Here is a 52709-nt window from a genome sequence, read left to right as displayed (position 1 = left end):
AAAAAAAAAAAAAAAAAAAAAAAAAAAAAACGAAAGAAAAGAAAAGTCTCAGTTCTAAAGGAAGGAGAAACGGTGTGCGCTTACTCCCCTAAAACTATATGAAAAGGCTGTTTACTTCCGTGTTCTAGTGGTTGAGTAAGCAGGAACCATTAGGGGTGTTCTTAAGCTGGTCTCACATTATCATCCCTGTGTTTACTGTCTAAAGGAAAAGTCAGGGGGATGGAGAGATGACTCAAGATTAAGAGCACTTGATGCTCTTTCAGAGGACCAGGTTTGGTTCCCAGCATCCACAGAGTGAGTCACACCCATCCACAAATTCCAGTCCCAGGGGATCTGATGCCCTCTTGAACCTCGGCAGGTACCAGGCACAGTCGTGGCACACATACAAACATGCAGTCAAAGCAGTCACACTCACACTCATGAACTAAACATATCTAAGACACTTGTGAGGAAGAACTCCGGCAGCATGGTAGTGCATGCCTGTGGCCACGGCTACTCAGAAGGCTGAGGAGAAGAGGGCACTAGAAGAAAAGCAAACAGAAGATGGCACAGTACCTTTAATTTTAACCTAATTTTGTCTTCCTCACAGATCACTGTCTCATCTTCAAATTCATCTTCATAATGCTGAGGATCAAATGGTCTAAAATGTTTTGTCATATTAGTCAAAATTAGTGATTGCTTGATACTAGAAATCGATAGAACATTATATCACAACTGAAAAATAACTTTGTGAGAACCTTCAGGGAGTATGCCAAAGCCTACTTCCTTGAAACTTCTTTTTGAAACAAACGTCTGGGGGGCTGAAGAGATGGCTCAGTGGCTAGGAACATGGAGGATCTGGGTTCCATTGCCAGCACCTATATGACAGCTCACAATTGTGTCATGCTCTCTTCTGGCTTCTGTGGGTACTGGGCACATACATATACACATAAGCAAGGCACCCATAGATGTAAAACAAATGTTAAAAAAAAACTTCTAGAAATTAAATCCAAACATGGTTTGTAATTCAAACTTATTGAAGACGCACATCTTATAAATATAAATGTATCCTATAAAGCAAAGGTAATAACCCGCTCTGTCCATATCCTACAGGTCCAAGGCCTCCGCCTCCTGCAGCACTATCTGAAGGGCTGGGAACCCAACGAAAGGATTCAAAAGTGTCCTTGGCCAGGCATGGTAGTACATGCCTTTGCATAAAAATTAATAACAAATTAAAAGCTGAGACCTCTGTTTAGAGATTAAAATCCCCCCCCCAACTTGGAGTTTGTACCTTGTGTCCCAGTGAGCAGGAGAAGCTACCACTAGACCGAGAGTCCCTGTCATTTTTACTAAACACCTGTGATTTCTCTGGCATCTCTCTCGTTCCAGATTTTCAGGGTGACATTGCCACATGATAACTGTCCATTTACAGCAGAGCCCCGAAGGCTAAGGAGACTACTAGCCTTCTAAATCTCTGCAGTAACTTATCATTGTCTTCTACTCAGTTATCTTAGGATTGGTCAACAGATAAATTACATTTTATACGGTTCTTTTTTTCAATCTCTTGAACCTTTTATTCAGTTCTCTTACTTGGGTTCTATCCTGATAAATCTGGGTAGTTTAACAAAATACAATTCATTTCCCAAGTCAGAGTTGTGGCTGGGAACTATTATTTTCACTCTGGTTTCACAGATGCGGCGTTCCACCTTCTGTTTCTGAGGCACTCCAAAGGTTCCAGCTGCGCTCTGCGTTTGGGAGGGGTCAGAATGGGAGAGCATGAAGAGACAGGACAAAGGATCCAGCTGTGCTCTGCGTTTGGCAGGCACAGGTCTGAAAGGAAGTTATGTCACACACACTTTAGGGACAGCCCCTCCCTCCTCCAAGTTTCTTTCCCCTAAAACATCACCCCAAACACACCCACAAGGAAAAAGGACAAGAAGAAATTCCGTGGGGGGAAATAAGATATATTAACCTGAATATATTTTGTTGGCATATCTATTTTTCTATTTTACATGAGATGTTGAAGAGTATAAGCAATTCAACCCATCCTTACTAAGTAACTGCTAACATCAGAAAAGAACAGCAACGGTGCCCACATGGCACAGCATAAGTGTGGGTCAGAAAGTCCTTCTAAATCCAAGATGTCCATTGTAACATCTCACAGTCCTGCCCCTAAGGCGTTGGCACTGGTCTCTCTCTAATGGTTCTTCCTGTGCCTTCTAATTATTTTCCCAAATGCCTAATTCAGCTAAGAATGTCACATTAGTCTTCCCTGAACACATCCCCTCTCAACATGAGAGGCTCATCACCCTTGGAGTCTTTTCTCTTAGCTTTCAGTGCTGTGATTGCTCGTGATCGGTGGCTGTACTCACAAGAGGCTGTCTTGGAATAGGTGCTCGCTGGTCCTCATCACTCTCTGAGGAAATGTCATCTATGTCTCCAAACAGGTCCATGTTCCCACTATCAACTTCAGTGTTAAAGGAATATACATTATTAATTGATCTAACTAAAGTTATTTTTTAATTTTTTTAATTATGTACATGGGGGGGGAGGCTGATATGTTTACATGAGGGCAGGTCATATGGGGGTCAGATCCCCTGAAGGTGGAGTTACAAGTGGTTGTGAGCTGCCCATCACAGGGGCTGGGAACTGAACTTGGGTCTTCTGCAAGACCAAGTGCCCCCACCTCCAGTTCTCTAACTGAAATTCTTAATGTAGTTCCTCAACACATCCCCAGTATTTATAAGCCAAACCCGTACCAAACCATCTCAAGCTGGCTCCTGGTGCCTGGCCTTTAGCAACTTCACTAGAGTCTCACTAGGACAACCACCTTGAGGAGGGTTCCCAGAGAGCTGGGCATGGTGGTGCACACCATGCATGGTGGTGATCCCAGTATTTAGGAAGTAGAAAGGGAGTTAGGATTAGCCTGAACTATAGGAGACCCTGTCTCAAAAACAAAACAAAAAATATGGTTCTAGTGAGTCCACTGACTCAGACCTCACTCTCAATAATGTCGAGTTTGTTTTCCTTGGGTCACTCACTGGGAGGGAAGCAGCTGCTTTGATGTGAAAACACACACGCTGTGGGACTCCTATCCATGTGGTGAACAACAGTTGCATAAAGTAGCTCGGAAACAGATCCTTCAGCTGCAGACAGGCCTTCAGAGAGTGCAGCCCTGTGAGTAACTGAACCAGAGCCTCACAGCTAAGACACTGCCAAGTTCCTAACCCCAAGGATCTGGGTGATTGTTCAAAGCAAGTGAGCATTGTTCTAAGCTGCTGTGTACTGGGATACTAGGTCACGGAGCAGACACTGAACAGTCATCCAAGAAGCACTTTCTCCCCTCACTCCCAAGGTTTTTCCCCATTCCCTTTTTTCTCCAGGAACCCTAATAGCCTCGCACAGTCTCAGGATACTTAACGTGGACACTCGAGTCCTCCACACTCATAGGACGCACCACAATGGCCAGCTTGAAAATGATTTTTAACTTGTCTAGTAAAGATGACGTTGGAGCAATGGCCACCTGACTTTAAACTGTCATTATACTCACAGACCAGATAAAGACGGTCTCAAAGTTCCCACCATTCTAGCAGTTCTTCTATAGGCCCTTATCAACTCTGGAAAGCAAAGCTATAGCCCATGACTGAACAAAGCTACTTTATACTTACACTAATTACCTGTGTGCATGAAGACCAGCATCCTGAAATAGTAAACAGTCTAACTGAACAGCTTGCCAATAAAGCAAGACCAAATTCTAGCCCGGAAACATAGCCTAGTTTTGAGTTTTAAACTCAAGTTTTTTGGCATTCATCTATGTGTATATATTATGGAGGTCAGAGGACAACTTGCAGGAGTCAGTTCTCTCCTACTGTGTGGCTTCCAGGAATCAAACTGAGGTCATCAGACATGGCACAAAGCATCCTTAGTCACTGAGCCGTCTCAGTGGCCCTACTGCAAGACCAAGAAGACACAAATGACAAATACCTTGAGTAAAAGAGGGCTATACCACAAAATGTAGCTATTCAAAATAACAGGGGGATAATACAAATAAATTCAACAGCTTAAGCAAATAATCCAGTTAGTTGATGACTATAAACCACCAAAATTACTAAAGAAGAAATAATCAAAACACCCCTATCTCTATTAAGGAAACCAAATTGGTAGTTTAAAAAGCCTAAAAAAAAAAAAAAAATTAAAAAACTGGTCATGGTAGCACATACCTTTAATCCCAGAACTGGGAGGCAGAAGTGGGCAGATCTCTGAGTTTGAGGCCAGTATGGTCTACAGAGGGAGTTCCAGGACAAGCAGGGCTACACAGAGAAACTACTCAAAACAACAAGAAAAAACAGAAAACAAACAAACAAACCCCTTAGACCTTCATTGGATTTTGATAGCTGGGTATACTAAGCCCTAACCAGCTAACACGGCAAAATTGTGATAGACTTTTTAAGGTAATTTTCTAGTATTTTATCCTTACGGGAAAAAAATGTAAAAATGTTATAAACTTTTTCTAAATTGTTTTCTTTCTTAAAATGTTTCCGAAAACCACACATGATAGCATACCTGAATATAGGCTACATACTAAAAACTGTCTTAAAGAAAAGAGGGGGCTGGAGAGATGGCTCAGTGGTTAAGAGCATTGACTGCTCTTCCAGAGGTCCTGAGTTCAATTCCCAGCAACCACATGGTGGCTCACAACCATCTGTAATGGGATCTGATGCCCTTTTTTGGTGTGTCTGAAGACAGCTACAGTGTACTCCTATACATAAATGAATAATTCTTTTTTTAAAATGTAAAAATGAAAGAGAGGGGGAAAGGGAGAAAGAGAGAAAGAAAGAAAGAAAGAAAGAAAGAAAGAAAGAAAGCAAGCAAGCATGCCAGTAATCCTAGCAATTAGGAGCTTAATATAAAAAAACAAACAAACAAACAAATAAACAAACCCTAAGTTCAAGCACAGCCTGGGCTATATGGCAAAACACTGCCTAAATAAAATAAATAAAAATTTAAAAACAAATAAAATTTAGTACATTTAAAATTACATTAGGCTTAAGGTTGTTTGCTAGGTTACTATAAGTAGAAATAGAATTTTAATTAGAAAGATACCTAAATACAGAGAACAACGTTTAAATCCAGACCTGAGAAGATTCAGGAAAAAGGTAAAATTATTAGAACTTAAATACTTAGCCAGGGATGGTGGCTCACACCTGTAATCCCAGCATTTGGGAGACAGAGACAGGAGCATTACTGTGAGTTAGAAGCTATCCTAGGCTACAGAATAAGACTTGGTCTCAAAATAAACAGCCTGGAAGCAGGCAGATCTCTGTGAGTTTAAGGTTGGCCTGGTCTACAGAGCAAGTTCTAGGACAGCCAAGGCTACACAGAGAAACCCTGTCTCAAAAAACAAAACAAAACAAAAACAAAAACATACCACAAATAGAAAAATAAAATAAATACTTTCTCCACTCCTTTTTTTTTTTTTTTTGGTTTGGTTTTTCGAGACAGGGTTTCTCAGGGTTTCCCTGTCTCTGACAGGGACAGCCCTGGCTGTCCTGGAACTCACTCTGTAGACCAGGCTGGCCTCGAACTCAGAAATCCGCCTGCCTCTGCCTCCCAAGTGCTGGGATTAAAGGCCTGCGCCACCACCGCCCGGCCCTTCTCCACTCCTAACAAACAAAATTTAAATTCCTCAAGAAAGTGGCCCTTAGCAGCCAGGACATGCCTACAATCCCAAAGCCTGGGAGGCTAACACATGAGGGCCTCTAAGGTAACTCCAGTTTGTGAGGACTACAAAGTGACACTCTCAAACAAACAACAACAAAAACCCCTCATACCTGAGGAAAGCAGCGTCCACTGTCCTGGTGACTCTGCAGTACACTGAGGCTGGCTCTGCTAGTCAGGCTTCTCACTGGACTCCACAGCTGTAGGAAGGAACTGCAACTCCTGACCTGAACCGCTGGTGGACCCCTCACAGAAACTCTAATAGGAAGCCCCCTGAAGGGCCCAGGAGCAAAGAGGAAGGAGCTAACCCCTCTCGGCTATCTAGCCTTCCAGTCTCCCTATAGCGCCCCCAACAGGCTGGCTGGCAAAGATGAACACGGCATCACAAAAATAGATGGGCTATAGAGACAGATTGACAACTGATACACAAGTGTCTACTAGTAAGGGAATACAAACACACTGCCTTGGGAAAGATGGAGGAAACAGAAGGGCTCTTAAGCCAGGTATAGGAGTCTCAACTCAGCCACAAAATATACAGGAACTTAAATTCTAAGTTAGAAAAGGGTTGGGGGCCGGGCAGTGGTGGCGCACCTGCCGGGCGGTGGTGGCGCACGCCTTTAACCCCAGCACTTGGGCAGCAGAGGCAAGCGGATTTCTGAGTGAGTTCCAGGACAGTCGAGTTCCAGGACAGTCAAGGCTATACAGAGAAACCCTGTCTCGAAAAACCAAAAACCAAACAAAACAAAAAAAAGACCAAAAAAAAAAAAGAAAAGAAAAGAAAAGGAAAGAGAGAGAGAAAGGTTGGGAAGGTGATTTGGAATTTTTCTTTAAAAAGAAAAAAGGTACCACACATCCTTAATTTTGGAGCTATACCTCAGCTCCTGTAAAGCGATACTTTTAGAGATGGCCCCTGTGGTTAAGTGTGTGTGCGCCTCCTGCAGAGGATCCAAATTTAGTCCCCAGCACCCATGTCAGGCATCTCATAACCACCTGTAACTCCTGCTCTAGGGGATCTGATGCCCTCTTCTGGCACACAGGTGTATATAAAGATAGAACACTCATATACACAAATAAGTAAATCTTAAAAAACAAAACCTTTTTTTAAAAACTACATATGACATGGTGTAGTTACTCAAACAGGCTGAATTGTAATTCCACAGGAATTCACATCCACACAGACTCTGGGAGTGCGACTGTTGTGGATTGCCCTGGTGATTTTGATGCCAATCCTGCAATCCTGCTTTCCCCAGAGGAGTGAATCACTTACTGACTTCATATGACTTCTCCCCATTTTTAACTGGTAAAATAAAGGCTAAAGCCTGTGATTGGGCAGTGGAAGGGAAAATTGGAGCTGAAAGTTTTAGAGAGGGGAAAGAAGAAGAAGAGACAGAGGGAGATGGAGAGAGACAAGATGGAACCAGAAGAAGATGGAACTGACCCACATGGTCTAGAGAAGCCGCAAGTAGCTAGGGATTTCACAGATGGGCAATAAGCAGTGTAGGGCACATTTGCCCAATCTAGGTGAGCAGCTTGTATTTATATCAATTGAGTTTTGTGTTCTTTGTGTGGGTGTTTTGAGGTTGGAGACTTACTATTATAAATGTGGCTGGTTATTATAAGTCTCTAGCGTTATCATTTTACAGGGCTAAGGGAATCTGAGTACGCAGTAGCTGGCTTTCTGCAGGCTGGCCACAGGGGTTGGCTGGCCTGAAGTGCGAGCGGTTTGGCAGCAGCTGGCCATGGGAACCATGGGGGGTGGGCAAGACCGTCATTGCCAGGTTAGCATGGATCATTTTTTTAAAACTACACACTACATGTGACCTTACTTGGGATAGGTTTCTGCAAAAATAATCAGTTAAAAGGAAGTTGTGCTGGATTTAACTTGGCTCTGTGGGTAGTGATTCTTGTTCTTCCCAACAGAGTGCAGTATAAAAACCCAGAACAGGTGCACAAGAAAGCACGCCATGTTGAACATACTGCCACAAGCCAATGAACTCAGGAAAAGGAAGAAAGGGTCCTCAGGAAGGAGTATGGCCCTGCATTCACCTCCATTTCAGTCCTACGGACTACACAAGAGCCTGAAGACACTCATCTCTACTGCCTTTGTCAGCGCTCTGTAAATGCTGAGCCATCTCTCCAGTCCAGTTTTACTGTTTGAAGCCAACCACCTTGTGATCCTGCTAGGGACAACCCAGGAAACGGATCTTTGTGTGGAATGAGAAAACAGGGAGAAAAGAACAAAGAAATCCACCTGGGCTTTCTAAAATGCTTGCAAAGTCAGCTTGCCTTTTAATTTTTTTCTGGGAAAAGCAGCTTTCTCAGGCATAGGGACTTGCCTTAAATGTTTTATTACAATTAAAATTTCACAAACAGATCAATTAATTTCAATCAAAATAACTCATGTTTACATGGTATTTATAGACAAGCTGTACAATAAATATATAAAATGCATTCGGTCTGTAGTTCAGTCATCTTCTTCTTCTTCTTCATCACTGATCACATACTTCTTATGCTTTTTATTTGCTTTGTCATCGTCTTCTGCTTTCCTCTTTCCAGAAGATTCACCTTCCTGAACAGATAAAGACATTTACAGTCTGAAAGTCAAGACGTTTCTCGGGAAGTTTATCAAGATAGCTGAGTTGAATGACTCAGTACTAAAGTAACTTTAAATCTTGCAGCTGCTGGCTTCAGCAGCAGCACGTGTACAAAAGTTTGGAATGCTACAGAGAAGATTAGCATGTCCCTGCGAAAGGATAGCACACAAGTTATGAAGAGTTCTATATTCCTACAAAAAAAAGTGCAGGGCATGGTGGTGCAGGGCATGATGGTGCAGGTGCAGGGCATGGTGGTGCAGGGCATGATGGTGCATCCGTTTGATTCTAGCACTTGAAATGCAGGAAGCAGAGGCAGGAGGATCTCTGTGAGGTATTAACAAGCCTGGTTTCCACAGTGAGTTCTAGCCCAGGCAAGTCTACAAGTGGTAACATAAATAAATAAAATAAATAAATAAATAAATAGAGAGAAAATAACAAGATAACTTTGCAGAGTTCAAGCCCAGTGGATTGTCCTGTACAGGAAAACAACTCTAGGCACAGAAACCACAAGGACCTGGGCAATGGAGTCTGCTCTAAAAAAGGTTAGGACTCCCTGAACAAAGAAGCACAAACGAGCCGGGCAGTGGTGGCGCATGCCTTTAATCCCAGCACTTGGGAGGCAGAGACAGGTGGATTTCTGAGTTCGAGACCAGCCTGGTCTACAGAGTGAGTTCCAGGACAGCCAGGACTACTACACAGAGACACCCTATCTCAAAATAAACCAAAAAAAAAAAAAAGATTTGAGTGGCTGAAAGAACTGGCATGGTACTTCTAAAAATGTATGTTTTTCCAAAAGCTCTTTGACATGGTACAGCATCAGCTCGAGGTCAGGGCTCACCCAAGGAAGTCTAAACAGCACCAGGTCCAGCTCACTGTCAGGGCTGGGCAGCTGCGGAAAGCCTGCCAAGACCGATTGATTCCCTAGAAGCTACAAGCAATCACAGCATAGTAGCCCCAGAACTACAATGGAGCCCTTCAGGATGCCCATACTTCAAGCACACAGAATGCTGCCTTACTGAACACAGCTGAAGCATGCCCCTGTGCCATACATATGGAAGCAATAAAAACAAGACTTAACTAGAGCTTGATAATGCAGTCATGAACATGGGTTCCTACAGACACAGGCAGCTGTGACATAAGGCAGAAAGGAGTGGCAGAAGAGGGGAGCAAGGCCCTTCGGATTAACAGTTCCCACCTGTGCTCTCCAGTCTCTATCTGATCTGTTCAATGCAGTGTCCCCTTTTCTTAGTGCCCCAGGGAACAGAGAACAAGGCCGTCCCACTTTCCCCATTTCACTCTCTTTGAGGGAAGAAACCGAGGCTTCCCACAGGTTTTACTCTGAGCAAAAGGGAAGGCACTGGGTAAAGCACCCTTCTTTACACTGTTCTCCATTTAGGCTGAGGAAAGAAAGGCAGTGTTCCATGTCAACCTAGACGTCACCATGTCCCCACAATCCTACAGTATTGACTATAGTAGCTCTCGTAGGCAGCAGTTATAAGGCACACAACAAAGGTTAGACTCAGGGAAGACAGCTGCCTTGCCTCATGGCATGCAAACGGGACTGGAGGTATGGGGAACCCTCAAATTCTATGATGCAGCTGATGATAACCTTTTTCCCCTATATCTGTTTTTTGAGATGGGATCTCAGTCATAGCACAGGTGCCCTAGAACTCACTAAGTGTAACCTCTTGGGACCTATGAACCACCATGGGGTAACCTAAATTGCCCTTACCCTCCTCTCCTATTCTGTTCCTGATGAGGGCATCCTGAGAATTGAACATTCCCTAGTCTTAGAAGCACAGCATGGCTCCTGGCCTTTGAGGGGGATTTGTTATGCAAAACAGCAAGAAGGTTCCTCTCGACTGTCTTCACTGTCACCCACCACTGAGCTGCCTCATTGGAAGAGGCAGAGGCTTGGAGGCAGAGATAAAACACTTGACAGGAAAGGTAAAAGAGTTCAGAGATTCTGAGGGTGCTGGGGGGACCTGGAGGAGGCGCTGCTGTCAGAGAGCCTGAAGGTCATTGAGAGGCAGGTCTAAAGCACAGGGCTGCACTTTTCCCAGCCCAGCCAGCCACAGGGGAAGCTGTCAGCCACATCTCTTACTAGGCATACACATTTCCATGGCACTTCTCAATTCTCACAGTTCTGCTTGCCAAGGAGTAAGCATCTGCTTAGAGGAGAGCCCCCGTTTGCCAACTGTTCATCACACTGTAAACTCACTATTGAGATGTTACTTCATCTAACTTACAACAAATATGTTGCAGAATAATGTTAAGAAATTCTGTCTGTAGTGAGCTACTCCCAAGAATATCACAAAATACTACATGTGGTGCTCAACAATAACCTAAGAACATACTTTTGCTGCTCATGAGAAAAGAGTTCAAAAAAGTCCAAAAATGAGTAAATCAGCTTAAAAGCAGAACAGGAAAATATCTACTTCCTTACAATATGGCAGACCAGTACTTAGAACAGCTCTCTCACTGAAAATAGCAAATGATGACAGTAAAGCAAAACAAAAGCACAACAGGGGCCAAAGAAATCAGCGAAAGCAAGAAGGCAGAGCAAAGCAGGGCATGGAGCAGGCACCTTCTCAGAGACACTGAGCTATGTGATCACTCCAGGCAGGCAGCACAGCAGCCAAGGGCCCAAAGCCTTCCGTGTAAAAACAGACTGGGGTAGAAGCCTAGCACTGGTTCTCTGAGTCAGGGGTCCACAAACTTAAAATATGTGTGTAGTATATGGAGGTGTACTCTGTACTACAGCATGCACGTAGAGGTCAGAGAACACGCTGGTAGTCAGCCCTCTCCTTCCACTATGCAGATTTCACAGATCAAACTGCATTGTCAGGCTTCGCAGTCAAATCAAGCACTTTCATTGTCCAAGTTATCTAGAGAGATTCACTCTGGGAATAGTTTCAGGTGGTCCTAGACAGCTATGCGCAGAGCACCTTGCAGAGACACGCAGATAAGCCAGTCCTGGCTGTGCAAGCCTGTAGTACAAGTCTCAGCATCAGCAGGAGGATCAGAGTAAACTCAAGGCCTGCCTGAACTACATGAGACTTCAAAAACCAAAGCCCAAACCAAACCACACCAAGAAAACCATCTTCAAAGAAATTAATCTAGTCATCAAAAATTCCTATGAAGGGGCTGGAGAGAAGGCTCAGCAGGTAACAGCATCTGCTGGTCTAGCAAAAAACCTAAATTTGGTTCCTAACACCCACGTTAGGTGGCTTACAAACCTGTAACTTCAGCTCCAGGGGATCAGATGTCCTCTTCTAGCCCCTGTGGGTCCCCACATACATGTGCTCACATATACAGAGAGAGATTCACACACACAGACATAAATAAAAATAGGTCTAAAAAAATTCTCATGGCTATCAATTCAGTAAACCAATCCAAATCAATCATTAAATCAGAGAATGCAAAAAGAAATATGGTATCATATTTCTTTGAAGAAGAAATAGATACAGCCAGAAAAATGTCCTGGTTTGTCTGGGTCTCAAGACTCACAGGTTGAAATGCTAGTCTCTGAGATTAGGAGGAATTTTAGAAGGTGAGTGTTGTATTAACCTCTCTTCCTAGGATTGAAATGTTCTATCCTGCAGGAAGCTCCATAAGCAGGAAGGTAAACAACCCAAAACGACTTCAGGAAGTCCCTGAAACTGACCAGACTCACTATACCCATTCCTAAAAAAGTAAGCAATAAAAGCTGAGTCCCTCTCAGATGAAGTGAAGCTGAGCTACAAAGACTGAGATGAGCAGAGCTGCCAAGAAGACTGTTACAAGCTGAGAAGTCTCTAAGACCACCCCAGCCACCTGAAAGAAGCAAAAACCAGCCAAGCTGCTGCAAGTTTAGACCAAAGGAGGCCCCTGGAAAGGACAGTCCAACCTGTTGAGGTACCTGCAGACCAAGCAGTGTCCAGACATTGGTCTGTCATTCATTCACTATCTGGGGTGAGTAGAGTTGTGTCTCCCTAGGGAAAGTTTTGTCACACAACAGTAATCAGGGCAAAGTCAGTGCCTCCTGAATTGGAGCAAGTACTTCTACAAATGTGGGCCCAAGCCTGGCCTCACCCCATGCACCTTGTAGACTAGGGCCTTTCTGAAGAAGTCATTTGTGTCTGTCCTGGAGCTCCTTGTCATCCCAGGAACCAAGTCCTAAGTACAAGGTAAGCCTGGAACTCAGGGTGCGCGGCTTACCTCATCACTGTTGAGCTTCTTTGCTTTGAGTAATCTTTGAGCTTTGTCTTCTTCCGAGCCCTCATCACTGTCTGAGGAGTAGATTCTGGCCCGTTCCTCTGAAAACAAAGGGATTACATGGACTCATTTTTGAAGAATCTATTCATTCTTGGATTTTCTCTCCAATAAACCTTGAGTTTTCTCTGTACATTTTCCACAGAGGAACAAAATAATTTTTATTTGTCCCACTCTTCCGTGTTGTGTACATGTGCACACGCATGTGGAGGCGTCAGGAATCAGCCTTAGCCGATCTTCCACCTTATTTAGCGAGGCAGGGTCTTCCTGCCAACCCTAGAGCTCACCAATACAGCTAGTCTTGCCAGCCAGCTCACTCTGCGGATTTCCTGTCTCTCCCTTCCAAAGCTGAAGTCCAGGTCACCCCAGATCACACCACCAAGCATTTACACAGGTTCTGAGGATCTGAGCCCCAGTCCTCATGCTTGCATGACAAGTGTAACTGAGCCTCCTCAGGCCCAGTTTAACTTTTCTTTTGTTTTAAATATGTTAAAATGAACCAAGTCTATTCTTTCCAAATAGAATGCCTTCCAGCTCCCTATATCGTTGCTAGGTGAGTACTGTACTATGCCGGGAACCACTGACCTTGTCTACCTGGTTTAAATCTTTGATAAACTGGATATTAAATGCCCTAATCCTTGAATGCATCTCTAATATTTTGCATGAAAAAAGTTACAGGTAAGATTTTTGTGATAAATTAGCATTGGCAGCGTAAGGAAAGCTGCTGTACTAGGTTCTCAAAATAGAACAAATGATATGCATGCCTGTAATCTCACACTCAGGACGCTGAGGCAGAGGAAGATCGGGAATCCAGTCCATCTTCTGAGTCTGCTTTTCTTTCTTTCTTTTTTAAGTACATTGACTTTATTTAACGTGTGGGTGTTTTGCTTGTATGCATGTCTCTGCTTCACGTATGTGCCTAGTGCCTGCAGAGGCCATAAGAGGGCAGCATATCTTCTGGGACTAGAATTACAACTACAAGCTTCATCAATAAGAGGGAAAAACATCAGAGCACAGCTTAGAGATCAAACAAACTGTTTCATGTGTGCCTGGATTCAGTGTGTGCTAAATAAATGCCAAGCACCGTGAAATAAACCCTGCAAGGAAGACCATGCAAAGCTGACGGGCAGAAGAAAGCACCATGTGTTCTCAATAGCTGGATTTCTTTATAACTGTCAACTTAGTTTAGTAACCAAGTTTAGGCCTAGAACAGACCAGCATTTGAGAAGCTGAGGCAGGAGGATTGCTGAAAGTTTGAGAAAAGATGGACTATAATGAGACCCTTCCTCAAACAAAAACTGTCAACCTTTCAAACTGGAAACCAGAAGGGCCAGGGGTAAATTTGTATGAGGCCTAATACATGCATGTGCCTGCAACCCCAGTGCCCAGGACACAGGCAGCAGGGGGCCGTGCAAGGAAGGACTCCAAAGACAAAACAGCTGGAAGGGAACCACCCTTCCAGGATGGCCTCAAACAACTACACGATGACACTACACTGAGACCTAGCAGGAGACACTCAGTAACGCCGACTCTTTTTTTTTTTCTTTCTTCGAGACAGGGTTTCTCTGTGTAGCCCTAGCTGTCCTGGAACTCACTCTGTAGACCAGGCTGGACTCGAACTCAGAAATCCACCTGCCTCTGCCTCCCAAGTGCTGAGATTAAAGGTGTGTGCCACCACTGCCCTGCCAACACCGACTTTTCAAGTTGTCCAATGTCTGACAGTCAGCGCATGCGCAGGTGAATCCACATGACGAGGCACCACACTCACCGCGGATGCCCCCTTTGTAGCGGTTTTTAATGGCAGCCAGGCTGACGGACTCCTCGCCTTCCTCCTCCTCATCGTAGCGATCAGGCTCTAGGTAGCTGGCGCTCAGCCCCCGCTGGTGCTGCTTCTCTCTCATCCGGCGCTGCTGCGACTCCCTCCTGATGGAGGCCCTCAGGCGTTCTTCTTCTTTCTACAAGAAAGCAAACAAGCCATCTGCCGAGGTTTGATAGTGACCCCAATTCCGTGCGTTGGAAGCTAAATCCCAGTTAGCTAATTTATGGGTTAAGTGGTAAATTAATGGTCTGATGGACTGTCATGGGACTGACCATTACAGACGTGAGCCTGCTGTTTTTCACTCCGCACCGCCATGGATGGTTTCCACCATAATGGAACACAGGAAGGCCTTTCATCAGCTGTGGCTTCCCTTGCTCTTGGATGTTCTTAGTCATGAAACCTTTTTTCTTTTTAACTAATTGTATCTTATTTATTTTGATTGTTGGGAGTTGGTCAGCTTATGGGCACTGGCTTTATCCTTCTACCATGTAGGTGCTGGAGATTAATCTGGGGTTGTTAGGCTTACGTGGATAAACTTCATACCTTGCTTTTTTGACAAGGTCTGAGCAGACACCAGGCTGTCCCAGAACTCACATTCCAAGAATGACTGAGGCTCTAGGTTTATTCCTCAGCACCAAAAAACAAAACTCACACAGTTACTCTGTGGGACTCTGCTCTAACCCTGCTGCGTCCTCTCCTTAGCCTGCCCACTGAGTTCTGACGTGATAAGATAGTGTAGATGATTTAGCGGGTATCTGATATGTGAAAACTCAGCTATTTCAGTGACCAGTTTTGTAGAAGTTTCCAGCCCTGCTGGGGGACAACCCAAGAGCTTGCATCTACTTTATCAGCATCCACACATCTTCCCACTTGATAAAAGCTTAGGAAATTAACCTAGCTTGTGCCTTTGGAGGAGGGAAGGGAAGTCCAACCAGAGATGATGAACAGACAAACAGGCGGTTTGGACAATCTGTTCTTAATACACAGAACTGTTCCAGGATAAAACCTAGGCAACATACCTTAATCATCTCTGTGCGCTGGCACTCAGGGTCACGACCAGCCATTGGCAAGATTCTAATCTTCTGTGTCTTTGAACATCTATCTGCAAGTGACAGTGTCATCTTCCTGTGTGTGGCACTGTCTGTAGAGTGAGGCCTGTGAGAAATGAACACAAACTTCCCACTGTTTCTCATGGATATGTGTGAGCCAGTCATACCACATCATAAAAACACAAAGCCAGCAGCCAAGGAACAATTTAGAGGCTAGACCTCTAAGCTGAATATTCTACTCGGAGGGAGAGACTTTCCTTCCTCTAGCTCAGTGGCTCTCAATGTGTCCGTTGTGACCCCTTCAGAGATCTAATGACACTACCACAGAAGTCGCATGACCCTTGTACAGGGTCACACATCAGACATCCTGCATATCACCTTTACATAATGTTTTACAACAGCAGTAAAATTACAGATATGAATAATTTTATGGTGGGGGGGTTGCTTAGGGGGTCACCACACCATGAGGAACTGGGAAGGTTGAAAAGCACTGCTCTAGCTCAGAGGCAGGAAAAGTGAAAAAGAGAAAGCTGAAGTCAGCCGGGCACGCCTTTGATCCCAGCACTTGAGAGGCGGTACCTCACAAATGTCTGAGTTCAAAGCCAGCCTGGTCTACGAAGTGAGTTCCAGGGTAGTCAAAGCTACACAGAGAAACTGTCTCAGAAAAGAGAAAGGTGTGGGGTGGGGTGAAGCCTGTTGTACAGCATGACCCCAGAGGCAGCAAACAGCCAGGCTTGAGCAGCGTTAGTGCCCACCATGTGCCCCCATCATCACCCTGCACCTCCCTTGTCACAGCTATCCACTGAGATAATCTCACAAAATGAGAGTTGTCCAAGGTCACGAGCAGAAACAGTTTAAGCATTACAATTCTGAAAGTCAGTGTTCCCTACAGAGCACTGTCACCCAGGAAGGGGTCTGCTTATCCCCAGGGAAGGATGACTACAAGTGGCCAGGGTGTTCTGATCTGCCTCAGGGACACATTTCCACAGAGGCCTGCCGAAACAGCACTAGGTGATACAATAGCCCCAGTACTCAACATCCCCCAACTCAGCGCCTTTCCTCTGACACTAGCACATACAAGCCCTAATTATCAGTTTGTTTCCATGTCAATTTTACTGAAAACAAAAGGATACACTTGACCAGCACGGACAAGCACTTTAGGATTCCTGGCAGACAACTAAAATACCAACTTTCTGTTTTACAACACAGCCTCCGAGAAAGCAGCCTCGGCAGTCCATGATGAAAACCTCTGAGCCTCCAGAACTGTGACTAACCTCTGGGCTGAGCTACAGAGCTCCACTGGGGGGAAGAGGAGGGGTGGGAGGAGATGGGGGGACGGCTTCAAACTCAAGCGAAATTACTAAGAGCACTTACCTGAAGGTGAGCTTCGTTTTAAAGACGGCCTGCCCCTGCAGCCCAGTACCTTGTCTTATGAAAAGATGGTTGTGGTCACCCTGCAGTGGAGCTTTGTACACATCAAACACTTCGTTCCCTAAGTGCAGGGACATGCTGAAGAAAAAAAGACCACACATATTAAATCGAAGGCTTTCACTGTACAGCTTTAATTACTGAAAATGTGAGTCAATCAGTTTCCCTCTTCACACAGAATGAAGAAAATCACCATGCTGGGGAAAAATGACCTGACAGAAGTCATCCTGCTGTGAGGCAGGTCCAGCTCCACTATGTTTCCAGTGAAGAATACTCTTCCTCACATTTTGAGTAGTATTCATGGGGCTGAGAGGAGGTTTTAAGATTCTAAACTTACATTATGTTAGTTTATTGTCTCCCACCTGCCCCCTCCAGCATAGCTGTACCCATTTTGCTCCATGCCCATCAGCTATTTCATATTGTTGCTGTAACATGCCTGCCAGTCATTGACACAGAAAAATAACTTGGCTCAGAGCAGGGTCATGCTGACCACATACCCTGTTATATTCTGTATGTTAGGAAGTTTGTTAATCTTAAGAAATTCCACAGCTATAATCTTCATGTAGGACTTGTCAACTTAAAGGTCAACATGAACTGTTCTGTCTAAAATGGCTTGAGTCAGGGCTGACCACCAGGCCTTCCAGCACCTCCGTATGAGCTCACTGTGGGTTTTACGGGTTTAGCTCTCATGTCTGACATTAAAAATATGTTTGGGGTTGTAGCCTCAGTGAGCAAATTCTGAGCTGTGGCCCTGATTGGTCAGTTTTAGAGTGTGCCTTCAATAAACCATCCCTGTCTGTGTTTGTGTGGTTTGTGAAGTGACTCCTGGACCCCAACACCAACAAGCTCCAAGGATCATTTCTCTCTGGTTTTCTGTGCAGTCACAGGGAACAATTGATGGGGACACTCTAACAAGAGTGGCCCCCGAGTAAGGCCCAGGCCCAGAATCATCTTCTGCCCTATTTCCAGTGTTCAATGCCAGGCATTTCGTACTCACCTTCCATCCGACCACTTGACTATCCGCGCATTGCTTTCTTTAATCTCATTTCCTTCTTCATCCCTGCGTATCCGCCATCTTATAGTGTTTTCGACCTGGTTTAAAATACAAAGCCTTAGAAAGCAGGCCTGGGGGATTCCCCTGGAGAGATGCACAGCCGGAGAATAAGTGCCTGTGGTGATGGAACGGACAACAGTGAGATCCTCTTGGGGTGGGTTAACGGCAGGAGAAGATAGTGTCGACATGAACCTTGGTGCTGTGAGTATTCTGATCGGAGCTTACAGCCAGAGCATCTGAACACACACAAAGCCTGCACATGCTGGGGAAATCACAAACACAAGAGAAGCTCTGAGGCGCAAGAGACAAAGCCCCTAAGGAGGTTGAAGTAAGACACATATGGAGAGTAAGTGGTCTCACAGACCTAAAACCACTGAAAGTGAGACCAAGACCCTCTGCCTACTGATTCCATCCCCACATATGTGGGGACTCATCACCTGCAGGATGGAAAAATGCCAGATTTAGAAAATGAGTAACCGGGGCTGGAGAGATGGCTCAGTGGTTAAGAGCACTGACTGTACTTCCAGAGGTCCTGAGTTCAAATCCCAGCAACCACATGGTGGCTCACAACCATCTGTAATGAGATCTGATGCCCTCTTCTGGTATGTCTGAAGACAGCTACAGTGTATTCATATATAGTAAATAAATAAATCTTTAAAAACAAAACAAACAAACAAAAAAAAAACAAGAAAAGAAAATGAGTAGCCACTACAGAAATTAGAAATTTGATGGGCCTTCCAGGAGAACATAGCACATCAAATGTGTGGGCTTTATCACGATACATCCCGGAAACACTAAAATAACAGCATAAGGGGGGAAATACGCTCATTCACTACAAGGATTAAAAGAATGAGAACACCCCAGGTGTGGTGGTACAGGCCTGTGCTTCCAGCATGTGGGACGCTGAGGAAGGAGGACGGCGGGTCGGAGTCTAGCCTGGGCTAAAAGGGCAGAGTTGGAATGAAGATGAGGATGCCAAAGAGGAGAAGCAAACATTCGGACCCATGTATTCCCTCCTCCTCTACCATCTGCCTTAGCTCCACAGCTTTCTGTGCAGCCGCTCTCAGAAGCCCAGTGGTTTGCTTCCAGTTTTCCCATGTACCAGTTCCTCACTAAAGAAGTGACTTCTGAGTCAGCTAAGTAAAGACTTGATAACATTAGACATGATAGCATTTCTGAGATAATGCCATAACCATCGACGGAAGGTTGGATAAGGAATACTGAAATAGAGTGGTCAAGCTGACAGGCATATTAAGAATTCTTTATACTATCCCTCCTGTATTCATGTGAGCTTGAAATTTTAGTAAGAATTAAGATGGAGCTAGTGAGATGGCTTACCAGGTAAAGGTGCATGCCATGCCACTAGGCCTAACAAACCGAGTTCAACCTCAAAGCCTCTGCTGGAAAGCACCAACTCCTAAAAGTTGTCCTCTGACCTCCCCAGCAATAGGGTGGATTGTGAACACTCACACCATAAACAAACACATAAGTATATGTGATTTTAAAAATTTAAGGGATTGGATCTATGGGAACACCCTGGGCCTGGAAGGTCACTTGAGAGGCCACTGCAACGGATATGGGATCACTCCCAAGCCCCAAGCCCCAAGCCCACCAACTATCACCTTGGTTTACCCATCAGGGTTGTAAGAAAATGTCAGACAAAGCAGACTGGAGGATTTCTCCACTGCAGCCCCATCCCATCCCCACCCCATCATCTCTGAGACTCCTGGTGATATGGGAGAGGAACCACCTGCAAGATGGACACCAGCAACAAGCTACACTGGGAACCTGGGCACGGTTCCATGAAGCCACAGGCCCTAGGGTCTCTGAGGAGGATCTCTCCCAATAATCTAACTACCAACCTTCATTGGTTTGTCCTGGGATAGTATAGAAAATTGCTTGTATGATTGATGATTGTATACTTGTATGATTGTGGCAAAAATAAATAAATAAAGGAATTAGTGAAAAAATGTATCACTAGTTCTGTTTCCCCTCTTATGTACAGTACATTACAGTGATAATTCTGTCAACTTGACTCAGAGAAAAATCTGGGAAGAGGCAATCTTAACTGAGAAAATGCCTCCATAAGACTGGACTGGGGTAAGGTCTGTGGTGTGTTATCTTGATTAATGATTGGTATGGGAGGGCCCAGACCATCCAGGGCAGTACCATCCCTGGGGCGGGTGATCCACAGCTGTGTAAGAAAGCAAGCTTAACAAGCCATGAGGAGAAAGCCCTGTAAGCAGCATTCCTCTATAGCTTCTGCTTCAGTTCCCACTTCCAGATTCCTGCCCTGATTTCCTTTCAGTGATGGACTGTGATATTAAAGTATAAGATGAAATAAATTCTTTTCTCCCCAACTTGCTTTTGGGCATGCTGTTTTATTATAGCAATAGAAACCCTAAGTAAGACAAGTAGCTACATATAAATATATAAACAGATATATAGATACTGTCTTAGTTACTTTTATATTACTGTGATAAAACACCATGACCAAAGCAAATAGAAAGAATTTATTTTGAGGCTCACAGATTCAAAGAGTTAAGTGTCCATGCCCAACATGGCTGGGAACTTGGCAGCAGGCAGGCAGACATGGCTCTGGAGCAGTAGCCGAGAGCTCACATCCTGAACAACAAGCACAAGGCTCAGAAAGCTTGCTGGGAATGGTGTGGCTTTTAAAATCCCAACACCCACTCTCAGCAAGACCTCCTAATCCTTTCCAAACAGTTCCACCAACTAAAGACCAAGTATTTAACTAGATAAGCTTTTGGTGATCATTTTCATTCAAACCAGCACAGGCATTATCAACTAAGAAGACATTTGGAGATATGTCTTTGAGAACACACCATGAGGTCTCATTCTACAGAAATGAACCCATGGAAATATTCTAAAGACACAGAACTTCACGGAGCCACATAGCTCGACCCTGGTTCCTTAATGAACGAACTATGCCACCAATGGACTCAGAGACTGCTCACCTTGTCTCAACCGTCACTCCAGAAACAAAGCATCTAGGGATATTTTCAATTACAGCCTGAGAGTCTGAAGGAGAGCTAGCTATATTAAACTCTGACACTTTGTACTTGAAAGTACTTGAGGTTTTGGAGCAAAACAGTGATGCCTAAACTTTGATTCTACACTGGAATATATGGTGCTACACTGCTATTCACTGCTGCACCATGACAGAAAACAGAAAAGTGTCAAAATGACTAAGTCAACAGGAGCAAAGAACTACCACATTAATTTATATAAATGATGGAAAGAATGAAAAGCAGAAAAATTATGTCAGAGGCATTAAAATGGCCATGAAAAATTAATAGCACTAACTCTAAATCAATATACACATGTTCCAAGCAAATAATATTAATAGATGAGCTAGCAGTGCAGAGACAGCCCAAACCATCCATCAGTCTAAACCTACCCGCTGCATGATCTTGAACAATTTACTGGCACTTTTCATCCCCTTTCTCACTTGCTCCACATTTCCACAGTGGTCACAGAACAGCTCTAGACAATTGTGCCCTTAGACAGGAACCATCTTTACCAGTGTTACTTAGGCACTTATGAAGCTGTCGTATGTGAAGAAGACAGCACTACGGAAAATGAAGAAGCTCAACCCTTAGTAGGCATGTAGCAAATGCCTGTAATCCCAGCATTCAGGAGTTGCAGGAGGTAAGATCGTGTGTTTAAGGTCACAGTAAGCCCCTGCCTCAAGTTAAACAACAACAACAACAACAAACAAACCCCAAGTGTAAACCGCATGGCAAGGGCCTGGGCTCAATCCCCAGGACGTAAGGCGCCAAAGATGCACCTCCAGGAAGAGTCCAAGCGGAGGCTCAGACTTCAATCCCCAGCTCCACAAGGATTCTGAGAAGACATATGGCTCACACTCAGTTGTTAGAACAAGAAACACAAAAACCATCTTCAAAGCTCAAGTCTTGGAGACTTGGTGTCTACCAGATGGACTCTGTAAATAGAAAAGCAAAGTCTGCGTGGTACCTTCAATTTTAACCTGGTTCTCCCTTCTTCATCCAGCATCTCCTCGTCTTCAAATTCATCTTCATAATACTGAGGATCAAAAGGCCTATAAAATATTTTTAAAATAAGCTATTATTTAATATTTCATAAAGAATACTGACATAATATAGCTATTATATGCCATATATCAAATATATTTTGAAGCTCGACTTGAAGGAAGTAATCAGCAGGGCAGTGGTGGCACACGCCTTTAATCCCAGCACTTAGGAGGCAGAGGCAGGCGGATTTCTGAGTTCAAGAGTTCAAGGCTAGCCTGGTCTACAGAGTGAGTTCCAGGACAGCCAGAGCTATACAGAAAAACCCTGTCTCGAAAAAACAAAAAAAAAAAAAAAAAAAGTATTCAAAATATACTAAAATTTAAAATTTTGATGCTGTTATATATTACTTGAAATAATGTACAAACAAGGCTGCTAAACATTCCAAACAGCTGGGTGTGGTAGTACATGCTTTTAATGCCAGTACTTGGGAGGCAGAGGCAGGCAGACCTGGGAGTTAGTCTGGTCTACATACTGAGTTCCACTCCAGCTGGGGTTAATAATAATAATGAGACAGTGTCTAAAAGAAAAAATTTCTCAAATTTTCATATTATATAAGTCTTCCAAAGAAAAGACCATATATGCTGCGGCTTCCTACACCATTCTCCTCGTGAAGGAAGCGTGTAAGTGACCCAGGTGTTTGAGTGTTCACTTAGGAACCTCCATCAACTCGGCTTAAACACAGTGAGACTCTCGCAGCTTCCCACAGCAGTGCTGTTGGGCTGTGGGAAGCTAAGCGTCTTGGAGCTCGGTGTCTACTCATTCCTAAGACGGTATCAAATCCTAACAACAGCCACGATCAGGAAGCTCACCAATGCTTTTCTGGTGTGGGATGCTTGATTTAATTTTTCAGACATATAAATGAAGTTTCCATTTTTCTGTTAGTGGACTCAATGAAAGTAAGCAAAACATATTTCTGTATACCCTTATCACTTTTCTTTTACTTTTTGTTTTGTTTTGTTTTTTGATACAGGGTTTCTCTATGTTACAGCCTTGGCTGTCCTAGAACTCACTATATAGACCAGGCTGGCCTCAAATTCAGAGATCTGCATGCTCTACCTCCCAAGTCCTGGGATTAAAGGCATGCACCATCATGACCAGCTAATTCCCACATATTTCTAGCCAACACCCAGAAGACATCCTTACCTGGGCTCTACGCTGAGGAAGTTGGGCAGTTTAACAAAATATAAGTCATTGCCCAAGTCTGTGTTCACTTTGGGGATCTCCACTTCTATTCTGGTCTCAGGTATCGGCTCCTCCTCCTGCTGGTCCTGAGGCAAGCCATTTTCATCCTAGTGTAAGAAAACGGAAGGTTAGAGCTGTGGGGACTGGATGACGGCCAGTTCAAGCTCAACATTTCATTATTCAAGGGAGCAAGAAACATTGTTTTGTTTTTATTTTGTTCTTTGTTTCATTTGAAATAGGGCCTAACTCTGTCATCCAGGGTGGCCTAAAACTTACTACCTAGCCCACAATGGCCTCAAATTCACAGAAATCCTCCTACCTCTGCCTTCCCAGCAAGAACCATATTTAGATACTATCTTGGGGCTAACGCACCCTCAGTCCTCCACACTATTCATCTATCTCCACGCATCTCAGGAGAAGCAAGCAGAGTTCAGCTGCCTCAGTACCCAGCTTCTGTCATCAGTTGTCTCCCAGAGTGTCCCTGACAAATGTTCAATTAGCCAGTGCTTATGTAGCCACTCTAATGACATCAGAGAAGGTTATCCAAATACAGTGAGTTGAGGCCAGCCTGGGCTACAGAGCAAGACCCTGATTCTAAAAGTAAACTTAAAAAATAAAAGGAATGAAGGAAAAAATATTAACAAAGCACACATTTACTTGCATGAATAAGAAAAACAATTAGGTAAAAGGTTCTCAAGTCCTGGGTGCTCATGGTCACACCCCGTGAGGCCAGGCACCTCATGGTAGCAGTACTCCCTTCTCCTTGGAACCAAACGCTTCCTACAGAACCAAGAGCGTCATCTACTCCTTATAGTTTTATACTATAATTTAATGACTTCCTCTTCTTAGAGAGAGAGATATCCTTCCCCTCTGAGACTTTCTCACTTGAATATAGGCCAGCTCAGACTACTTTCACTTACCACAGGCTGTCCTGGAGTAGGGGGCTTATCTTCTCCATCACTCCCTGAAGAAATGTCATCTGCACCTCCGAACAGATCCATGATTCCATTATTCTCTTCAGTGCAGAGGGAAAACACAAGAGTGTTAACATCTGGTCTTCATTTTAACATCCCCAATAATGTCTGGGCCAGTTCCAGGAAATGGTATAAACCCAAGTCTCGAGCATGTGGGGAGAAAAGGGCACTGTGGCACGTGTGTGGAGAGACGGGCACTGTGGCACGTATGTGGAGAGATGGGCACTGTGGCACGTGTGTGGAGAGACGGGCACTGTGGCACATGTGTGGAGAGGCTTGTATACTGCACAGGAAGTTCTTCTTTCTCCCTCCATCTCTGCATCCTTCTTCCATTTCCCGCTACTGTCCAAGCCAGTTGTCTCTCCCAGGCTAGATCCTCACATTTGTGCTAACAGTCTATGGCTACCTACCTAACTAGCCAGGTCCCATTCTCACAGGCAGCGCATCATTGAAACACCCATCAAAACACTAATGTGTGTGAGCCAGCACAGCAAGGAAACAGGAAGACAGAAGAGTGGTTACAGAGCCATCAGTCTAAACAAGCCAGAATTACTGGTAATCACATAGTCTAGGATAAAGCTATGAGACTGAGTTAGAGAGATGTGGCAAAGGACACAGCCACTGGACAGCTACAAAAAAGGTGACCAGAGCACTTGAAGTTCATTATATGATGTCCTGTTTAGGAAGTGACCATACCTATCCCCTCCTCATAGTCCCCTCTTAGCTCATGTCACCAGCCAGCTACTGGACATGTATGTGGTTCACGTGTCTCATAGTCTGCATGCCCTCGCCACCAGACGGCAAGCTACACGAGAGGGCTTAGAGAGGTAGCGGTGTACAGCAAAGCCTCAGGAAACATCAGTGAACAATGGATACAAATACCTAATTCTCACCACCTTGTAAGAGGGTCTGCACCACCCCATTTTACACCTTAGAAAAAGAGCTTAGTAAAAAATCTGGGGGGCTGGAGAGATGGCTCAGTGGTTAAGAGCACTGACTGCTCTTCCAGAGGTCCTGAGTTCAATTCCCAGCAACCACATGGTGGCTCACAACCATCTGTAATGGAATCTTATGCCCTCTTCTGGTGTGTCTGAAGACAGCTACAGTGTACTCACATACATGACATAAATAATTCTTTTAAAAATTTTTCTAAAAAAATAAGAAGGAAATCTACCAACCAAACCATCATGTTATCTGATTCCAAAGTCCAGAATTGATTTCTCTATAGTTGATCCTCTAAATATCTGCCTTAGTTATAGCATTCCTTAAGATAATTTATCTAGCCGGGCGGTGGTGGCGCATGCCTTTAATCCCAGCACATGGGAGGCAGAGGCAGGTGGATTTCTGAGTTTGAGGCCAGCCTGGTCTACAGAGCGAGTTACAGGACAGCCAGGGCTATACAGAGAAACCCTGTTTCGAAAAAAAAAAAAAAAAAAGATAATTTATCTATGCTTTAGAGTATCCCTAATTACCATTCAACAGATTAACAGCTGCACAGGGCCAAACATGTATCACAATCACGTGTGCTGTAACTTTCACACTACCATCTTCACTGCAGGGTCACCTGACCTCTGCAAATGCATCTCAGAGATGACCACGTGAAGCTCCACCTTTCCAACAACCTTAACGCCATGCTCGTATGAATGATTTCTTCATGGAGCCCGCAGCCAAAGAGCACTCGTCTAATGTTCCACTGTCGGACGGGGAACAAGGGCAGTCAGTCCAGGGTTATCCTTACTCAGGCTGAAGCACACTGTCAGTTCCGAACCATCCAGAGGCTCAGCCCCATCGATAAATTCACTCAAACTCTAACAAAGAAGCGGGTTCCTAACAGCATGAGCCGCACAGAGTACACTGAGCACGGACACACAGTGTTCTGTGAGTCATGCAGTCTCAAGGTCTGGCAGGGCACTACAGTTAAAAGCACAAAGCTATGAACCACAAGACCTGCATACAAAGTAAAAGGGCTACCTTTGGGCACCTCGGCGTCGCTGTCCGCCTCCGAATCAGATGGAATCGCATTCTTGCGCTTCATTCGTAACACTTCATCCTCACTGTCACTGCCTCTTGCAGATTCTAAAAGAGCAGAGTTGGAAGGTGTATATAACCACATCCAAGCTTTACAGAGAACTGTGCACTATTTATGCCACGTACAACAATGAACAGAAAAGAACAACGATACAGGTAACAATTTGGATCAGCCTACCATGCATTATGCTAAGTCAAAAAAGAAAACCTAACCTGGCAAAGCCAGTGCCTGTCATCCTAGACCTAACGAGGCTGAGGCACAAGGAGACAAGAGCGTAGTGATGGACCAGGTCCATATGTGAGGAGGTTAGGCCAGGGTTGTGGCTGTAAAATAGGCCTCATAACATGCTGTCCTGTATCGTGATAGTGGTAGGCACATAAATCTATAAACACGACAACACAAATTAAACTGCACACAAGAGGGTGGAGGTGAATATGAAGGAATAGAAGAAGAGAAAACAAAAATGAAAAACAGGATAATAAAGATAGGAATAAACGGGGCTGGAGAGATGGCCCAGTGGTTAAAGGCACTGGCTGCTTCTCCAGAGGACCTGGGTTCAATTCCCAGCAATGACATGGCGGCTCACAACTGGCTGCGACTCCTGCTCCAGAGGACCCAACACCCTCTTCTAGCCTCCAAGGGCAACGCATATACATACCGCAGACACGCACCCAGGGAAAACACCCATATGAAAAAAAAAATCTTTAAAAAGAAATCAGAATGGCCCATGACTGCACCCAGACATCTGCACTGAGCCACCCAGGTTCCCATGAATGTTTCACCTGACTTCTGGTCCTGCTCCTCCTCATCGTCGGAATGCCTTCCATCTTCATCTGAGACTTGTGGCCTTTCATCGTCCGAGTTTTGCATTTTCTCCTCATCGGACACCTGTGGCTGGTCCTCGTCATCCGAATGCTGCTTCTCCTCATCATTATCAGAAGCGACTGGATGCTCATCATCAGAATTCCCCTTCTCCTCCTCAGACAGCTGTTGTCTGTCATCATCAGAAAGCTGGGCCCGGTCCTCGTCATCTGTGTTCTGCATTTTCTCCTCATCATCGTCAGAGTTCTGGAGCTTATCGTCATCAGACCCTTGCTCCCGCTCCTCATCGTCAGAGTTCTGCAGCTTTTCATCATCTGACTGGTCACTTTTATCCTCTCCATCCCATTTCTCATCGTCCGACTGTGCTTTTTCAGAACCTTCTGCCTCTGAGTGACGGCTCCCTTCGTCCGATCTGTGGCCCTCATCATCGTCATCGTTGTGGGCTTCTGAGCCACTCTGCTGATCCACGTCAGAGGGCTCATTATCCTCATGGTCAGATCGCTCGGAAGCCTCTGACCTATTGTCTGACCGCTCAGAGTGATTGTCGCTGCCACTGTGATGAGAGGCCGCCTCCTCCTCACTGTCATCTCCAAACAGTTCCTTGTTACTGGGCTGTCCGGAATCACCTCTGTCATCTTGATCACTTTCGCTGCCAGACGCATTGCTGCCAGAGGCACCGTTGTCCTGGTCAGAGTCTGAGTCAGACCCAGAATCAGAATCTGTGGGATCATGGAAACACACGGAAACATCAGTGGAGTAAGGAACTCTAGAAGTCCATCTCAATTTGGTAAAAGACAATCAGGAACTGGCAAAACTGTTGAAGCCAACTTTCTCACTGTTCCAGAGACAAAGAAGTTTCAAGAACCAGAAAGTTCAGTTAAGAAAAATTAGCAGACTCACAGTAAGCAAGCACAGTAGCCCACACCTATAATCTCAGCAACCCAGGAGGCTGAAGCAAAAGATCAACCCAAATTTGAGGCCACCCTGGGCTACACAGTAAGCCCCAGGCCATCTTAGGCTAGTGTGAGACCCTGTTTCAAAAAGCTGAAATAAATAAATAAATAAATAAATAATAAATAAATAAATAAAGTAGGACTCTTCATGTTTCACCTCACCCAGTCCCCCCTCCACTGCCTAGTTCTCACACATGAAATAAAACAGTAAGCAGCCCTACATTCTGGTACAGGGGGCACTACTTGGTTCAGAGTGACTGTCGCTGCCACTGTGAGGAGAGGCCCTTCCTCCTCCTCCTCACTGTCATCTTCAACAGTTCCTTGTCCTGAATCGCCTTTTTCATCTTGATCACTTTCTTGACCAGCAGGTAGTAGTCCCTGTACCAGAAATGTGCAGGAAGAGAAATCAAGCAGAGCCTAGAGCCAAAGAATAGGAAAAAAATTGTACAAGGTACCACTGGAACACCACATGTGCATTATGGAGTTCTAGAAGAATGTAGGGAGTTTTAGTTTTGTTTACAAACCCAGTTATGTTATTTGTTTTTGTTTTAATCCCAGGTGTGGACTATGAGGCTGCTTCAGTTTTCCTGAAGCCATTAACTATGACTCTCTTCTGCTCTAGGAGGGGCGTGGTTTTTGCCAACTAGATACTTTAATTCTGGGGACTCTGTAGAGGGTATAAACACAGAGCCCCAAGAAAGCTGCGGCTACTGGCTGCTCTTTCGGTTTGTTAAGTAATCGTGAGCAGAGAGACAAGAAGAAGCTGTAGATATCCTGACAGCAGAGACTGCACTGACCCAAGAAACACAAGCAGCCTATAAAGATCCGCACCCCCATCTCTATTTTCCAACCTTCTTTCTCTCCTACCTAGTGGTGGCGGTGGAAGGGATCAGAGTAGAAAAGAGTTGGAAGGGAGGTAGAGGTATAAGAACAAATAGTAAAACAAATATGTCAACAGTAATAGCTAAAGAAATAATGACCCAAGTTTAATGAATCTACACATCCAAGAACTGAATTAATGCACATTGAAAAACCTTAAGGAGTTCACTGCTAAACATATCAAGTTGCCAAAACCTTGAAGACAAACAAACAAACAAAAAGAATTGTCTCATACAAGGGACCCTCTAGAAAGATGACACCTGGTTTTCCATCAGAAACCACAAAAACAAAAAAAGGCATCCAAATGTGCAAAGGGGGCGGGCGGTGGTGGCGCACACCTTTAATCCCAGCACTTGGGAGGCAGAGGCAGGCGGATTTCTGAGTTTGAGGCCAGCCTGGTCTACAGAGTGAGTTCCAGGACAGCCCGGGCTATAAAGAGAAACTCTGTCTCGAAAAACCAAAAAAAAAAAAAAAAAAAAAAGAAAGAAAGAAAGTGAAAACATTACACCAAAAGAAAAGCAGTTTTACTCAAAAGAAAAGGAAACATCTCAGTCAATGACCTCCCTTAACATCTTAAGAGCTCAGAAAAAGAAAATAAAGCCCAAACCAGGAAGCGGTGGTGAACAACTTTAATCTCAGGAGGCAGAGGCAGACAGATCTCTGAGTTCAAGGCCAGCTTGTTCTACAAAGTAAGTTTCAGGACAGCTAGGGCTACATAGAGAAACCTTGTCTCGAAAAACAAAAAACAAAACAAGAGAGAGAGAGAGAGAGAGACAGAGAGAGAGAGAGAGAGACAGAGAGAGAGAGAGAGAGGAGCAAGGAAGCCCAAAATAGCAGTAGCAAGGGAACAGAAAAATGGAAAAACAGTAGATAATCAATAAAACCAGTAGCTGTTTTTTTTTTCTCCATCAAATAAGTTCTTATAGTCTCAGTTGGCCTACCTGCAACTGGTATGTACACCAAGCCTCAAACGTGTGCCAATCCTTCTGCCTCTTGTCTTTTGAGTGTTAGGATTATAGAGATGCAACATCATGCCTGGTTAACAGCTCATTCTTTAAAAACATTAACAAAATTAAACCTTCAGGCATACTATCCAAGGGAAAAAAAAAAAGCAAGACTCAAATTACTAAAGTCAGAAATGCAAGTGGGGATGCCATTATAGACTTTACAGAGACAACAATTATGAACCATAAATAATGCTAGAAACCTAGAAATATTCCTTCTGAGGTCAAGAACAATTATCTACTTCTGCAAGTTCCATTCAACATCATAAAGAGAGTACTAGCCAGAGCAAAGTTAATAACTAGGTAAGAGAAAGAAACAGCACAACTGTCTCTAATCACCAAGGCATGGTTTCACATGTAGAAAACCCTAAAGGAGTCACAAAAACTATTATCAGTATCAGGATAGCACCAAGAAGATCAACGTATACCAGAAATAAAAAATATGAAGTAACTACTAGCTGAAAGTGGAAGTACACATATGTAACACCAGCACTCACTGAGGTAGGGGAACCAGGAGTATAAAGCCAACAAAGGCAACATACACAGCAGATCCTGTAGAAGAAAGAGGGGAAAAAGAAGGAGGGAGGGGAGGGGAGGCAGGCAGGCAGGTCTACCAAGTTGTACCCTGTTACACCCATAGCAACTTCAAGACCAAGTGCAACTGTCAAGGACAGCACACCAGACCTGGAAGTAAATCTTAAAGAGCGTCCACTAACTCAATGGTAAAACGGAAGAAAACTGCCATGACCTTAAAAGAAGTTTTAAAAAGGGAGAGGAAAAAAGCTTAGAACTGCAATCATCTGTACACTGAACTTCCCTATGCTATGGGTTGCTATGAGAAAGCACTACAGGTACAACTCACTGAACGATGCTTTTCAACTGTGGACCCAAAAAGCAGTAAGCAGTAAACGTAAGCTGGGGAGGGGAAACCTGTCTTCTCATGATCACATCCCCAACACCTAGCGAGGTAGCTAGGAAATGACAGGGCTCCTTGCTTACTGAATGAATGAAAAGCTTCATGGAAAACACGGGAAGGTGAACACAGAATTGTGCCTCAAAGACATGGAGAATAAAGTAAGAAAAACACACTAGCAAAAGTTGTGGGACAGGAATTAGTGTACAGCTTATATATTGGAATATTATCATATTCCAAGCTTATCCTGAGTAGAACCGTCACAGGGGAGTTCAGTTCTCTGTACCTTTACCTAGTGCTCCCTTCACACTGGAGTAACTACATACAAACTGGAGGTGGCGACAATTGGGGGGAGGGGAAAAGAAAATGACTGTTAATTTGGGCCTGAAGGGCTGCAAGATTTCTGAAGTTCATCTCGGATCTTTCCTCGTTCTTCTTCTATTCAGATCTCAAATTCAGATATTCCTAGACCTGTGCCAGAAATGCCCCCCATGAACCATCATCATTCATTCATTCATCACCAAATCCTCTGTCACTCCTCTCCAAACACCCCGCAAGCTTCCCCATTCTTACATCACAGACGAGGAAACTGGCTTTCTGCACAGGCTCTCCGAGGGCACTCATTCATCTCCAGTGCGTAGTCCTTCTGTATAGCTCCAACCTGATCCCCCGCCCCCCCCCGACCCTTCAGGAGCATCTGCAGTCTCCCTTCAACTTGCTCTTTCACACGGGGCGTTATCACGCCGGATGGGCAGTTGAACAGGTCCCCACTTATTCACTGCCGCCCCTTTGATCGGCCAGGTGTACACGGAAGGGCGCAGGCCACATGTCCTCCCTTTTGCTCCCCCACGAACCCAGGCCGGTCCATGACCCCTCTAGGCGCAGACTCCGCGCTCGTCTCCCCCAGAGGCTGGCACCGCCGGGCATGCAGGGGGCGCTGGGCAAGAGCGTGGGGGCACCACGTTGCCCGACGCCGCGCCTCCGGCCGGAAAGCAACCCGACGCCCAAAGCGCCCATCCTCGGAGCTCCCCGCCCGCCGCACCTTTGCGCTCGGCCTCGCTCTCAGCTTCGCTCCCGAAGAGGTCCTCCATCTCCGCCATAACAGCTTGGTCCGCGGCCTTGGCCTGATCGGCTCGAGCCTGCTTTACGACCGCAGCCGTCCAAGCACGACGTGTCGTAAAGAGCCACACAAAGACCTACTTTGCTTCTGTGACCTAGTTTTTTGCCTGCACTCGGCGGGCTCCGCCCCCAGAGTGTCTGCGCTCGCCCGCTAGCCCGTTAGCCTCCTCGCCCGCCTTACGGAGCTTGGGATGCGGGGCAGACTCGTTTATGACCTGTCAGCTGCGGCCAGATTTCTTAAAAATAGTTGAGGGCAGGTGTGGTCGCTCTGTACTGGCTAAGCAGATCTCTGTGAATTCCAGGCCAGGTTCGTCTACATAGCGAGATCCAGCCAGCCATGGCTACATACATAGACCCTGTGGCAAAAGAATAAAAATAAGTCATTGAGAGTTCTAGCCTGGAGTGGTGGTGCAGGCCTGTAATCCAGCACTCTAGAGGCAAAGGGTCAGAAACCCAAATTCATCCTTAACTGCATAGCAACTTCAAGCAGCGTGGGATCCTTGAGATTCCCACCCTTTAAAAAAATAAAGATAAAAAAGACCTGGTGAGATAGCTTACGGGTAAACGACTTGCCCTTCAAGACTAAAGATCTGGTTTCTGAAAACCCAGCATCTACTTAAACCCAGGCATGGCTTCCGACATCTGTAATCCCAGTTCTCAGGTTCAATAAAGGTCTCTCTCTGTCTTAAAAATACAAACGCTGGATGGTGGTGTCTAGGCCAGCCTGGTCCTCATAGCGAGTTCCAGGACAACCAGGGCTATAGCTAGAGACACTGTAAAAAAAAAAAAAAAAAAAAAAAAAAAGGAAGAAGAAAAAAAATTAAGGTACTGTGTGGTGGGGTAGGGTGGGGTGAAGAGCAATCCAGGAATACACTCGAAATCGGCCTTTGACCTCTAGGCACATGGGAAGTACCTCAATACAGAGCTTGCCTATTATGAGTGAGGGTGTGAGGGTTCAAATTCAATCTGCACTGGAGAAAAATAAAAGACTTAGGACTAATAATCCCAACATGGGAGGCTAAGGCAGAAAACTGAGAATTTGAGGCCAGCTTGGGCCACAAGGACAGCCTGGATTGCCAAGAAGGAAGAAGCTTTAAGTAGTTTTAGGTTAGTTTCTGACAGTATTTGCTAATTTCTGATCTCTTCTTTATAAAATGCGCACAGGTGCTTTACTTTGCATATATACCTGTGTACCACATGCATACCTGGTACCTGAAGATGTCAGAAAGAGGCATCAATCACATCACCTGGGACTGGAGTTAGAGATGGTTATTAGCTGCCACATGAGTGCTATGAATTGAACCTGGGTCCTCTGGACGAGCAATCAGTGCAACCCAACCAGCGTTCATAACCACGGAGCCATCTCTCCAAGTCTCCATTTCTAAGCTTTTTTGATTTTAGAATTATAGATAAGGGATTGTGAATCCACAACCCTATAAGAAAGATGGGTGTGGTTCTCAATGTTTGGGTCTCAACTTCCTTGACAAATCTTTCTCTCCAAAAATATTTATATCATGAGCCACAATAGTAGCAAAAACAACAACAACAAAACAACAACAACAACAAAAACAAAACCCAAAAAACAGTTATGAAGTAGCAACAAAAATAATGTTATGGTTAGGGGTCAGCATGCATGAGGAACTGTATTGAAGGGTGGCAGCATTAAGGAGGTTGAGAACCACTGCTAGAAGACATATTCTATATTACTGTTTTTATGTGTGAAAAGTGGGAGGAAATAGAGAAGCTAAGCAACTCTTTATGGCATAGCCAATATGATAGGCTCAGACATAATGTAAATAATCACTTAAAATTCATCAGCAGTGTTTGTGTTAGGGGTGTGGGGTTTGTCCTCTTGCCAGAAATAAGGCTGATCTCAGACTCAGGGTCCTCTGAATTCTGGGACCATAAGCATTTAACATTTAACTATTTTATTTTATTTTATTTTATTTTATTTTATTTTATTTTATTTTATGGACAGGATCTCATGTAGTCCAGACTGACTTCAAACTCTCATTGTGGCTGAAGCTGACCTAATGAACTTCTAAGATTCTCCTACCTCTTTAAGTGAAAAACTGGATCATAGTCACTTCACCTGGTTTGGTATTTGACTTTTTAAAACATAACAAATAAATATCAATAATTGTAGTAAGTAATACATCCTGGGGAAATTTTAGTATCAATTAAATAAAGCAAGAGGAGAAAGGAAAGGAGGGGAGAAAGAGAACAGTTGTGTGTGAAGTATGCTGGGCTTCTCAAGAGACCAGATGGTAAGAAATAAGTCAGCTAGGTACCTTTAATTCAAGCACTTTGGGGGCAGAAGCAGGTCGATCTCTGAGTTCAAGACCATCTTGGTCTATGGACTGGGTTTCAGGATAGCTGGGGCTACACAGAAAGACAGTATCAAAAAAAAACAAAAAAATAAAAATTAAAAGAAATTCATCTAAGATATATGGTTAAGGAAGAGAATTTTGAATACCATACATACATGTAAAGCTACCATTAAAACTCTGTGAGCTGGGCACAGTGGCACATGCCTTTGATCCCAGCACTTGACAAACAGAGGCAGGTGGATTTTTGTGAGTTCAAGGACAGCCCCATGTACAGCTCAAGTTACAAGACAGTCAGGATCGAATATTGAGACCTTGTCTCAAAAAAGCAAAAAAGAAAACAAAACCCAAACCTCTGTGTATAGGACGAAATTGACCATTTGTCTCCAGGAGAGCCCATCAGTAGAAGTTGGAAATAGTGGTTATTTCCTGAGAAAGACACCTGAGGACCATAGGATGGGCAGGGGAGAAATGCCATCATTCATTAATTTTTTTTAAAAAAAGAATCATCATTTTTATGTACACACACACACACACACACACACACACACACACACCTGCTTGTCTCTACATGTACCACCAGCAGAAGCCAGAAGATGGCATCAGATCCCCTGGCACTGGAGTTGTGAACCACTTAAAATGGATGCTAGGACCCAACCTCAAATCCTTAGTATAGTACAAGCTCAAAACTGCTGAGTCATCTCTCCTGTTCCACTACTGCCTTTGTGTGTGTGTGTGTGTGTGTGTGTGTATACCTTCTTGGTTTTTTATAAAGTAGTCCCTAAAATTATAGTTAAATTTAGAAATACTAAAAAGTTACCAAATGCCAGTGGTGCTTAATTAGCTCTTGGTGCAAAGATTTTCTTTTGCTCTGTTTTCCTACAATGAGAATATATTAGAATAAGCAAGGCCTGGCAGTGGTGGTACATGCATTTAATCCCAACACTTAGGAGGCAGAGGCAGGCAGATTTCTGAGTTCGAGGCCAGCCTGGTCTACAGAGTGAGTTCCAGGACAGCCAAGGCTATACAGAGAAACCATGTCTTGAAAACCAAAAACCAAAATAATAATAATAATAATAGGCAAGGACATTCTTCTTTTTATCTAGTAGGACAGACTGTGTTGTGTTTTTCCTACTAATTTGGCATGCCGGTTAGGGTTTTGTCTGTCAACCTGACATAAGCTAGAGTCATCTGGAAAGAGACACCATCAAGTTAAAAATATGCATCTGTCAGACTGGCCTGTAGGTAAGTCTGTGGGGCATTTTCTCGATTAATGACTGATGTAGGCCCAGTGCACTATGGGTGGTACCACCCCGGAGCAGGTAGTTCTGGGTCATATACCAAGCCTGGGAGCAGCATTCCTCCATGGTTCTGCTTCAGTTCCTGCCTCGAGTTTCTGCCCTGATTTCCCTTCAAGATGGAATGTAAACTGTAAGGTGAAATAAGCTCTTCCTTTCCCAAATTGCTTCTAGTCAGTTTTTTTTTTTTTTTTTTTTTTTTTTTTGTCACAACGATAGAAAGTAAACTGACATTTGGCATGGAGGATTCTGACAATTGTTTTTTATAATTGTAACAGAAATTCATAATATAAACTGGAAATCACATTAGTAGCCTCCTCTTTCTCTCTCTCTCTCTCTCTCTCTCTCTCTCTCTCTCTGTGTGTGTGTGTGTGTGTATGTGTGTGCATATGTGTGCATATGTGTGTGTATGTACATACTTGGCACTATAAAACTTATTTGGATGTGAAGCTAGCTTCCATATGGAAGAGTTTTCTAAGTATTTAGAAACAGACAGAAAATACACTTACCAAAATTAAGTTTAAGCCTTTTTTCCCCAAAACAATGACAAGTTATTCTGTCCTTTAACCTTCAAATTTTTTCCCATTGCCATGTATCAACTGGTTTTTAGCAGATTCGATTGTCAACTTCAAAGCTCTGGTAAATTCCCTATGTAAATGAAGAGTTTAGACAAGGAAAGATAAATGTGGAAAATGCTTGGGTACACTTCCTATGAAAATGTGTATTTATGTGGAGAAAAGAGAGAAAAAAAAACCCAAACCACATCAAACAGAAGAACCTTATTAAATCAGAAAGCATTTCTTAGGAAAGAAATAAAGGTGGACCTTTTCTTGGTTGGGAGCTTTCCTCACCGCCGCAAAGGGGCTTGGGAGGAGGCTGGATTTAGTTACTTCCTGCCTGTTGAGGGTTACCAGAGAGCTATGTCCTGGAAAGACCTCGGCCAGCAGGCAGGATGAGGTCAGCTGCTGCACTGGCAAGGGGAGGGAACTTAGAAGGGAGGAACCCGCGGAGGAGGCGGGGCCTGACGGGAGGAGAGTGACAGCAGTTAGGATACCAAGGAAACCCAGTATCCGGAAGGAGAGACCAGAGGACAATAGAGATGGTGAAAGGAGATGAAAGAACAGTCTTTAAAGTGCCTAATGAAATCGTGTTGTTAGGGAAGGCAGGGGGAGGACGGTGGGACTAGAGCGATTGCTCAGTAGTTAAGAGAAGCGTTCTCTCTCTCTCCTCTCACTTTGTGTGTGTGTGTGTGTGTGTGTGTGTGTTTGTGCACACCTCTGTGGGCTCTGTAGACTAGGCTGGTCGTGAACTTTGGTGGAGCACGCCTTTAATCTCAGCACTCAGGAGGCAGAGGCAGGTAGATCTCTGAGTTCAAGGCTAGCCTAGCTACAAAAAAGCTCCAGGACAGCCAGGGCTAAACAGAAAAACTCTGTTTCACTCCCACCCCCAAAATGGTATAGAGACAAAAGTGGGAGAACACTTCCCAACTTCTAAAACATAGAGGAGAAAGTCAAAGTCAGGGAAATCTACTCCCCTGCAGTGTATGTGCTTTTGGGTGGTTGGAGGGAGACAGGGTTTATGTATGCAGCGTTAGTTGTCTTGGAACTCGCTCGGTAGACCAGGCTGGCCGCAAACTCAGAGAGATCGGTCCTGAGTGTTAGCATTTCTTTTAGGCTCCGCCCAACAGTTATTAGCAACAGCCAGAAAGGACTGTTTGGCCTCTTCCTCTCTCCTCTGTTCCTCACTCTCCCCTCCCCCTTTCTCCCCATGTGTTCTTGACCAGAAGTTACCTTCTTTCTCTCTTCCTTTTCTTTCTGTCCTTCTCTGTCCCCTTTCTTTCTCTGCCTCTACTCCCTTCCCCACAGCCCTTTCCCTTGTCCCAAATAAACTTCATATGGCTGATACCTCAGGGGAGATGCCTCAGCGTAGGCCCGCTAAAAGCACCACCCCCTCCATCCACATTACAAACATATCTGACCTGGTGAGCATGATTTTTTGTTGTTGTTGTTTTGTTTTGTTTTTCGAGGCAGGGTTTCTCTGTATAGTCCTGGCTGTCCTGGAACTCACTCTGTAGACCAGGCTGGCCTCGAACTCAGAAATCCACCTGCTTCTGCCTCCCAAGTGCTGGGATTAAAGGCGTGCGCCACCACCACCCGGCGATTTTTTTTTTTTAAAGGCAGTTTCATGTAGCCCAGGCATGCTCCTACCCAACTCCTGAGACAGTTCTCTCACTCAGGCGGTGAGGGAAACAGATCTCTGAGTTAAACGGGCTGGCCTGTTCTACAGAGCTCCAGGACAGCCAGGGCTACACATAGAAACCCTGTCTCGAAATAAATAAATAAATAAATAAATAAATAAATAAATAAATAAATAAAAGACTTGGCCCAAAGACAAAACCGAAACATTCTCCTTATAGTGACACTACCCAGATTAAATCTGTCTGGTGTATTTCCTTATTTAACTGGTTATTTTAGAATCCTGCATAAACAGATGCCAGTCTCAGCAGAGGGTGGGAACTGGTGTGCCTGCTTAGCTGGCCCTGTAGATTTCCTCTCTCACAGGCATCACTAGGAGGACACTGGCTTCAGGCCTCGATTACAAAAGCTTTGAAGGCGTAACAGTAATGTGGCAAAAGGCCACAAGAGGGTGATAGTTCTTGGTTTTGTTGTTTTGTTTTAAGATACCCTCTCATTATGTAGTCCTGGCTAACCTGGAACTCATAATCTTCCAGCCTCAACCTCCAAAAACTGGGATGACAGGCAAGTACCACTACACCTGTCTGTTGACTGAGTTTTAAATAACTGCTACAGTTTTAGAAAAATGCATTTTTCTTGGGCTCCATAAAATGAGACACTTCCAATAAAGAGGCCACTAAAGGTTTTGTTTTCTTTCCTTACTTACCAGGAAATGACAGTTGGGGATAGTCCCTTACCTTTAATGGGTGTGACATTTTAAGTTAATTATGATTCATACTGATGTGTGGGTAAATTCTCAGCTTTCAAATGTGGGAACATATGAGTTTGTCTTGCTGCTGCATTGTGTGAGTACTGAGGCTCAAACCAGGGCCATGAGCAGAAGGTTCTTTCCCAAACGGGCTACATCTGCATGCACTGTTATCGACTACTTAATGGAGGAATCGATTGTAATCTCAGGCTCAAAATGGCAAGAAAAACTAAGTAAAGGAAAATAGAATACAGATGATGCTACCAAAACCATAAATCTTGCAAGGCAGTGGTGGCACACGCCTTTAATCCCAGCACTTGGGAGGCAGAGGCAGGAGGATTCCTGAGGTCAGCCTGGTCTACAGAGTGAGTTCCAGGACAGCCAGAGCTACACAGAGAAACTCTGTCTAGAAAAAACAAGAAAAACAAAAAACAAAACAGAAAAAAAACCCATAAATCTTTTGGCAACTATGTTATTCATTACAAGTTATTTTTCTAGACAGAAGTAAGTCTTTAGACACACCAGAAGAGGGCATCAGATCCCATTACAGATAATTGTGAGTCACCATGTGGTTGCTGGGAATTGAACTCAGGATCTCTAGAAGAGCAGCCAATTCTTTTATCCACTGAACCACCTCTCCAACCCTCAAAGCAAGTAATTTTTTTTTACTTTTATAGTACATGGATGCTTTTTTTACTTACATGTATGTATATACACCACACACTTGCAGCACCTAAGGAGTCCATCCCTTAGAAATTAATTTTGAGGAAATAGACAAAATGCTTAAAGAAATTTTCTCTCTTTTTTAAAAATGATTTTTTAAAAAAAGATTTATTTACTTAATGTATATAGTGGTCTGCCTGCATGTATGTTTGCAGGCCAGAAGAGGGCACCAGACCTCATCTGCCTGCATGTATGTCTGCAGGCCAGAAGAGGGCACCAGACCTCATTATAGGTGGTTGTGAGCCATCGTGTGGTTGCTGGGAACTGAACTCAGGACCTCTGGAAGAGCAGCCAGTACACTTAACCTTTGAGCCATCTCTCCAGCCCAACTTTCTCCTTTTTGTTTTTTCATTTTTGTTTTGTCTTGTATTTCATTTTGTTTGTTTGTTTGGTTGGGTTTTTTTGAGGCAGGGTTCCTTTGTGTATCTCTGGCTGTCCTGGAACTTGCTTAATAGACCAGGATGACCTCCAATTCAGAGATCTGCCTGCCTCTGCTTCCCAGTGCTGGGATTAAATGCCTGTGTCACCACCTCCTGGCCAAAAAAATTATAATCAGAAATTCAAACAAACAAAAATACAATGGAGAATTGTTCAAACAAATTATAACTTAAGAAGGGCTACTTTGGCTGGGCAGTGGTGGCACACGCCTTTAATCCCAGCACTTGGGAGGCAGAGGCAGACAGATTTCTGAGTTCAAGGCCAGCCTGGTCTACAGAGTGAGTTCCAGGACAGCCAGGGCTATACAGAGAAACCCTGTCTCAAAAAACAAAAAACCAAAACAAAGCAAAACAAAACAAAAAAAAACAAAGAAGGGCTACTTTGTATCTCAGTAGTATGTTTGAGGCTCTGGGTTTGGTCCCCAGTACCACAAACACACACATACCACAAACAATACATATACATACTTATACATACACATCACATACCACACACACACACCTCACATATGTCACTAAAATACCTTGTAGTAATTTTTAAAAATTACACTTTATTCATTTTTTGTGTGTTTATGTACGTGTGCACACAAATTTGTCACAGTACACATGTCGAGATGAGAGGGCAGCTGTTGGGAGTCACTTTCTACCATGTACATTCCAGAGAGCCAGCTTGGCTCATTGAGCTGGGTATCGAGTACATTACCAGTAGGATGAGCCCCTCAGCAGCCTTCCGTTTCATTTCATGTGTATTTACACATGTACACATGAAAACGTCTGAAAGGAAACGAGGCAAAATGTATTGTGTGGTTATAGTTGAGTGACAGGGATTCTGGGTGGTTTGAGGTTTGTTTTTTTTTTTTTTTAATTTTCGCTACTTTTGATACATCTTTTTCTGCCTCTCAGAGGCAAAAAGGGGATTCACTTTTATTGACATGGTCCAAGATCTTGAAATAGTAGGGAAAGCCTTTCCTGCCTGTGACTCCATTAGCTACTGCTGTACCCTATTCTAATTTGTATTTTTTTTACTTGATGAACTTTACTTCTATTTTTCTTCGAACAAGGAATCCCTCTGTAAACCAGGCTGGCCTTGAACTCATATAGACATCCTGCCTCGGCCTCTGAGTGCTGGGGTAACAGATGTGAGCCACCACATGGTGCTTTAGTTAATGTTGCCATGCTGTGGATTGAACCCAGTGCCATACACATGTCACATAATAACCAAAATATGCCCTCAGACCCTGAGTCTAGCTTTTAATTAATCCTTTTTTAATTATGTGCATATGTATATGTATGTGCCTGAGAGTATGTATTATATGAGTGCAGTGCCCACAGGATCCAGAAGAGGGCGTCCAATTCCATGGAGCCCGAGTTCAGGTGGTTATGATTTGCCTGATGTGGGTTCTAGGAACTGAATTCAGGTCTTCTGCAAGAGCAGTAAATGCTCTTAAAGCCTCAGCCATCTCTCTCCACCTTCCCTATGTTTATTCAGATTATTGTTTAAATAAACAAAAACAAACAAACAAGCAAAAACCTCTCCCTTTGTCTTCCTCTTCCCCAACCTACCCCACTCCTCACCCCTATTCTCTCAGCACAGGCTGAGAGTTGTGGTTAGAAAGGGTGATTTTTCTAAAACATGTGATCAGAATGTGATTAGGGAAATCTGTGTGTGTATGTGTTGCCAAAAGATAAATTATCTTCAAATGCCCCTTTCTCCTCTGTTCACACCAAGTAGAGAAAGAATGTGTGTGCACCGTGCTTTCATTCCTGTAACGATTACCTGAACATATATATTACTGTGTGTGTAGGGGGTTGGTGGGGGAGGATAGCCTGAAGAATATACTTTGAATTGTCAGAAAAGCTTTTCTCTGGGAATATGAGATTACAGAGACATCTTATGTTGCAATTGTTATGTTTCTGAAATGTTTTAGGAGACGGTCTGTGGGGCATGGTGGTATACACCTTTGACCCCAGCCATCCATGAGATGAGGGAAGGGCAGGAGAATTCCAACTTTCAAGCCAGCCTGGCTGACATGGCAAGACTGTATCTCAAAGTAAAAGAAGGCAGCAGTGGTTGAAAACTGGCCTAGCATTCTGAGGCCTTAGCTTGGATCCATAGTGCTAGACAGAAAGAATCTAGGCCACTAGTACAATGCAGAAAGAACTGAAATGGAGGACGGGGGTGTTTCAGGAAAGACAATGCATTCTGAAGTCGTCTTTGTTTGTTCTGGAGTCTCCCAGCAAGGTCTGCTTGTTCATTCAAGGCCCCACTCTAGCCCACTCAGAACCTCAGGCCCCTCACGGTTCTTCCTTCCTTCTTGATTGCCCCAGCCAGTCCCGAGTTTGGCTCTTATCTTTGGGTTTTACCACACACTGGGTGTGAGCATTATTAACACTTAAGGAGAGGCTGTCTGGTTTTGCTTTGTGTCTGCTAAACATTCCAGGATCACTCTAGACGATTCCTAAGAGTTTGTTAAATTCGTTCAAAATCCAACCCCTAAGGAAATTGAAAAGAACATGAAAACTTATTTTCTTAGAGAAAACATATTGCAAAGGATAAGATGGGATTTTAAAAATACATAGGCTCAAAAAGGAAAGCAGCAAAGATAGAAACATTTCAGGAATAAGCTGCTGTTTTATTTGCTTGTGGCTGGCCACAGTTTGGTGGCTGAATTCAGCAGAAATGTGACCACTCACAGTGAGTAGGCTGGAAACTCAGTCTTCCTGGTGGAAAACAGCTTCAGCAGAGCTGCCTGCCTTCCAGCAGAGCTGAGGAGAACGTGGTCCTTGTGTTGGGCTCCTGATAAGGTCAGCACTGTCTGGCTTCTGGCCACATCAGTAGAATCATTCTGTCTGCGGTCACACTGCCTTTGCCTCTTCAGTGTATCAAACCCCCCTCTGCCTCTATCCCCTAAGGGTATATGCCATTGTATCTATGGCCCTCCTCAAAACTCTTGACTTAACTACTTACGCAGTGGTTTTCTTGCTATGTAGGTCACATTCACAGATCACGAGGGTAAGGGACTTGGCATGAAGCCTTTCTCTGAATCGCAGGAAAGTCTTGCCTTGATCTCTAGCCCCTTCTTTCTCTTCTATGTAAAGATTAAAATTCCTAAAACAGCTGATTCTAATAATTTCATGACCAGGTCAGTTGGGACAGACAGACATTTAAAGCAGTGTGATTGGGGCATGAGGAAAATACCAAAGGACTATATTCTCAGCTGTGTAACTGGCGTGATCAGTATCAGATACACCGAGAGATGTGACACACTCAAAGTTGAACTTGGTGAGGTCCCAATCTGCAGATCCATAGTACCCCATCACTCCAAGAGTAGCAAGGAAGGTTGGAGCATTAGAAGACGCCACTGGGGAGTAACCATTAGTGTTTATAACCTAGTGAGTCTTCTTGCTCTAAATGGTTAAACGGGAAAAGTGTGTGCCAGAGAAGCCTGGCCAGGTTTTCCATAATGCCCTGCTTTGTGACAGATTATGAGATGCCAGGCTAAGACCACACAAAGGAAGCAGGGCTCTCCTGCTGTCCTTACGTAACTCCTACCAGGAGCGAGGAATTGGGGCCATGCCTCTGCAGATGAAAACAGGGTTTTATGCAATAGGAAAGTAACGAATAATATATATTCTGTGGGAAATGAAAATATGTCAATATTTCGTAACTTTGAAAGGCTAGAATGGAACACCACTGGGCAAGATAAAAATGTGGACTTACATGGGTAAGTCTGGATTTGCAGTGTGGTTGGGTCCTGCATCCTGGGAGAGGAAACCAAACATTTTAACTTTCTTGCCCTTTAGATGAGGAAAAATAAGTATCTTTATCTTCTCTAAAGTAGAAAATTGAGGTCTTATGCTGGCTACAAAAAGTGGGGCAGTAAGAAATGTACAGACTTTGCCAAGTATGTTAGCACATGCCTTTAATCCCAGCACTAAAGAGGCTGAGGCTAACATATCTCTGTGAGTTCAAGGCCAGCCTGATCTACATAGTTCCAGGATAGCCTGGAAGTGAGACCCTGTCTTAAAGAAAGAAAAATATATAAATGTTTTGATGTTTCAATGTGTAGTGCTTTGAATAGGTATGGCCTCCAAGACTCGTGTTTGAATGCTTGGCTCATGGAGAGCGGCACTCTTAGGAGGTGTGGCCTTGTTAGGGTGGGTGTGGCCTTATTGGAGGAAGTGTGTCACTGTGGAGGCAGGCTTTGAGGTCTCATATAAGTTCAAGCTATGCCCAGTGACACAGTCTCCTGCTGCTGCCTGAGGGTCAAGATGCAGAACTCTCGGCTCCTTCTCCAGCACCATGTCTGCCTGCACGCTGACATGCTCCTGCCATGAAGATAATGGACTGAATCTCTGACGTTGTAAGCCGGCCCCAATTAAATGTTTTCTTTTATAAGAGTTGCCTTGGTCATGGTGTCTCTTCACAACAATGAAACCCTAAGACACAATGTAACAAATATGTCTACCTCTACTATGTACAAGGCCTCCAGGGAGTTAGGCCATGAAAAGGACATAGTAATACCTGTCTCCAGGAAGGAGTTTATTGTTTCTTATGAGTGGTTATCTCATGGTTTCTATCATTGTGAAGAGACACCCGGACCTCAGCAACTCTTATAAATGAAAACATTTAATTGGGGCTGACTTGCAGTCCAGGGGGTTAGTCCATTATCTTCATGATGGGAAGTATGGTGGCACACAGGAAGATATGGTGCTGGAGAGACAGCTGAGCGTTCTACATCTGTATCCATAAGCAACAGGAAAAGAATGTCTCACTGAGCATGGCTTGAGTACCTCAAAGCTTTCCCTTAGTGATACACTTCTTCCAACAAAGCCACACCTACTCCAACAATGTCATACCTATGGATCAAGCATTCATACACGTGAGTCTAAGGGGGACACTCCTATTCAAACCATAACTGTAGCAATTTGAATGTAAGACAGAAAAAGACATGACACAGATGCTAGGGTTCAGAGTTGGAAGACTGGCAAGGCTTTGGATGTTGTGTAGGTTGCCTTTAAGATTGCCAGGGCTGTGATTTTTGGGGATCCAATGGGAAGACCAGCCTGAGAGAAGAATCTGAAGGAATAAGGTACAGGTAGCTTGGGATGTGAACCAGGAAAAGTGGTCCTGGGTCTGTATAGTTTTAGGACATTTAAATGTATCTGCCCATGATGGGGGCTGAGGTGGGATGGGGATCTGGCAAAAATTTATGGGCAGGGATGGCTCGGGAGGTAAATGAACTTGCTACTGATTTTGATCTTCAGACCCATATGGTAAAAGAAGAAAACTAACTCCTAAAAGTTATTCTCTGACCTCCACACCTATGCTATGATACACACACACACACACACCCAAGTAAATAAACAAATATAATTCTAAAATCTAAGACATTTAGAGGCAGTTGGGGTTTCAGGGAGTGGGTGCAGTAAGTGCTACAGGAGCACAGGGCCCTGAGTTTGATCCCCAGAACAGATGGTCACAAGGTCATGTGCACACAAATATAATCTAGAAAGATTAGCAAGCATTCTAGCGGGAAACAGGAAAGCAGAAAGGGGGCGGGGCTCAAAGTGTTTAAAGCAGCTGCCCATTCCCAAAATAGCACACCCCTATCTGTTATCCTGAAGCACCTGCTGACAGAAATGGTGAGGGGGGCTTTGGGGGCCCACTGTTAGCTGTTGCTCTGCATGAACCATAGAGGTTCTGCTAGAACAGGTGGTGGCACCATAAACAGTGGGTGGAAGTGATGTGGTGGCCTGTGATTGTAATTGTGACACTTGGGAAACTGAGGAGGAACACTATGAGTTGGAGGCTAGCCTGGGCTACATAGCAAGGCCTTGTCTCAAAAAGAACAAAGACAAAAACTAAAAGAATGAGTTGGGCAGGCAGCGCTGGCTTCCGACCAATGTGAATTTAGCCAACGTGATAACAAACAGATATGGGCAAGAGCCATGATGGAGCTGACTCTCAAGACAGTGCTTACTGCGCGTGAGCCCAAGGAATGGGGGCGTGGCACAGCTGGTAGGGATGGGGGCGTGGCACAGCTGGTAGTGCGCTCGCCTGGTACGCAGGGGTCTGATCCCAGCACGCATGAGCAAGAATGGTGTACACTTGCGATGCCAGCGGTCAAGAGGGAGGGACAAGAAGACCAGAAATTTGATGTCAGTTCTCAGCTATGTAGAGAGTTGGAGGCCAACCTGGACTACATGAGACTTCGTCTAAAAATAAAAAAACAAAAAACAAAACCAAAAATCCCTTCAAAAGTGATTAACTGTGTGTCACCTCTTCCCTCCCTTTCCTACGTAAACCAAAGTATGTGCAGGGTTGTTGTGGTTTGGGTGTGTCTCCATTTGTTGAAAGCTCAGTCCTCCATGAGGAGATGTTGGGAAGTATAACCTTTAAAAGCTAGAGTTCAGGGCACTTGTTAAATCATCAGAGGTGTTGCTGGTGGAAGGAATTAGAGAGTTTGTTTTCAGAAGAATGTGCTGCTTGGCTTCTCTCTGTGTGTTGTACCCCTGCCAAGATGCCATCTGGCTTGCTGTGAGGTAGCCAAGAAGTTCCTCACCAGAAACCATCTGATCTTGAAGAGTGTCAGCCTTCAGAACTGTGAGTTAATTAAATACCCATTTTTTTTTAAAAGTGTCCAACCTCAGTTCTTTTGTTATAGCCATAGAAAACAAACTGAGGCTGGAGCAGGATGAAGTGGAGGTTTCCCAGCTAGAGTGATGAGAAATTGGTCTGGAACAGGGGATGAAGGTCAAGGGGGGTAAGACGGATGCTGCACAGAAGGCGGCTTTACTGGGATGGAGAGAGCATCCTCACAAGAAAGGGACACCAGTGGAGTAGTCTGAGATGGGAGAACAGAGTCCCTTTAGAGAGGCAGCCTGGTGTCAGGCTTTGGGAGTTAAGGGAAGTAAACACAAGGGGCAAGGAGTAGGGAAAGAAGAGAGCCTGCACTGTGCATTGGTCAAGCCGCCTGAGGAGACCTAGGGCACTGGTCTAAGCCAGACCCACACGTCTGCCATTTCTCCTGCAGTGTGGGGGAGGAGGAAGATCACACTGACCGGATTGGGGGAGGGGGGAAGGCACATGACAGACATGGACACAACAGTGCAAGACACAGGAGAAAGAACTGTGTCCTTCCAACTCTCAGCCACACATTCAACACTTCTGACACCAGGCTCATCAGTGGACTCAGACTGGGATGCCTACAATTCAATTCTGACACATCTACCCAGAAGAGGCCAAACCCACAGATTGTGGGTGCTGTACCATAAGACTGTTCCCACTTCTCAAGCTGTGCGAAGGGTTGCTTCAGACTCAAGTTACAGATCTGAGTTCCCACATATCTTCCTTAGGTTCGCTTAGTTGGCCAGCGCAGCTCACATGCTCAGGTAAACAATTTACTGATGATGATCAGAGGTGCGGTTGACCGCTAGACAGGAGATGGGAGGGAGGCTGCAGGGATGCTGTGCTCTCTGAGTTTTCACCACCTCGGTCGGCTACCCGCTCGGAAGCTCTTGAACCTCATCCTTCAAAGTTTAATAGAGGCTTCATTAGAAAACAGTATTGCTTACAGTGCTGGCCACTTATGACCAGAGACCCACCTTCAGCGGCTCTTGACCCATCTGATCACATGGCTGGTTCCCCTGGCAACCAGCTCCATCTTGAGGCTTCCCAGGAACATGCCAAAAAGTTGCCTCTTTACAACAGAATATGCACCTATCTCAGGGAAATTCCAAGGTTTTAGGATCCCTGGGTTAGATGTGCCAGTAACTCAGGAAATTACACAGGTCTAAAGATCTCTGAATCAGGAACCAGGGTCAATGACCAACTGTTAAGAACAAAAGATTCTTCTAGCAGCCATGTTACTCAGGAAATTACAGAGGTTTATGGATCTCTCTGTAATGGCCAAATCTCTATTTCACAGTATCACAGGCTGTCAGGGGAGGTTGTTAACATGGGGAGTAACTGATTAGATAAGTCATGGGAACCCAAGCTTCTCACCAGTAGAGATAGTCACGGCAGACACAGGAAATGAGAGGAGTAAAGTTCCTCAGGGTGGGACTAGAATTAGAGGTAAAAGTGATATCATTTTGGATGTATCCAGATGATCTAGAAATAACTCTAGCTCTAAATAGGTACATTATTATTTATAAGTATGCACATGTACTTCGTATATTCCCTAGCTAGGTGTGTTAATGAGCCCAAGGGACAGAAGAGTAAGTAACACATCTGAGGCCCAGATCTTGGCTTCTAAGAGAATATTCCTTAGAAAATGGCTGATTGAAGGACTGCAGCATGAGAGATACCAAGTTAAACTTGGAGTGCCTTGCACAGTGAGCAAGAAAGTAGGAAAGAAGTGATGTAGATCAGTTAAAAGGGTAAGGAGGCCGCCGTGCACGAGCTACGACTGGCCGAAAGAGGAAACTGCAAAGTTAAGACAGTGACGTCAGGCGTGGCGGCTGGCACACACCTTCAATCCATGCCAGCACTCAGGAGGCAGAGGCAGGTGGATCTCTGTGAACTGAAGGCCAATCTGGTCTACAGAGTCAACTCCAGAATAGCTGGAGCTACACAGAGAGACTCAGTCTTGACAAACAAAACCAAACGCTAGCCTGTGTCCATTTCTCCCAATTGGGATAACCAGGCTCATTTTGCACCCAGCTGGACTGGAGAGAGAGAGATTAGCTGGTGAGGGTGGGTGCAAGCAGGATCTTGGTCAGTGGGTGAGTGTGACAAAAAACCCACACACACCCAGGAACAGCTTCGGAGAACTGGTTCAGTTTATTGGTTGGAACAAAGGCGACTTAGACCTTTGGTGGGTGAGTAGGGGTGAGTGTACATCATTGGCTGTAGGAGGGACCAGGGTGCTGAAGGTGCTTCCTTTTCGTGAGGAGGAATTCTGGGTGCTGCTGAGCGTGATCTTATACAAAGACAAGGAAGTTTAACCTGCCTACTGGCTACTTAACCTCCTCTAGTGAGACGGGGGTGGGGGGCACAGGACTGCATTCCCCAGAACATGCAAGTCTGGGGCAGGGGCTATCCATCCAACTCCTGCTGATCTCAGAAGGGGATTTCCAGGGTCCAGGACACGCCCTGACCCCACTCTTGCTCCTGGCCTGCTCTTCCTGGTCCCATAACCAAATAAATACCAACTGAATAGTCAAAATAATGAAGTGATGGATTATAACCTAGTGCATGAAATCAGAGTCCTTCAAGCAACGCAGACATGAAGGAATGCATAAATCCACTGAAGTCTGATGACTTGTAGGATTTTCACATATCTTTGATGCTCCCTCAAACACTTAATTACAAAGAGAAAAAATAATTCCACACTGGGAAAGCCTGGCAGTCACCAGCTAATCAAGTGACCACAGTGACCCAATTTGTGATGGAACAAATTAGTGTCATGTGTCACCTGCTAGGGTGCAATGAGAAGTGGCTTCTCTGATAGTTTGTCCAAAGGTGCACAACCTGATTCTAATTATGATAAAACTCCAGCTTTTGGTTGCAGAGCATGGCACCTGAGGAGACCCAGGACACAACATGGAGGAGGTTTGGCAGGTGGTACAACCAGTGGACTCCATCACCACAGATCTGACCTCACAGCTTCTATGTTGCAAATAAGCCTAAATTAAAATAAATCCTACAAAAAGAAGTACCCTATAGTCTTGAAAACTGTTGGATCATGAAAGTCAAAGAAGGCCACACATGGTGGTACACACCTGTGGCACTTGGGAAGTAGAGGCAGAAGCTTAAGGCCAGCCTAGGGCACTTCCTATGTGAGTATTATATAATACATATGTAAACAGTATGTAAAGTAAAAAGGTGTTGAAGAAACTATTGAGTGTTGAGAAAGACTGGAGAGGCTAGTGAGACTTTTGCTCCGAATGCCATCCCCAGAACCCACAGAGAGGTGGAAGGAGAGAATGGATTCCATAACTTCACAAAGGTGTCCCCATGCATGCCATGTACACATACATGTACATGTTAATACTCATTTAAAAAAAGAAAACAAAACGACTAGAGAGTCGTGTCATGTAAACATTGATGTGGTTCTGGAAGGATCTTTTCACTATAAAGATATTACAGGGGGCTAGGAGGCCAGCTTAGTAAAGTGCTTGCCTTGCAAGTTTGAGGATATGAATTCAATCCCCAGGTCCCACGTGGAAAAGTCAGGCATGGTGGTGTCCACTTGTAATCTCAGAGCTGGGAGGTGGAGATCCTGAACCTTCCCCACTTGGAGAGTTCCAGTGCAATGAGAGACCCTGTCTCAGAGTAAGACAATACCTAAAGTTACCTACTGACCTGCACGCACAAAAATCCACCTGTCTCTGTCTCCCAAGGGCTGGGATTAAAGGCGTATGCCACCCCCTCCCACTCCCTGGATACCTTGGTTTTTGAGATAGGGTATCACACACACCACACACACACACACACACACACACATATGCACGCACGCACTCATGCATGCGCACACATACGTAAAGCTCTGCCCCATACGTGTGCACACACTCACTTCCACTTGAACAGGATACTATTGAGACCTTTGACAACCTCAATAAAGTTTGAAGATCAGCTGCAAACATGTTAAATTCCCAATTTAGATGGTTTTTCTGAAATGCCCTGAGCATTTCATTAGCAAGAAAAACACATTACAGGGGCAACAGGGCGTCTTCAGAGCTTTGACTCTGCAGGAAGGAGCCTGTGAGTCAGAGTTTAGCATCCAGGATGTTTATTAGGGAGTGCCTTTGAAATTGACACCTGTGGAAGAGAGGAGACGGAAGCAAGCTTGGGGGAAGGAAGCACAAGCTGTAAGACCAGCAGCCTTAGCTGACCCATGAGGGGCTCTGAACTACAGTGCCACTCAGCACTGCCCCAAACTAGGTTGAAAGGGCTGGGATTCATTTTTATTGTGGAGTGTGTGGGAGTGTGTGCGTGTGTGTGTGTGTGCGCGCGTGTGTGCGTGGGCGCACGAAAGTTCACATGCTCATGTATGCATGTGCCTATGTAGGTTAGGGGACCTCAGGTTTGTCCCTCAGAAGTCCAACCTTATTGTTTGGTTTTGTTTTTATTTTTCTTTGGTTTTTTGAGACAGGGTTTCTTCTTGGCGTCCAGGCTGGCCTATAACTTGCTCTGTAGACCAGGCTGGCCTCAAACTCAAAGAGATCTGACTGGCTCTGCCTCCTGAGTGCTGGGATTAAAGGCGTGGGCCATCAACACCCAGCAAAAGTTCTCAAGAGACATTTTGTTTGAGTTTTGGTTTTTTGTTGTTTCAAGACAGAGTTCTCTGTGTAGACCAGGCTGGCCTTGAGCTCAAAAATCCACCTGTCTCTGTCTCCCAAGGGCTGGGATTAAAGGTGTATGCCACCCCCTCCCACTCCCTGGATACCTTGGTTTTTGAGATAGGGTATCTCACTGGCTTGGAAGTTACCAAGTAGGCTAGGTTGGTGGGTCAGTGAGTCTCATGAGATCATTCTGTCTCCACCATTATAAGCACATGCTGACACACCTGGCTTTTTATATGGATTCTGAGGCTTAAACCCAGAAAGCAAGCTTGTTACCAACTGAGCCAGTTCCCTGGCCCAGGCCTGAATTTAGAACCATACTTTAATCAGCTATTGGATGTAAGGGGTCCTGAAGATGAGGGTAGTGTCCCCAATGAGACTGTTCCCTTCTCTCTAGATACCAGGCACACAAAATGCCCAGGCAACAGCTATTGTTAGCTATTCAAAGGGATTTCTGCTGCATCAACTGATGGAAATAGTCCCACTTCAGGAACCAGGTCCCTTAGCCCTGCAGAATCAGAACAACAGGAGTGGATCTGGGACCCGGGAATGATAGCAGGTTTACCCCTACTTCCATAGTTTGCTTCCCAGGGCCACATATTCTCCCTGCTGGAGACATAGGATCATAGTGAAAGTTTTTTATTCTGTCCTTATTCAGCTTGGAAAAAGGCATTCCATCTCTGCAGAGTAAGGCACCAGAGCAGGTGCAGATGCAGCCAGTGAGCAATACAGACAGATCCCATATCAGGAATCCACCATCATAGCCTCTTCGTTGCAAGTTGAATCCTCTGGTCTGATGCAATGTTCTGTGAGATTCTATGCTAATGGAATATTCCAGAACCCCAGGGTGATGCCTGAGGGGTGAGACAATCAAAACACTCACCCAAACACTTGTCCATTCCTGATAGAATGAATCACTCACCAAAGAAGGATTCCAAAGTATCCAGCTTGTGTTACCAGATGGTGTCTTTGGGGTGTGACAACACACAGGGAATCTAGCACTGGTCTATCACTCTCAAGTTGGACACTGGTAGAAGCAATAACTAGTTAAGCTCTGGTAAGAGCCTGTGCAACTGGGCTAAGAAGAGCCTTACTCTGCCACATGGTCACTTCATTCATGCATCTGTTGTGCCAGCAATGGTATGGTTGGTGACAAAGGCTGACTCAACTGGCTGAGTCATCTTATATTCCTACCATTTTGCTGTTCCTTGTGTCTGTGTGGCTCCTCTAGTCCTCCTTTCCTGTGTGTGAGTGACAGACTCCTTTCCTTTGTGTTTATAAAGAAAAAGTATTTTCAAGATGGGTGTACTAGTCAGGGTTCTCTAGGGTCACAGAACTTATGGGTAGTCTCTATAAAGTAAGGGAATTTATTATGACTTACAGTCTGTAGTCCAACTACCCAGCAATGGTCAACAGCAGCCATGAATGGAAGTCCAAGGATCTAGCAGTTGCTCAGTCCCACAAGGCAAGCAGGCAAAGAGAGACAATCTTCCTTCTTCCAATGTCCTTACGTAGGTCTCCAGCAGAAGGTGTGGTCCAGATTAAAGGTGTGTACCACCATGCCTGGATCTGGGACTTGCTTTGTCCCAGATGACCTTGAACTCAGAGATCTCCTTGCCTTAGTCTCCTGGGATTCATAGCCACTATGCCCCAAGATCTCCATGCCAAGATCCAGATCAGAAACTTATATCTCCCAGCTTCAAGATCTGGATCACAGGTGAGCCTTCCGATTCTGGATTGTAGTTCATTCCAGATATTGTCAAGTTGACCACCAGGAATAGCCACTACAGTGTGATAATACATGCCTATAATCTCAGCACCCAGGAAGTAGAGGCAGGACAAT

The 52709-nt window shown here is 44.6% G+C and overlaps 1 protein-coding gene and 1 non-coding gene across 3 annotated transcripts; one reads left to right on the top strand and one right to left on the bottom strand.

Annotated features, from left to right (window-relative positions):
• Window positions 1-7963: 7963 nt before the first annotated feature.
• On the bottom strand, window positions 7964-31873 carry Leo1 (LEO1 homolog, Paf1/RNA polymerase II complex component). 2 transcript variants are annotated; one of them, XM_028773550.1, is made up of 12 exons: window positions 31770-31873; window positions 26939-27697; window positions 26099-26203; window positions 24074-24168; window positions 23115-23260; window positions 21895-21979; window positions 17839-17933; window positions 16788-16922; window positions 15384-15519; window positions 14314-14500; window positions 12492-12589; window positions 7964-8266 (listed from the first exon to the last, which is right to left on the bottom strand). In XM_028773550.1, exons 1-12 carry the CDS (start codon window positions 31825-31827, stop codon window positions 8162-8164), a joined length of 2004 nt encoding a protein of 667 aa, XP_028629383.1. In that variant the 5' UTR covers window positions 31828-31873; the 3' UTR covers window positions 7964-8161. The 2 variants fall into 2 exon arrangements, with proteins under 2 accessions (XP_028629383.1, XP_028629384.1); XM_028773551.1 differs by having other exon boundaries at window positions 8194-8262; window positions 31770-31855.
• On the top strand, window positions 8375-8484 carry LOC114626261. The gene has a single exon (XR_003712208.1). It is a non-coding gene; the product is annotated as a U6 spliceosomal RNA (small nuclear RNA).
• Window positions 31874-52709: the final 20836 nt, after the last annotated feature.

This window comes from Grammomys surdaster, unplaced genomic scaffold (assembly GCF_004785775.1).
Source record: "Grammomys surdaster isolate TR1022 unplaced genomic scaffold, NIH_TR_1.0 231, whole genome shotgun sequence".
NCBI classification, from domain to species: Eukaryota; Metazoa; Chordata; class Mammalia; order Rodentia; family Muridae; genus Grammomys; species Grammomys surdaster.
This window is presented reverse-complemented; position numbering and strand designations above follow the sequence as displayed.

Bases quoted from the DNA above. Each gene is read 5' to 3' on its own strand.
- Leo1 (XM_028773550.1), bottom strand. From the start codon at position 31,827: ATGGCGGAGATGGAGGACCTCTTCGGGAGCGAAGCTGAGAGCGAGGCC. The intron at 16,923-17,838 runs GTGAGTACGAAA...TTTTTTCTTCAG, and splicing joins GTCAAGTGGTCGGATGGAAG to CATGTCCCTGCACTTAGGGA. The intron at 8,267-12,491 runs GTAAGCCGCGCA...TTATCTGTTCAG, and splicing joins AGAAGCTCAACAGTGATGAG to GAAGGTGAATCTTCTGGAAA.